This window comes from Chrysemys picta, chromosome 9, assembly GCF_011386835.1.
Source record: "Chrysemys picta bellii isolate R12L10 chromosome 9, ASM1138683v2, whole genome shotgun sequence".
NCBI lineage: Eukaryota > Metazoa > Chordata > Testudines > Emydidae > Chrysemys > Chrysemys picta.
The window spans coordinates 102,527,000-102,599,088 of NC_088799.1; the positions used below are offsets into that span (position 1 = coordinate 102,527,000).

At 47.3% G+C, this 72,089-nt stretch overlaps 1 protein-coding gene across 1 annotated transcript; it reads right to left on the reverse strand.

Annotated features, from left to right (window-relative positions):
- Positions 1 to 22,058: 22,058 nt before the first annotated feature.
- Positions 22,059 to 50,038, reverse strand: SLC6A14 (solute carrier family 6 member 14). Its single transcript, XM_065556787.1, has 14 exons — positions 49,875 to 50,038; positions 49,131 to 49,299; positions 44,011 to 44,142; positions 41,135 to 41,296; positions 39,787 to 39,925; positions 37,991 to 38,123; positions 35,663 to 35,803; positions 33,020 to 33,248; positions 31,630 to 31,755; positions 30,775 to 30,893; positions 29,883 to 29,982; positions 29,266 to 29,375; positions 27,427 to 27,594; positions 22,059 to 25,879 (listed from the first exon to the last, which is right to left on the reverse strand). The coding sequence occupies exons 1-14, from the start codon at positions 49,920 to 49,922 to the stop codon at positions 25,730 to 25,732; spliced, it is 1,926 nt and encodes a 641-aa protein (XP_065412859.1). The 5' UTR covers positions 49,923 to 50,038; the 3' UTR covers positions 22,059 to 25,729.
- Positions 50,039 to 72,089: the final 22,051 nt, after the last annotated feature.

Below are 72,089 nucleotides of genomic sequence, written 5' to 3' on the forward strand. Positions count from 1 at the left end.
AATAAAGCAAATTAGATCCATTTCCAGATTACACAGCCGTACAGCAACTAAATGGGAGTTGGAGCTTCCAGCTGCAAACTCTGCTGCAAGCTAGACCTGCAAACCAATGTTACTCAGTGAACGGGATTATGATCTAATAGGCACGGCAGAAACCTGGTGGGCTGGCTGGGAATATCAATGGAGCTAGACCATTGTGCAGAGGGGAGATGGGCAGAGAAGAAGTGGGGGGGTTGGTTTATACGAGACAAGTTTTACATGCAGGCTTTGGTGTGCGTAGCTCTGAGTTCCTCGTTTCCCTTAGGAGCCATGCTGCTGTGCCATCATCCCCCTTCACTTACCCCGTGGCTGCACAACAGAAATGTCCAGGGGAGGCTCTGGACTTTACCAGCACTTACGGACACTAAGTCCTGTACAGGAAACTGAGGGCCCAGCGTGGGAATGCCCTTCAAAACTCACTCTGCAGAGTCGGGGGCTTGGGATGTGGGGAGCAGTAACGTCTCCATTTGCCACGCTTAGAGCATCTTGCATTCCAATTCCTTCTCCCCTCAGCCCCTCCGGTGGGGGAAACCTGGGCTCCTCCGCCTGCTCGGTGCCATTTTGGGCCCCGGTTCAGCAAGGAACCTAAGAATGTGTGTCACTTGAAGAATGCACCTTGCTGAATCCGGGCCTAAAATGCTTGTTGGCACTGAGATCAGCGCTTCTTGTGTTTAATACTTCCCAGGCCCTGCACAAAAGCAGAGCCCCATCTCAATGAATAGTCCGGGCCCCGGGGCAAGTTTCACTGTAAATGGAGTTCCCGGAATAATGAGGCCCGTACTCAGTTTTTAAGCAACAGTCAGGCAATTCTCCCATTGACGTCAGTGGGACTTTGCCCAAGTAATAACTGAGACTGAGAACCAGACTGACTTCTGCCCTTCCCCGCCGCACACGCGTTTCCCAGCTCCTTCTTCCCTATCCCACTGAGCAGGTAATTATCTGGAGTTGCAGTGTTCTGCGGCTGACTCATTACAGAAGACTGTAGGTTGTTATGGCGAGTGCCTTGTTTTCAATCACATGCTTTTTACAGCTTGAATGGTGAACCACACCTATTGTGCCAAGCAGCTGTGTGAAAGGTCACTGGGGAAGAAGCACTTTTCAATGGGAATAACCTGAACAACACATCTTTTTCCTGAGTTAGTATTGGTTTAACAATCAAACTTTTTACAAATATGTATCTCTTCCCCCCCCCCCCCCCGCAAGTATACAGTTTCTTTTAGACCAAAGAACATTTTAAAAAATAAATATTAAAGCCGACTGGAAACCAACCTACAGCTGGCTCCTGAGGGCTCCCGCAGCAATCCGCAGGAAGCAAGAATGACAATCTCCTGGCTCAGACAGTGGTGTGGGACACGAGCAATGGAGATTCAAGTCCCAACTCTGGCCCCGCCTCCCTGTGGGACCTTAGGCCAGCTGTTTCTGGGAGCCTCAGTTCCCCATCTTTAAAACAGGCAGAGTAGTGCGAGGACACCGTCATTAACATTTGCCAGGCGCTCACTCACTACAGTGATGAGGTCAGACCACCACCGGCATACGGGGGCCTTAACTCCCCAGCAGGGTGGCTGCCACCAGTGCTACGCTCAGATAATTAAGAACTTCTAGGAACAGGGCACTTTACTCACAATGACAGGTGCTTCCTCCCTGGTGAACCTTCGACCTATCAGTTTGAACAACGTGGACCCAGGAGCGGTGATCAGGTAAATAATCATTTATATCTTTAAATTGAGTTACGGTGCTTGCTAAATAGTGCGAATGAACCTACAGTTATTGTGCTTTCGAATGCAAAGAACCTTACTGAATATTTTAAAGTGGGCTTTGCTGTCTGACATCTAGTATTTAGCTGGAGGCCCAGTGGTAGTAACAGTTAGCACAAGGCCCCAGGAAGCCTAATAGAAGCTGGCATTAGTGAGTAACCGTGGGTGAGAAGATTCAGCAATATAGACCTTGTGATAAACTGTCTAGACCGTAAAGGCTTTACTTAGCCAGACCTATTGCATAGAGAACCGTCGAGCTGCGCAGATGCTTATGACAGTTGTTAGACCCACCCAAGTGGGTAGCAGGGATGACAAATATGGACAAGAGGCCAAAACGTAACCAAATAGGATCTCAGCAATAGGTAGGTGTAAGGAATAGGTGCATAAAAAGGAAATCAAACCCGACCATCTGTGGGACCTCGAGATAGCAGGATGGTGGCAACCTTAACACTTAATCTCACCTTAAGGGGAACCCCCCAGCCCCACAGGTTTGGGAGTATATGTGATGCTGTCACCTTACCTGGTTTTTCTAGTTCAGTGATTTCGCTTATATTGATCATGCTACTAATAAAATTCAAAGTCTCTGCGTCTCACCAATCATCTTAGTAATTCAGCTCTAACTCACCACCAAGGAATGAATCTGTTATTAGTGACAAATGCATTTTGCACCCCAAATAAACCATAAAGCTACAGAGGGTGGGGTGTTTACTATCACACAAACCTACAGATGCTCCTGGAAAGCATTTTACAGTTTATTTTCTCCTGCTATTCTTATAAAACAAATGTACCAGCTAATGTGATTCATAGGCCTAGTCGAGGCCCCATTGAATTCAATGGGAGTGTTGCCACTGACTTTACGAGGACCAGGATTTGGCCTGGCATCTGCTTTATTGTATTTAATCATTTTGTTCAATTTGCAAATGATCTTTACCGAACAAGATTGCCTGTTCATTATCATTGGACACCTTTATTCCTGCCTGGAGTTACACCACAATTACTAACAACGTTTTGCCATTTATGATTAACAACACAATGTTTTAATAACTCCAGGGCCTTGTCCTGTAACCTTTACTCACATTAGACATTCCCCTGACTTTAATGGGGCTACTTGTGGAGAACAGATTGATCATGGGAATAAGGATTTCAGGACCACGGATCATAACTGGTGTATTATGTCCCATCAGTTCTGTACATAGGACTGGGTCCAAAACCCATTGATGTCCAAGGAAAGACTCCCTGGGCGTTGAACTTTACTTAAGCTATAATTTTCAATATACAACGCACAAGAGCTCTACTCAGAGTCCGCAACATTGGAACAATGTGTATCGTGGGGATGCTGAGAGCCATCAAACAAACCTGTAAACCCTGGATATGATGGAAACCCCTGCTCATAGTTAAACCAAGGATTTATATCATGGCTCCAATTTACTCAGTAAGTCATTAGGAATAGGTAAGGCATCCGTCAGCTATGACATACTGGCGTATAGAGGGTCACAGAAATCCAGATATGAATTTTCCTAATGAGGCCACAGAGTAATTTGAGCAAAACTCCCATTGAACTTGCTCCAGGACTACGAACATCTGCGAACAAACCTGAAATCTTGACGTGGGAGAGGAGGACTGTTCCCTAGCTCACCATTCCACACACCCTGGGTACAGAATCGCTGGGAACAAAAGTCACAACCACAAAACAAGGTGGGGGAGCAGGGAGTATCTTGTATGGGACCCACTTCTGGTGAGAGGGACAAGCTTTCGAGCTACAGGGAGCTCTGTTAGTCATCACTAATCCTCTCTCTGCCAGCCACCAGGATCTGACCTTTTCCCAGAGTTCATGAGTACCATGCAGTAGGAACGAAACGACGCTCTCTCCAGAGCATGCAACTCTGGCAAGCAGCCAGCATGCATTTGGCATTGCATGCCAACTGGACTGAAATGCACTGTGATTGCCTAAAGCTTTGTCTCATTACATAGAGGCTGATGAGCAGCCATATGGAAGCAGTAAGGCTCCTGGGAAGTATGGACTCTCAGCAAAGAATTTGGGGGGTTGCAGTTCTTACAGCTAATGAAATTTACATATTGACTAGCTTCGCTTGGATTTGAAACAGTAACTGATTTCATAGAATATCAGGGTTGGAAGGGACCTCAGGAGGTCATCTAGTCCAGCCCCCTGCTCAAAGCAGGACCAATCCCCAGGCAGATTTTTTACCCCAGGTCCCTAAATGGCCCCCTCAAGGATTGAACTCACAAGCCTGGGTTTAGCAGGCCAATGCTCAAACCACTGAGCTATCCCTCTCCAAATACAAGCCCTCAGCTAATGCAAAGTGATATATATAGCACGGGGGTCGGCAACCTTTCAGAAGTGGTGTGCAGAATCTTCATTTATTCACTCTAATTTAAGGTTTCGCGTGCCAGTCATACATTTTAACGTTTTTAGAAGGTCTCTTTCTAGAACTCTATAATATAGAACTAAACTATTGTTGTGTGTTAAGTAAATAAGGTTTCTAAAATGTTTAAGAAACTTCATTTAAAATTAAATTAAAATGCAGAGCCCCCCGGACCGGTGGCCAGGACCTGGGCAGTGTGAGTGCCACTGACAATCAGCTCACATGCCACCTTTGGCACGCATACCATAGGTTGCCTACCCCTGATATAGCACATGTAGCATAAGTGTGCAAGAACCAGTAGGTAAAACAAAGGCATTTCTACCACTACAGCCATCAAATAGATTCTGAGTTGAATAATTTAGGTGTTTTTCAACTCTCAGGTCTTAGAACAGTTTAATTGAAACCTAGGGTGACCAGACAGCAAGTGTGAAAAATCAGGATGGGGTGGGGGGTAATAGGCACCTTTATAAGACAAAGCCCCAAATATTGGGACCATCCCTATAAAATTGGGACATCTGCTCACCCTATTTAAACCTAATGTACACCTGTTTCCCCAACAGGGTTTGAGGAATGCAATGACTAGAACAGCCTGGCTGTCTGCTAGGATTTTTGGGGGGAGGACTTAGAAAAATGGCATTGTCTTCACAAACAGGTGTGTTTTGAAATTTTTCAGCCCATTAGTCAATAGTTTGAGGGGGCAAGAGGAACCTAATTAAGAAAGTTTGAACTATTTTGTGAAGAAATACAGTTTTCTAGTCTGATGCGCTACGCTTCGACTAATATAAAAATGTCTAAGGGTTTTAAGCCCATGCACAATCATGTACTATCAATCAGTTCAATAAATTGCATACCCTAGAGGGATTGTTATAATAGACCCCGTACAATTGTTTCAACATCTCATTTTTAATGAATGCCCAAATATATGTAATCAGTCTGACATACGGGTCCAAATTAATTCCTTGGTGAAATTAATTATTACACCAGGAATGAATTTGTCCCAAAAACTCCAACAGAGTCCCACACATTTTCAAATGTGATACATATTTGAGCAGCCCTATCAAACAGACCAGAAAGACATCTTCAGAGCAGGTGCAATCCGTTAGGTGGGTAAGACGCATTTGGAGAACAATGTGTTTACTTTCCCAATTAAGCCTTTAGGTGATCAAAAGGACAATCAGGCGAATACAGCCACCAAGCTACACCCACGAGACCAAACAGGAGTGCTGAGAGGAGTGGAGCGGGGATGGTTTTCCACTGTGTATATCATTGCGTGCCTGACTGGGTGTATTATGGTGTATAGATTGGGTTTGTTGCACTGCCCATCATGCTGACCACTGTTGTCACGTTTGCTTGTCATTTCCTGTCTGTCTGTACCTATCTGCTGTCTCTTGTCTGCTTAGAGGATAAGCTTTTGGGGCCAGAGCCTTTGTTCTGTGTTTGTACAGCCCCTAGCACAGTGGGGTCCTGGTCCCTAACTGGGGCCCCAGATGCTACAGTGATACAAATAAATAATGATCGTAATAACGTGTGAGGAAGGGAGGTTGTGTTTGACTGAATCATCAAGTCTTGGCCAAACCTGATTAAAGCTTATCAGGCACAGGGCAGTGGATAGCCCATGGCATTAACTCCTGAGTTCCTACATAAACCCACATTTACTCCTCTGACAATAACAATGAGTCCAGTCTAGCAAAAAATGTCACTGGGCTGCCCATGTCGTGTAAATACACATATGAAGCCACCGCAAAGGCTGGTTTATCAAGGGAAAAGCTTGGTCTGTCTCCAGGAAAGTAAGAGACTCAACTTCCTGGACTGGACTCCTCTGCCTCTGCCCATCCACCCAAAGCAATGCAGTGTGCCTTGGTGTAGGTGCACGGATTTCCCCAACTATGTCTGCTAAGAGCACACATTACAACCCCCATGGGCAGCCCCCATGCTGTGTCAGCCTCCTGAAGTACTGCTGACAAGGGCTTTAACTTTTCTTTGCATCTGCATTGTCATCACTGTTTACAAAACAAGTTCCCAAGGGAAGCTAAATTATGAGCTGAGAAAAATAATAGAGAACAATGTAATCAGATGTAAGAGGGAGAGGATTTCATTACCTGAACCAAGGCTCATTATTCACCATTTCTCTGGGAAGAGCTGATAAACTCAAACTAATGAGTCTTAGCCCAAAGAACCAAAGAGGGACTATCTACTTCAATGCTGTAGCATACCAAGCAGGGAGCAGATTTTGTGGGTAGTGTAGCTTCCCGTACAAAGTGAAACGGCAGTGAAAAAAGCCAAACCAATATTATCTTCAGTTACTAGAGAAATACAGTGAAATTACTGACGTATCTTAAAGATACAGTAGTCAGGGCGGGCTTTAAGCCGATTCCCCCGATTTCCCAGAATCGGGCCCCGTGCCTAAGAGGGCCCCACTCCAGGGGTCTTCGGCAGCATTTTGGCAGTGGGGGGTCCGCTCCGGGGGTCTTCAGCAGCATTTTGGCGGCGGGGGGTCCACTCCGGGGGTCTTCAGCGGCATTTTGGCGGCGGGGGGGTCCTTCGGTGCCGCAGAAGACCCGGAACGGACCCCCTGCCGCCAAAGTGACGCCGAAGCCCCGGACCGCCGCCAGGTATTGGAATCGGGCCCAATGGGTCATAAAGCCGGCCCTGACAGTAGTTGCCCTTAAAGAGTCCCTATTCACCAACCGGTAGTAGACATGGGGGTGAGTTGCTATCAGGGCACTTCGCCTTCCTATTTTAAAGTTGTGTTGTGACAAAACCACAAGGGGGGTGATGATTTCATGCTTTTATGGAGAGTCCAGAGCATTTGGTAAAATTACATCTGTATAAATCTCCAAAAAATAATAAATACACTCACTGTCATGTTTCCTATATAACCCTTCTGCCAGCTGTTGGCAGCAGCAAAAAGGAGCAGTTTCAAATATCGAGGGGGACCCTCTTCAAACCCACAAACACCACTGGCTTGAGCCCCGCCCAGAATTTCTAGGATGACTAAATACCTTCCCTGTGCATCCTGTAGAGTCAATACTTCCCCACTCTTAATTGTTGTACAAAACATGGATAACTTCACTGGGGGAAAGGTCACACAATATCAGCTTGGAAAAACACAGCAACAGGCTAAGAGAATGACAAGTAAAACACTCCTCCATGGTAACTGGTACAGTCATTGGTTAACTCTGTTCCCCACCCACCAGTGCAACCATCCAAGAAGCAAAATGCCCTTTACAATGTCATTTTCCCTTCCCCATTCCCAGCCCCTTCGCCTTAACTCCACTCACAGTTTGGTGTCAGTGATAGTGTAGGCCCTGCAATCACTCAGGCAGGCCTATCTCCAATTTCTTAGATAGTGCAGCCTGGTCCTGGCCTGAGACTTCACCACCTTGCGCAGCTATATGGTTGAAGCTTTATTTGGGTGCTGGGTAGAAAGGACCTCAGTGTTGCCTCCCATCAAAGAGTCTTCCCAGTGATGCAGGGCCCTCATTAAATGGAAACCAGCACCATATAGGGCCCTTGTACAGAATCTTTGCCACAAGCTAGGAGCTCTTTTATCTAACCAATTCTGAGTTTGTGTAAAGTTATGGTGACTCCCAAAGTGTCAATGGAGGAATTTTGGGTGGGAGGCTTATGAAAATGAAGCTCTCCCTGTAGCTGTACTTCTCCCTTTTAACCAATAGATGGAGGCCGAGAGCTCTTTCCCTTCGACAGCTCCCATTGGCCTGAGACGGCGAACCGCGGCCAGCGGGAGCCGTGATCGGCCGAACCTGCGGATGTGGCAGGTAAACAAACTGTCCCTGCCCTCCAGGGGCATACCCTGTTGGGCTGCGGGCCAAAGGTTGCCGATCCCTGGTCTAGAGCTTCGGGCTCCGGGGCTTACCTCTATCCTGTTCCCATTCTCATTTTCACTGAAGATGGCAGTGTGCAATCCCCAACATCACTTACTTAGCCCCCTCCATGTTTGCAGAAGTTGCAGAATGTCAGGCCCTTTTCGGCTGCACTGGTGTGCACCGAGGAAATTAGCTTAGGAGATCATGTTTGCGCTTCACGGTCCAAGAGACATAGATGAGGTTTTCATCTCGGGACCAAAAGCCCAAACACATCAAGACACTTGATCATAGCCTTTAATAGGCTGAGAGACTACTTACATGTGATCTTAGCTCTGAGGAGGCGAGAAGTGCCTTTAGGCTTTACTCTATTGATACGCCCACCCTTATTTTTTTCCTTCTCCAAAGCATTTACTTTTGCAGGATATTCTCCGGTGACAGATTACCAGGAATCCCTCAGAAAATTCCCACCGTATTTTCCCTCTGGGTTAGAATGAAATGAGAAACCCGAGAAACATGGCCATAAAAGATAAAAATGAGAGTGTAGAAATATTTGACCAAAATTCTGTCTTGTGAGAAAGTCTGGGGCCTCCTGGTTGGATTTGAATCATCTCCATTATGAGAGAAGTCTGGGACACGGAAGATGACATTTGAACATTTTAGTGTAAGGGCGATGTCTTAACACACAAATCATGCTCTGATTTCATATGAATTCCCCTTTCACCCGTCCCCCCACCCACACACACAAAGACCCAAAGTACAAAAACCAGAAGATTCTAGGTTGTTTGAGCTTCCCTTTAGACAGGGACCAAGATCTGTAGAGTAGAGGAAAAACTCAGTGAACTCCACAACTCAGTAAAAGTTCCAGTACGGTTAGCAGGAGGTAGCACTGCCAAATGCATAGTCTGCATGCAATTATCTGCTTGTGCAAATGGAGGCAGGTCCACTGGTTCCCAAGGAGTTTTGCACACCAGCCCTGGCATGGCCGTCTTCTTTGCACTGACTCACTGGCAAAGTCCTGTTGTTCTCAGTGCAAGGGCTGAAAAACAGAGTCCAAAATGTCTGAATTCTCAAAGTGGAATCTAACATTAGAAATGTCTTGACTGAATAAAAAATGGGAAACTGAATGAGCAGACGGTGTTTTAGCCCGGATGGAAATGACGGTTTGTTCTACTAAACTAAACTCATAAATTAATTTAGAAAATAAAGACAATCTAAGGGGAACAAAAAATCCTAACCTCCACGATAGCGAGAGTGGAGAGAGCCTGGACATAGACTGACTTCCAAGCATGAGAGCTGGTAACCAAGAATTTCAGATAGAGCCACCTTCTTCATGTGATAGTTCTATTGTCATCAGAGACTCTGTTTGCATGATTAAAGGTGGGCAGACTTCGGCCCTGTTTCCTATCTCCTTTCTTGACAGGTACCAGGGGTCTGTCCTGGTAGAATTCCAACACTGGGGGTAGCGAAGGCAAATGTTTCACATCTAGAACAAACAAAGGAGAAATAAAGATGCATCAATATTTCACTAAAAATAGGCTTTTCAAGTGAGAACGTTACAGTGAGTTGGGAACGTAGACTGTTTGCAGATGTAACCCTTCTGCCAGGTGGAGCTGGCAGCAACCAGGGCCGGGTTCAATATCTAGGCATTCCTTTTCAACAATACAACACAGAACCGCCTCAAGCCCCAACCCCGTAACCTGGGGAAATTACATACCACCCCTGTGGGCACCTCTGAGAGGCAATACTTCCCTCTCGCGAGCACAAAGTCTGAGTGTAGAAAAGAAACTTTTAATGAAAGGAGGGAAGTCACCCGACATTAATTAGGGAAAATGTCACAAGCGGGATTGATAATCATAAAACTGTAAGCAGGACGCCCACCCCAGAGAGCGTGGGGCAGTGTCTTCTGCCTCCTGTTCTTGAGATCTACAACCAAAAGTTCCTTTTCTGTGCCCCCTCTGCTCCTTCACCACACCCCACTCACAGGGGTTGTCCTTGCTTTGCCAGCTGCTGGTCCTCGCTGCCTGGCCACCCTGCCAGCTGCTGCTCCTCACCACCCGGCCGTCCCACCAGCCGCTGCTCCTCACTGGCTGGCCGCCCTGCCAGCTGCCAGCTGCGGTTCCTTGCTGCCTCGCCAGCTCCTCATTCTGCTCACCACCTCACCAGCCAATCATTTGCTGGCCGCCTGTCAGTCTCCTTCTGCTGCCACGTGCCTCTTTGCTGTGACCTCTGCACATCAGTCTCCTAGTAATTTTCATCTGTTTGCAGGCTGGCTAGAAACACTACCCTACCTTGAGTGATTTTTAGCTCTGAACAGGCTGGTTAGAAACACAGCCCCACCACAACTGATTTCAGCTCTGATTGAGCATTTAAAATAACAAAGAGGCCCCTAATGACGCCTATTTAGCTCTTTCTTTGAGCAGTGGGGAGGAACAGGTCAAATCAGACCAGGGACCATTGGGGAGATTCCACATCTCCTGGCTGGGATACCTATCTCCCCGCCGCCCCACTTACTTTTACAGGGCTCTGGCATTCAAGCCCCTGGCTTAACGAGGTCTTTCAGCTGAGTGTGACCTCCTCATTTGGGACAGGTTGAGCACAGTTCTGCTCCCCTTTATTCATACAATAAAGACAACAACATTGGTAACAGCATTTCCCCACCCAGCATTCAGTACTAAAGTGATTTGCAACCCAACACCTGCTGGATATCTAATCAGAGTAGGTGTGTTCATGTAAATACAGTTTGCTCCTGAAGTCTCTCCCCCTCCCAGCTAACTGTCAGGGGATAGATCATTCAGACCCTGCTTACACAGATTTTGTTTGTGTTACAGAAGAAACTTCTATTAATCCTCCACAAGGCAATGCTGATAACCAAGTGAGCTCTGCAGAAAGCATTTTGGCTGATGAAAGTATAGCACACAGAATGTCTCTGCTCACGTTTTCAGAGCTGCAGAGGCAGCCCTGCTCTCTGAGCAGATGGAAATGCTACTCTATCCAGGGTGAGCCTGTTAGCTCTTTCGATGAGCTTGGTGTCGCTGCCTCTCAGAGTGAAGGGGTGGAAAGCAGGATTTTGCTGATTCCCAGTATGCTGACAACTCTGCTGGGCTGTGTCTTCCCACCAGACTCCCATTCGGTTTGATTGTATCTAGTAAACCCCAGATTTAATCTGCCACTCCAAAGCTGCAAGCACAGTTGCAAGTGATTGGCATTTTGAGAGTCATGCCAGCACGTTGGACTCTGAACCCTCTAACTCATAAACCCAACATACAGGGATATTTTTAAAAGATAGTTTTCATCCATCTGAAACTCTGAGAAGAGCAAATACAGACATGTCTTGTCTTATACTGTGTCCAACTACCACACTGGAGACTCTAGACAAGGGTTTAGAACATGCTTTGGCTTTATGGTACAGACCTGTCCCCTGGGGAAAGTGGGAGGATGCATTCTGCTCCCAGCCAGCTGATGGCATTTGCCCATCTTGCTAGATGGGTCACTATTGGCCAGTCACCACCGAGCTTCATCAGGAGCAGGGACTGGCCAAGAGGGCCTGCATCCAGACCTGCCTGTGGGCAGACGTAGCTAATGTCTCCTCCACTTGCTACCTAGAAACTTCTACTTCTCCCCACCACACCACAAGCCACCTAGTGTCATATGGCCGTGGCCACTATCTTAGTACAACTGCAACATCACCCCCTAGCTCAGACCCCAGAGTGGTGGCAACAGCTGTTGCTTCTTCCCACACTTTGTCAAAACTCATACAGGAGTTGCAGGCTTTGGCCCACAGAAAATCCTGGTCACTGGGAGTCTGTCCCATCCATCCAGTAGTCCCATGATACCAGGACCTAGAACCTTGGTGACGGGCCAGGACTATGGCTCTTGGGCTAACGGTAGGTCCTAGCAGCATCCTGTCCAGCACAGAAACTCCTGGGGGCCAGCCTACAGCTCTCAGACAGCTGCACTTAGCCCCTGCCATTCTGGGCACATGCCCTATCTTAACCACTGTAAGAAAGAAAGAAAGAAAGAAAGAAAGAAAGAAAGAAAGAAAGAAAGAAAGAAGTCACTTCCAACTTGTTGACAGAAACAAACAAAAGATTCCACCAAAAAAAATTAATGTTCATGGAAATTCTCCATAGTAAATAAGTCTTTATGGCTGGTGCCAGGAGCCCAGTTGGACTAGGTTAGTCACAAGTGCCACATCTAATACTGACACCTTCCTTATCAGCTGATCCTGTGCCCTTGCCAGTGTCATGTCTCCACCCTCGTTTCTTCCACTTCACGTGCTCCTGAGTCTGATCCACACCCCAATAATCACCACAAGGCCTTTCTGCGGGATTTTTTAATTTGTTTAATCATGTCACACTCCAGTCGTTCTCTTTAGTCAGGTGCATTACAACAGAGTCCTCTAATTAGTTTAGTCTTCGTAATAACTCCATAATATTCTACATAGTTACTAATTTCTCCCTAAACAACTCCTTCTTCGCCAATATTGTATATCTTCCCCTTCTACATTTCTGTCTGCCTTCCCTATGTAATCCATAGCTGTGACTATTCGTCCCTGACTAGCCTTTCCATTTCTTTAGGTTTGTTTTTAAAGACTTTGGATGAAATTTAACTAAAGAAAAACATTGTAGACTAAAATTCACAAGCAAGGTAGTTAACAGTGCTGTAGTTAGCTGAAGAACTCTGTGGGCTGAAAGCTTGTCTCTCTCAGCAACAGAAGTTGGTCCAATAAAAGATATTCCCTCCCCCACTTTGTGTCTCTAATGAGCAAGGTAGTAATTCACTCCCGTCTAATCATGCTAGTCATTTAACAGATGGAGGAAATCTTTCTTTTTCATGTTCTTAATGTTTTATTTCTACCTTTTTAATAAGCACCAGATACAAGTTAACATGCAGGGCTGTGAATATTCATGAGTGCAATAAAATAGCTGCTTTTTCCGAGCACTGAAGATGGGTGTGCACAGTGTAACCCGCACGGGAGAGGCCTAACATATCTGGGAGTTTGAAGGGGAATCTCAGGAGAAATCATTAGCTAAGGAAAGGTACACAGAGAAAAAAATATCAGTGCCCCAAAATAGATTGCATGTTTGGGCTAAAAACTGTGCTGTCTGCTGCCGTCCAAATGCAGGCAGCCATAAAAATGACTGATTGAAATTCCCAGGTTTGATTACGCTCCTTTCCCCCTCCACATCCCAGACCATCTGGTGGTTTGCTGCAGATCCGATCCCAGGAGTGAATGTCAATAGAGCAAAGAAACAGACAAGGAAATCAATTATCAGTTCCCTTCTCCCTGCGAGGCATGATTGCTTTTCTCCACACACAGCCTCCAGTGCAGAAAGGCAACAGCATCTGCCTATCACCTTTTATTAGCCAGAAAACTTTAGCAGCCATTGTTGCACGGCAATATTATATAGAGTGCACCCTTTCCCTTTCTGCAGCATTGATCTTTTGGGCAGCGCTTTAAGCCTTCTGTGCTCATATTTCCCCTGGAATGTTTAACACCCTTTTAAAAAATGTCCATGTTTACTCCCCCCCCCCCCCGCTTTTTGTCTCATTACTTAGAGATCATAGAAGATTAGGGTTGGAAGAGACCTCAGGAGGTCATCTAGTCCAACCCCCTGCTCAAAGCAGGACCAATTCCCAAATAAATCATCCCAGCCAGAGCTTTGTCAAGCCGGGCCTTAAAAACCACTAAGGAAGGAGATTCCACCACATCCCTAGGTAACCCATTCCAGTGCTTCACCACCCTCCTAGTGAAATAGTGTTTCCTAATATCCAACCTGGACCTCCCCCACTGCAACTTGAGACCATTACTCCTTGTTCTGTCATCTGCCACCACTGAGAACAACCGAGCTCCATCCTCTTTGTAACCCCCTCTTTGTACTTTCAGGTAGTGAAGGCTGCTATCAAATCCCACCCTACTCTTCTCTTCTGAAGACTAAACAAGCCCAGTTCCCTCAGCCTTTCCTCGTATGTCATGTGCCCCATCCCCCTAGTCATTTTTGTTGCCCTCTGCTGGACTCTCCCCAATTTGTCCACATCCTTTCTGTAGCGGGGAGACCAAAACTGGATGCAATACTCCAGCTGTGGCCTCACCAGTGCCAAATAGAAGGGAATAATCACTTCCTTCGATCTGCTGGCAATGCTCCTACTAATGCAGCCCAATATGCCGTTAGCCTTCTTGGCAACAAGGGCACACTGTTGACTCATATCCAGCTTCTCATCCACGGTAACCCCTGGGTCCTTTTCTGCAGAACTGCCGTTTAGCCAGTCGGTCCCTAGTCTGTAGCAGTGCATGGGATTCTTCCGTCCTAAGTGCAGGACTTTGCACTTGTCCTTGTTGAACCTCATCAGATTTCTTTTGGCCCAATCCTCCAATTTCTCTAGATCACTCTGGACAGTATTCCTACCATCCAGCATATCTACCTCTCCCCCCAGTTTAGTGTCATCCAAGAACTTGCTGAGCGTGCAATCCATCCCTTCATCCAGATTATTAATGAAGATGTTGAACAAAACCGACCCCAGGACTGACCCCTGGGGCACTCTGCTTGATACCGGCTGCCAACTAGACATTGAGCCGTTGATCACTACCCATTGAACCTGACGATCTAGCCAGCTTTCTAGTCACTTTATAGTCCATTCATCCAGGCCAGATTTTTTTAACTTGCTGGCAAGAATACTGTGGGAGACTGTATAAAAAGTTTTGCTAAAGTCAAGGTATATCACATCCACCGCTTTCCCCATATCCACAGAGCCAGTTATCTCATCATAGAAGACAATCAGGTTGCTCAGGCATGACTTGCCCTTGGATTCACCAAGTTGACTGTTCCTGATCACATTCCTCTCCTCCAAGTGCTTCAAAATGGATTCCTTGAAGACCTGCTCCATGATTTTTCGAGGGACTGAGGTGAGGATGACCGGTCTGTGGTTCTCCGGATTCACCTTCTTCCCTTTTTTAAAGATGGGCGCCATATTTGCCTTTTTCCAATCGTCCGGGACCTCCCCCAATCGCCAGGAGTTTTCAAAGATAATGGCCAACGGCTCTGCAATCACATGAGCTAACTCCCTCAGCACCCTCAGATGCATTAGATCTGGCCCCATGGACTTGTGCTCGTCCAGCTTTTCTAAATAGTCCTTACCCTGTTCTTTCACCACTGAGGGCTGCTCACCTCCTCCCCATACTATGCTGGCCCGTGCAGCAGTCTGGGAGCTGACTTTGTCTGTGAAGACTGAGGCAAAAAAAGCATTGAGGACTTCAGCTTTTTCCATGTCATCTGTCACTAGGTTGCCTCCCCCATTCATTAAGGGTCCCACACTTTCCCTGGCCTCCTTCTTGTTGCTAACATACCTGTAGAAACCCTTCTTGTTACCCTTCACATCTCTTGCTAGCTGCAACTCCAGTTGTGCTTTGCCCTTCCTGATTACACCCCTGAATGCTCGAGCAATATTTTTATACTCCTCCCTAGTCATCTGTCCAAGTTTCTACTTGGATTCCCCTCTTTCAATTTCTTGTTTTCTCTTTCCCTTCCCTTCCATGTGCTGTTATTTTATTTTGGTAGAGAGTCCCACTATATAAATCCATGATATGCTCACACCTTGAGTGCTGGGTGCAGTTCTGGTCACCCCGTATAGAAAAAAGATCTATTAGAAATGGAAAAAATACAGAGAAGGGCAACAAAACGATGAGGGGTCTGGAACAGCTTCCCCATGAGGATAGATTAGAAAAACTGGGCCTGTTCAGCTTGGAAAAGAGATGACTAAGGGGGGATATGATCGAGGTCTATAAAATGTTGACTGGTGTGGAGAAAGTGAATCAGGAAGTGTTATTTACTCCTTCACATAACACACAAACCTGGGGTCACCCACTGAAAGTAATTGGCAGCAGGTTTAAAACAAACATAAGGAAGTCCTTCATACAACACAGTCAACCTGTGGAACTCATTGCCAGGGGATGTTGTGAAGGCCAAAAGTATAACAGGGTTCAAAAAAGAATTAGATAAGTTCCTAGAGGACAGGTTCATCAATGGCTTTTAGCCAGGGGTCAGGGATGCAACCCCATGTCTGGGTGTCCCTAAACTTCTGATTGCCAGAAGCTGGGAGAGGACGACGGGGATGGAGCACTTGAAAATTGCCCTGTTCTGTTCACCTGGTACTGGCCACTGTCGGAAGACAGGATACTGGGCTAGATGGACCAGTGGTCTGACCCAGTCTGGCCGTTTTTAATCCACAGGGGGGAGTGAAAACCTCACAATCTGGCACTCCCTGACGCTACGTCTATACTGCAATCACAGGTTCAAATGGTGCTGAAGTGGCTTTACTCTAGCTAGCTTGGGCAGCGGAGCAGCGAAGCCGATGGCAGCTCAGAATTCAGTGTGGGCTAGCCCCACAAGAGCGACTGGGGGCTCCAGGCAGGCCTGTACAGCCTGCGCTGATGTATGGGTTCCATCCAGCTCTCAGGACATCCGCAGGAGGCCAGGGTTATCTATCTGGGGGGTCTTTGTTTCCATATGCCCCCAGGTCCTTGGCTCCCCTGGGCAATATGGTTCCCACAGGATTTCGTTGGGTGTCCCCAAGCTGAAAGCACTAAAGATGACCCCCTCCTTGCATTCCCCTCCCTGGTTCTCTCATGCCAGCAGGTCAGGCAACGTATCCCGAGACAACAATTGCAGCTGCGGCAGGAACTCCCTGAGAGGCGGTTGCAAAGCAAGAGGGGGACGTGATGAAGGTTCCTGCAGACGCTGAGGCTGATGCACCTGCTCCCTGTGTAGGCCCATCACAGTGGGGCCCGTGTTACCTGTTCCAGCCAGCCTGGCTCGGCCATGGCCGGAGAACACTGCTAGGGATACAGTCCGCAGTAGCGCCACCGAGTGACTTGGAGCTGGCCCCTAAGAGGGGAAGTGTGCACCCTCACGGGCACAGGTGCCTCTTGGGTAGAGCTGGTCAAAAACACGTCCAGAGGCCAGTTGTCCATCAGACAACGCAGTGATGTCCCAGCTGAAGTGTTCGGCGGGCGCGTTGACTTTGACAAACGTTTATACAGAATAAAGCTGAAATGAAGCATTGCAACTTTCTCGTTTTGTTGTCAAAAAAAACCCGCTTGTTTTGCCTTGAGCATTTCAATTCATTTTGTTTTAACTTACTTACGCTATTGAACTATTAATTTAAATATCACACGACACTTGGTTCGCTGTTATACAATAGATCGCTTTACATTGTGTTACACTAACAAAATGAACAATACCAAACATGTCAGCGTTCCTCACTCAAAGCTTGGGGGGGACTGGCACTCCGCAGGACACCTCAGGTTCAGATGGAAACCAGAGCTCGAACGGGAGGAATTCCTCACTGAACGGCTAATCCATTTTCCAGATAACCCTACTCCTGGGCACGTGGCGTCTACGCTCCCAGGGCGTTCGTACCTCGTGGGGTGCAGCGCGCTACTCCCCATGTGGCAGTGAGCTCTCCTGAGCAGTGCGTGTGGGGCTGGGGGGAGCCAGGCCCGTTGGCAAGGGAAAGGAGCCGTCCCCTTACTCCTGGGAGTGCTTAGCTCTGACCCACGCTGCACAGGGAGCAGGGCAAAGGGCTCGGCACACTCGCTCCCCCCCAGCTCCCTACTGCACACCTGTGCAAAGGCGGGGGGGATTCCAGCCTTTCTTGTGCAGGCTGGAGAACAGCAGCGACCATTAGGACTGTACCGTTGCAACCAGATGCCTGGTTTCTTGACCCAAAAGCCGCTGATGAAGCTAATGTGTTCCAGCCCGAGCTGCTGAAGATCCCATTTGCCTGCACCTAATCAGGGCCGCCCAGAGGATTCAGGGGGCCTGGGGCAAAGCAATTTCGGGGGCCCCTTCCATAAAAAAAAGTTGCAATACTATAGAATACTATATTCTCGTGGGGGCCCCTGTGGGGCCAGGGGCCTGGGGCAAATTGCCCCACTTGCCCCCCCCTCCCCCCTCGGGCGGCCCTGCACCTAATTGACAAATGTCGTGCAGGGCATACAGAGCACCAGTGCAAAGAGGCTCGTGAAGGACAGCAATGCATTCTGCATGGCAGGACAGCAATGCATTCTGCATGGCAGTGCCTGCAGCTCCCATCCCCCTTGTCTCCATGTGCCGAACGACACAGCTTCACTGCGACGGCCTTTCAGCTGCCAGGAGTGTTGTGGTAGGAGACCCCCCTCTTCCCCAGAGATGGATGAGACAACTAGGGAGTTGAGCACGTATTTACTTGAACAACTGCTCTGCCACAAAAATGCTGCCGTTGCTACCGGTCCCTTAGGCATGCACTGGGGCCATGCTGCCAGGTATAGCAGCTAATGCAAAAGCAACTGTCTGTCCATTGATCATAAGGAAAAATATCTTTGTGCCTCAGTGTATCCGGAGGGGTGACCGGGGGCCTGTCAGCTGAGAGGAGTGGAGAGGAAGCCGTTGTTTTTCTATGCCATGTTTTGCGGTAATTGCTGCCTCGTTTGCACTGAGCGTTCTGCAAGGCCATTGGGAGGGGGACATTTCTTCGGTTTCCCTTTATTCATTGCTCCTTCCTTCTGCCTCTGACTGTGTGTGTGCTGTGGGTCTCCTCGCCCGGGAAGCAGCGCCCCTCACACACCCGTAGTAAGGCTACGGTCTAGTCATGGGTATTTTTAGTAAAAGTCATGGACAGGGCACAGGCAGTAAACAAAAATTCATGGCCAGTGACCAGTCCATGACTTTTACTAAAAATACCTGTGAGTAAAACTTGGGCGGGGTGAACTGCGGGTGCTCAGGGTAGGGGGGTGGTCTGGGCGAGCCACGGGTGCTCGGAGGGGGAGGCGGTCTGGGGACACCGTGGGTGCTGGGGGAGGTGGCCCAGGGCCCGCTGGTGCTGGGGGGTTGGTGGGGCTGGCAGGGTCTCCCTACCTGGCTCTGCATCCCTGCAGCTCCTAGGTGGTGGAGGGGAACAAGTACCGGCTGCCGCAGCTCCCATTGGCTGGGAACTGCAGCCAATGGGAGTTGCGGGGGTGGGACCCGCAGGCACGGGCAGCGCGCGGCGCAGAGCCCCCCCTCCCTCCGGTCCCTCTGCTGCCTAGGAGCTGCAGGGCCATGCCAGTGGGAGGCCCCCACCCTGAGATAAGTGCCCCCCACACACCCTACAACCCTACCCCTGAGCCCCCTCCCACACACCCAAACTGCTGCTGCAGAAGTCACGGAAGTGGCGGAAAGTCACGGAATCCGTGACCATCGTGACAGACTCGCAGCCTTAACCAGAATTAGCAGCAGTAAGGTCTGTTGACTAGGTGGCGGGACCAGGAATCTGCGGGCATGGTTCTAGTCCTGGCTCCACCTCTGACCAGACGTGCCAAACCCACAAAATAAACCACAGAAATCGGGCTGGTGTTTGGCTTAATTGACTTGTGAGTTGCTTGTTGGCTAGTTTGTGGCTTGCAGCTTCTTTCTTTTTTGATCGGCTCCCAGCAAGCAGGTGCAAGGGAGTGGGGGACAAAAGGGGGGGCAAGGGGGCGAGAGAGTCAGGGACACCCAGAATCAGACCAAGAAATTTAGCTACAAGCATTGCTATTTTCAAATGAACTCCTCAGCTAAGCCTCTCATTAGTAGGTGAGCACAGAGAAGAGCGTAAGCTGGGGGCCATCTAACGAACTGTATTAGGCGTGGCGGCAGTCTCTGGAATACAACAAACACAATGTACCTGGCCGTCTCTCGTCTCTTCCACCGCACTGTGCCATGATACTGCATCTTAGGAGTGCAAGTGAGCGAGAGAGGAAAGAGAAAAAGAAGCAAACCCACATTGTCCCCTACTGGCCAAACACTGACATGCACTGTGACTAGAGAGTAAACCACCAGCAAAGGGCATTGCGTCTACATGAATTAGGGATGGAAGTCAAAGGGGGGGGATTTGACAAAAAATAGCTATTGACGTTATGAAAACGTTCACATCAGTCAAAAGGTTCTCACTCTACTGCCAACAATCAAAACTCACATTTTCATTTGGATTCGAATCGAAGTGACGGTTTGGTTTGGTTTTTCTGGCCTTTCCCTCCCCGCTGCCCCAAAGGGAGAGAAAGAGGGGAAGGGAATTTAAAAAATCATAAAAGTATTTGGTTCGATTCAGTTCAGTTTGCATCAAGATGAAATTGTTTGCTTTCAATGATTTCTTCCAAAGCGGGGGGAAAGATTTTGAACAAAACAAACCATTTCCCTTCCGTTTGGAGTATTTTGCAGGGGAGAATTCCCCTGGTTTGACCAGCCCTGACGCGAGCAGGGTGCTGAGGTCAGCGGAGCGCAGAGCAGAGCCCGGCTTTAATGGACTGTGCCCTCCCCCGGGAGCTGTGCTGGAGATCAGCTCAGTCGCCTCCAGATGGGTGAGGAGACAGCACGTGTCTCAGCTGTTTGGCCAAGGGCTGTGGTGGGGGAACCTTGGCCCCTAAAGACACGTAAGGAATTGTGCCCCCCCCAGGGGTGGCAGCAAGGGGCTAGGCCAGCCACCAGGGCTCTGTAGTCTAGGGGGCCATTTCCCAGGGTCCTGTCTGCGAGTGGGTTTGGCCCCCTATGGCTTGGCCTGCTTCCCCAGGCTGGAGGGAAGCTGCTTGCTGTCTGGTTTATGGGTCGCACGTGGGAGGCCGGGCTGGGATAGGATCAGGAAAGTGACTCAGGGAGTCCCAGCCAGGGAAGCCCTGCACGGAGAGGGTGAGGAGAGATGCCCTGACCGCTGCAGCTGGTGGAGCGCCCAGCATTATGGCACATTTGGGGTTCCTGGAGAGGGGTGTATTATCCACTTTCTCCAAAGCCCCTATTTACCCTCTGCTGAGCCTCTGGGTCGTGTCATGAACCCTGCGGCCAGAGTAACAATGAGGCCCTATCGGATGCCAGCGGCAAAAAGGGAGGAAATAAAAGCAGAAGTAAAAAAAATGCTGGCGTTGGGGATCATCGATGAATCCCACAGTCAGTGGTCCAGCCCAGTTGTGCTGGTGCCCAAACCTGACGGCACCACAAGATTTTGCAACAACTTCCGGTGACTAAACGAAGTATCCCAGTTCGAAGCGTACCCCATACCTCGCATAGATGAGCTAGTGGACCATCTGGGTACTACCCTAGACTTGACAAAGGGGTACTGGCAGATTCCCCTTGCAGAAGACGCAAAGGAAAAGACTGCATTCTCTACACCAGAGGGTCTTTTTCAATATACTGTCCTCCCTTTTGGACTACATGGGGCCCCAGCTACCTTCCAGCGCCTCATGGACAAGCTATTACGCCCGCATAACAGTTATGCTGCTGCCTACTTGGACGATGTGGTCATTCATACCCCAGACTGGGAAACCCACCTGGAGAAGGTGGAGGCAGTCCTCAATACCTTCAGGTGAGCTGGCCTTACAGCAAACCCTGCCAAGTGCGCTGTAGGGTTCACGGAGGCCAAATATCTTGGCTACATTGTGGGAAAAGGTCTGGTAAAAAGCTTATGCTCTAATAAATTTGTTAGTCTCTAAGGTGCCACAAGTACTCCTGTTCTTCTTTTTGCGGATACAGACTAACACGGCTGCTACTCTGAAACCTGTCATTGGTAACAGATTCATCTAGTTCTCACTTAAGTTCAGGCAGAGCTGCATTGTATGTCTTCTGCTGCTTTCCAGACACAGCTGGCAAGGCCGAACGGGAGCGAGACCATTGTGAGAGATGCAGGGAAGAGGGAGGAATGGAAGGAAACCAAAATCTGGAGAATATAGAAAGGAAAAGCTGAGACAAGAAGGGGTTGAAAACAGACAGAGAAATGAATGGCAAAGGGGAAAAAAGCATAAAGGAACAGACATTGAGGGAGAAGGTGCTTTTAAAAAGCCCTGATTAAAACTAGTGAATTCCAGTATAGGGAAGAAGAAAAAAAACCCTGGAATCATTAAAAATTAAAGAGCAGAGATTGTGTCACTGGTTATTTTGTTACCATGTCAGCTGTGATCAGTTGTCTAGTTAACTTGGCGTCTTAAACTAGACCAGCGTTTCCCTAACTTTTTTGGCCACGGAACACTTTCTATATTATTTTGTAGTCATTTGGTTTTCAAATAAAAAATTGCGTTATTTATGCTCAAATATATTTTATTTTATAAAACAAAGCAAAAATACAAATTTAAAATAACTTGAACTAACAATTTCTAACTGTAAAGCACGTATGAAGTAGTACAAAAATCAAGTGAAAGAGTCAAAATTAAAAACCGTGTTCTACTTAAAAAAACCTGTTTTTATATATACACAAACACCAAACAAATTAGATTTTTACTAGGAAAATCTATTTTTATAAACAGAAATACAAATTTAGATTTAATGGGATTGGTGTTTCTGCATTTTTTTTTATCACAAATTCGCTTAATATTAGGAATAATGCTGGAAAGTTGAATCCTCATGTCAGGCACAGCATCAAGTCTATTCCTAGATTTGGTTTTTGTTGCAGTAGAATACGAAGATCCCGTCTCACACAAATAAGTTGTAGCAAAAGGAAGGAGCACTCGAACCACACGTTTAGCCACATTAGGGTACTCTTCTATTAGGCTGCTCCAAAAATTATTCAGCGGAAGATCCTTAAACTTTTGTTTCAAATCAGAGTCAGAAATTAAGCCAATTAGGCTTTCATAATCATGCGCAGTAAAGCCGACTGGTTTGGCTGTAATTACAAACGGATTTCGAACCCAAGCATTATCACCTGTAGTTGTAGGAAAATATTCTAATAAAGAGGCCTGCAAGTCATGTAAGTGCTGTAAAATGGTGCTGGAAACTTCTTCATGGACTGTAGAATTTATTTCACTCAGAAATTCATGTACTGTAGGGATGCAGTCGAAGTTATTCTGTTCTACAGAAGATGCCCAGAATTCCAGTTTCTTTTTAAACGACGAAATTTTATCCATTGTTGTAAAAATGGTCACATTCTTTTCTTCCAGTGACAGATTAATTTCATTTAATTTTGCAAAAATATCTGCAAGATACCCAAGTCTCATTAGCCATGAGGAATTTGTCATTAAATTTTCATCCTGAATTATCTGAAGTGAAGAATACCAGTAGTTCACTACGAAGCTCAAAAAGCCTCACAAGCACTTTTCCTCTGGATAGCCACCTCACTTCCGCATGTAAAAGAAGCGCTTTGTGCATTTCCTCACACAACATTTTAAATAACCTGGATTGAAGTGGTCGAGATTTGACAAAATTGATAATTTGTACTGCTTCATCGAGCACAATTTTCAGATATGCTGGTATTTTTTTAACTGCAAGTGCTTGTCTGTGTAGAACACAATGGCTCTTTGTGCTTTCTGGTGCCACACTTATGATTCGCGTTACAGCTCCCTTCATCTTCCCGATCATTGCCCGAGCACCGTCAGTACATACATCAATACATTTTCCCCAACTAATTTCATGCTTTCTGATAAAATTGTTGATGCAGTTGAATATTTCTTCTCCAGTTGTGTTGCTTTGCAGAGATTCACATAAGAGCAGGTCCTCTTCAATAATATTATTAAATCTATACCGGACAAATACTAGTAGCACAGCAAGTCCTGAAACATCAGTGGACTCATCTAACTACAATGAATACTCATGGCAAATTTTCAGTTGGCAAACTAGCTCTTTTTCTATGTCATCGACAAGATCTTTAATATGGCGTGCAACAGTATTATTTGACAACTGTACAGCATCCATATTTTTACCAGACTGCTCACTCAACATGCACATTACAATATCTTTCGCACAAGGCTTGATAAGCGTTTCTCCAATAGTGTGAGCTTCTCTGGCAAGTGCTATACGGTAACTTACTCGATAAGATGCCTCTGTTGCACTTTTGTTGTCTGTTTTAGCAATTTTAATCACTGAAAGTTTACAATTTCCAAGTGAGTCATGCTGCTTCTTCTTGAAAAAACTTATATCTTTGTCTTTGTATTCAGCATGCTTGGTTTCCAAATGCCTACGAAGTTTAGCAGGAGCCAATGAACTGTTTGCTAGTATTTTGTTGCACACAACGCATTTCGCATCGGGAACATCTTTATTTCCAACACATGTAAAACCGAAAGACAAATAACTTTCATAATACTTTAGTTTCGGTCTTTTAACACCTGATTCTTCTTGTTTTTTGATAATCTTCGGTGGAAATTCTTTCACCTTGGATAACTCACTAGTACTAACAGATTTTTCAGCAACAAAAGACTGCAATTGTTCATCCTCACTTTGAAGTGTCACAATATTTTATTCGTTTATTTTGGCCACAGTGGGAGTACCAGAAGAACTTGCTTTTCGTTTCAAAGTTCCTTCTTTTAGCCACAAATCCATGGTGATTTAGTAACACTATTTAGAAACACTGATTTTTGTCAAATTTTGTTTGTCACAAATATTTATATTGTTTTGAGCAAAGCTAGTTTAGTTGTGCTTATCGCACACACGGTAAAGACCCACAGGTTTGAACGTGTGGAGTGAATATGTTATATTCACCATGGCGTAAAGAGAATGGTGTGTGCATACCACTGCAGTTCGCCCAACCTCGAGCAGAAGGGGTACGATGTCACTAACTGAAACGTGCCTGAAAGGGATAGACATCAACATGCTTACGTGCCACGTTCTCTTTACACCATAATATTCAATACGAGATCTATCAATAACTGTTTTATGTTAAATTATAGTCATTCAAAAAGAGTTGTAAACTACACTTCAAAAATGCCAAATTTAAAATTAAAAAAAATTTTTTTTAACTATGATTCTTTCACTGACCACCTATTCACATCGTGCGGAACACCAGTGTTCCACGGACCCTGTTTGGGAAACACTGAACTAAACAATCAGACCTCTCACTGCCACCCATCAGTTGCCAGAGATATGACAAATCTATGGGAACTTGCCTTGCCACCTTCTAGCCTCATAAGCAAGGCAGCTTGTCACCCCTCAACGTCGAGACACACAGACAACACAGACACACATTTTGCTCAGCGCCAGGCTGAGAAGCCTGAGCAAGGCCCAGACAGCAGCAATAATTCACTTTCCCTGGGCTGCTGAGCGGAGAGCAGCAACCCATCCGCCCCTCTGCGTACTGTCAGCCTGAGCTGTGCACCAGCTCCAGAAAACAGAGCGCGCGGGGAGGTGCTTGTTGGTACGTGCCCAGCACAGAGCCCCGTGGCTCAAGCCCTGGGCAGGAGAGCACCAGAACACATCCCCCCATAGCAGCATCTGCAGGCCAGCTGCCCTACGGACTGCTCCCAGTCCCTACGCTCTGAGAGACTGGAGCAGGGGCAGCTCAAGGCGCCAGTGCACCAAGTGCGTGCCTGGGGCGGCAAGCCGCGGGGGGGCGCCCTGCCGGTCGGTTCGAGGACGGCAGTCAGGCTGCCTTCGGCGGCATGGCTGTGGGAGGTCCGCCGGTCCCGCGGCTTCGGCGGCAATTTGGCGGCGGGCACGCCAAAGGTGCAGGACCAGCGAACCTCCCGCAGGCATGCCGCCGAATCCGCGTTACCAGCGGACCTCCGGCAGGCATACCGCCGAAGTCTGCCTAACTGCCATGCTTGGGGCGGCAAAAACCATAGAGCCGCCCCTGGCTGGAGTGTATTTTCCTGCCCTCCCAGCCTGTGGGCTTGGGCTTTCCTCTCTACTCCATGACCTGCTCCTCCCGGTAAGGCAGAGCTAACAATAAATAGTACAGCTTTCAATAGTTTGGCACACTATTTTCCAACATTAAACAAAAAGAAAATACATTTGTGTTAAAAATAATGCAGGCCAGGGCAGGCGTCTCATTCCAGCTTGTGCACGAAGCCATCCACGGTGGGGATCTCCTGGTCTCTTTCCTTGTGGGGATCTACCATGTGGCTGTACCTTTCTCCTCGGTGACATTCCAGAGAGGGACCCCAGTTAGCAGCCGGCCGGCAGCAGCTCACAATACGCTGGGAAGCAAAAAACACAGGATTTAATTTCCAGCTGCTGCTGTTTCTTTGCATGTTTTTATTCTCTTCAGCATGCTTTATTTGGTAATTTTTTCTTGCACAGTGGGGAGAAATCGAAACACCAACCTCCCCGCTGCTCCAATCCCCCACCTCAGGTTCAAAATCAAAGCAATCCAAATATTTGGTTACAAATCACAAGTGCCCAGTAAGTTCAGTTGCATTTAGAACCTGCAAAAGAACCTGCTTCAATACAGAAATAAGATCCCCCTCCAACCCCATACCCCTAGTTGTCCCCACCACCCCACGCTGGAACCCATACGGGGTAACATCAAACAATTGCACCCCCACTCAATGGAGACCCTATTTGGAAAAAAATATTTCCTGAACCCCCTCTTCAGCCTTCAAACAACCCCCCAGCCTCTACAAGCTCATCATCACAAGCAAGCTCCCCACAGACCAGGAGACACCAACTCAAAGCGGCACCAGACCCTGCCAGAACAATTGATGCAAAACCTGCAGACATATCTCCACTTCTACAATGATCAACAACCCCCACAACACACCTTTCAAGATCCATGGTCCTACACAAGCCTATCACAATGTGTGGTGTACCTCATCCAGTGCATTAAATGCCCAATTACATCTGTGTGGGTGAAACCCAACAATCACTACATTCTCGAATGAGCTCACGCAGGAAAATGAAAAAAAGGCAAAAACACCCTGTCACCTGTGGGTGAACACTTTCCCCAAAGCGATCACTCTACATCTGATCTCTGTCCCCATCCTCCAGGGAAATCTGCACAACACCTTCAAAAGACAAGCCTGGGAGCTTAAATTAATCACTTTGCTAGACACTAAAAACCATGATCTTCATAAAGACACTGGATTTATGGCTTATTACAACAATCTATACCTACTACTCCCCTCCCCTTTTTGTCCAATGGCGACAGGGGTGTTAATGGGCCATTTCACCTTGAACGGTCCCTCAGAAAATGTGCTAATTACTTATGCTAAATTATCGGTTGGACCCTGTATTTAGCTGTGACACTCTCACGACCTTTCCCAGGCCTGAAGAGTTCCATGTATCTTCAAAGCTTGTCTCTCTCACCAAGAGAAGTGGGTCACCCACTTTGTCTCTTCCTCAGTCCGAACCCTCCTTAACTACAGTGGGATGTGGCCCGAGTGAAGATGCGAGCCTGACTGTAGATTTGAAGTTGCATCATTCAGCACTGAGATGACAACGGAAGCAGTAAATGAGACCATGAAGATCAGGACAGACTGCATGTCTGTACCACAGGGACACACTGACCACGGCCAAATGACTGAAATTCCAAGGGAATTACTGATACCTTCGTCTGACAACCAGTCGGGCCAAATTCACCTCTGGCAATGCCAGGATTTGATTTGATCCAACAAGTTTGTCTGATTAATGTAAGAAGTCAGAGTCGGATCCTGCCCCCAGTAAGGTCACTGTGCGTGTCCCCATTAACATCCATCAGGGCAGCTGACACTGTGGCCCCATTGCAGCTCTTCTCTTCGACCTTTACCTGCCACAGATTTCCTGGCGCTTTCACTATTTTTACAATCGCGACAATGGGAATCCAGATGATGCAGAAGACAATCATGCACCAGCCCACAGCCGATCCCCACGCAGGGTATTCGACTGAGCCATACTTGGGAGGTGAAAATGTGACCAAAGACCAGCATAAAATCACCTGTTGAAAAAAAAAAGAGGGAGAAAACTTGACTAAAGCTCAGAGCGATTTGTACTGATTACAGAACACACAACTGACCAATTTATCTCCAAGAGAACCTCTGCTGCTTTGACAGAGATCTAGGTGCTTTCTGTAGACAGTCTCTGGCTTGCAGTTCAGGGTTTTGTTTCCAAATGTGGGCAGGCAATAAGAATGATCATGCATCGCCCCCTACTGACCTACAAGTATCCATTGACATGCATGCACACACGTTCTGTATTTTTTTATATTTAAACACCCGTGTTGCTCAGAAATCCACATAGCTCGGCAGGCACATTTCTCACACATTCGGTTTGCATGCACAGGCATGCTCTGAGGATGTGGAAGGGACGGCTCACTATACCTCTGTGCGCTAGTCGAATGTTTACAGGATTGGGGCAAAGAATGCTGAGTTAAGTTCTGGAGAGCATTCCTGCCCAGGTAAGATATTGACATTGAGCATTTCCTCGCGGGTATCCTAAAGAGATTAGAGAGAATGTTGTTGCTAGAAAGGGATCTGTAACAGTTGCAGGTGTGGTTTTTGGTTTTGTTTTACATAGTGCACATATTAAAGAGGAGAAGCACATGAGAGCACAAAGGAGCAATGATCTGAAAGAACCTGAAGAGTAAGGAATGTGGTGAAAGGGCTGGTTCATCCCAGGTGTAATGCCATTGGCCTCAGTAGAATTGTGTCAGGGATTTAGTAGCCCAAATCAAGTCCATCAGGAATGTGGGGAAGAGAAAGGGTGGGAACTGAGAGGAGAAATTTCAGAGTGATGAACAAGTATTCCATGTAAGGCCTTTGATACAAGGGGCTTCATATGAGGAAGATGAGATGGATGGTAGATTCAGAACTGGCTGGGAGCACGTTTGGAAAAGTCAGAGCTATTCTGCCGGGCACTAGAGCTGGTCTGAACATGGAATTTCCATCCCACGGGAAATTCCAATATCCCAAACTGGGACAAGCCAGGGGATGTGACAAAAAGGGGGAAGCGGCTGGAAACGTCAGCCCCATACACCAGTGGGGGAGCTGGGGGCCAGAACCTGCCCCGTGGCCAGAAAGCAGTCAGCTTCTCCAGGGAAGGGAACTCATGCCAGAGAGCTCCCTGCCCCGCCCCACATTCAGGTCCACACAGATCCTGAAACACTTCCCCTTCTGCTAAGGCCATACACCAGCCCTAGGGCTGCAGCAAACCCCACTCACCTCCTGCTGGGCAGTGTTGGAGATATGGAGACCTTGTTGCTCTCACTTTATCTAATGACTTAGTTGCCATTAGCCTGATCTTCAGGAATGGCCTTTTGGCTCCTAGCACTGCCAGTAACCCCTTGTGCGTTCCTTAACCCTTGGGTTGCTAGGCACTGGTCCAGTGCAGAGCAGCAACCCCGGGCTGGTTTAAATTTCAGCCCCAGTTGCGATGGCCAGGCACTGCCAGAGCCCCAGGGCAGCAGCCATGCCTCCTGTGCCCAGGGAGGGATGTTTGGCAGGGATGGCGTCTGAGTTGCCACACATGTGGAGAACCCTCAGCTGGCCTGTTACGCTGGCTTTAACGCAGGCTGAAAGGGGCAGCCCCAAATCTCTACATGGAACCTGTTCAACGTGGAATGAATATGTTCGTGGCCAAAAATTCAAAGTAGTTCGACCGTGATACTTACACATAAGAGAACAGGGGTAATGAAGAACCAGCATGCTCTCCACCACAGCCAGAACCACCAGCTCTTCTTTCCAATCATCATTTCAATGTCTTGGATAAATCGGTTTCCTCCTATTCAAAGATGGCCAGAGAGTGCACTGTAAGATCGGGGTCTAGAACATGGGTTTTATGATGTACAGAAAGCAATATGGGGAGCGCTACAAAGCATGGATGCATTGCTCCTTATAATTATATGTTCATGGAGGATCGGTCCAGAAATGGCTATTAGCCAGGATGGGCAGGGATGAAACCCCATGCTCGGAGTGTCCCTAGCCTCTGACTGCCAGAACCTGGGAATAGACAACGGGGTGTGGATCACTCAGTAATTGCCCTGTTCTGTTCATTCCCTTTGAAGCATCTGGCATTAGCCACTGTCAGGAGACAGGCTACTGGGCTAGATGGACCATTGGTCTGACCCAGTCTGGCCATTCTTATGTGCTAATGATTTGGAACAAGAGATATTTTTAACCATTGAGATATTATGCACATTTTTCTGTAGAATGTTTTGGTTTTATGTCTGTGATATGACTGGGATTATTTGCATTGCCACAGCTTGATTTTCCAGTGTCAGTGATTTACCATAAATCCAGCTAATGCCTATTATTTCCAGGACCGCTGCAAAAAGGATCCCCCATCCAGCGCAGAAATGATCCACTAGGTTAACCCAGTAAATTCCTGCCTGAAAAACAAACAACAAAGAGGTAGCTTTTCACCCAGTAACCTTTTGTATGGCAGTCCGAGGCGCTCATGCCACTGAATTAAACCTCAGTCTGGGTTTTTATTTAAAACCCCTGTTTCCCAGGGGTGGAAATCTCATTCATTGCACATTATTTCATTTAAATAGTTATATTTAACACAGACCAGTGCATTGTATGGCATACTCCTGATCACTATTGTAATAACAAAGCATATATAAAAACACACCTAACAGGACAGCGGGGTTCGAACCTGGGACCCTGGGCTCTATAACATCAGCTTTTGTGGCCTGAGCTAAAGGAGTAACACTAGCAGTGGGCTGCTGAAGTTGACTTTTATCCTCTGTTACGTACCAGCCACTAGAGGGGGACACAGACCTAGAAGTGCCTTGTGTGGGTTACACACAAAGATTATACAAATTAATCTCCTGAACTGAAGAAAAAAATTAAATCAACAGCTCACAGACACTAAAAGAACAGCTCACAAATTAAAAGCTGACAAAGGCTCGCATTTAAAAAATTAGAGTCATTTCAGAGGACTGGATTCTGCAAATACTGCCATTAGGATTTCTTGTATGCATAAATTAAGCATGTCCATAGGTGTTTGCAGAACTGGGGGCATGGAGGTCACCTCTCTCAGAATACATAAACACAGGACTATGCTGATAGTAGGGACTTGCTTGTCACATGGGAAAATGATTGTATTGTCTTGGACAAATCCCCCCCCCAGCTGAACTATAAGTAAACCCATTGCCAACAAAGAGTTAATGTTATACCTGAGTGACACAGATGAGACCAAGAAAAAACAGAAGCATGCATAATCCCAGGGTTACAGGAACCCTCATCTTTTTCATCACCTTGGGGTATATATCTTGTATGGTGGTTGTCACTGTTTCTGCAGGGGAAGAGAGACTTTTACTTGTTGGACATAGGCAGCAAAATGAAGAAATGCAGCTAACACTAACCAAGAGACATTTTGTTATTTTAAGCAGAACGGTGTGAATAACTGATTTTTTTGTTCACTGGCTGTTCTCAAAATAAATAAATAAATAAATAAATGCACGTCTATCCCGATATAACGCTGTCTTGGGAGCCAAAAAATCTTACTGCAGTATAGGTGAAACCGCGTTATATCGAACTTGCTTTGATCCGCCAGAGCATGCAGCCCCACCCCCCTGGAGCACTGCTTTACCGCGTTATCTCCGAATTCGTGTTATATTGGGTCGCGTTATATTGGGGTAGAGGTGTAATTGTCGACTTCAATCCACTTGAAATGAAAATTTTTCAACATGTTCAGCAAACTGAAAAGTTGAAAAAAAATCATTCTGCATTGAACAAAACATTTTGTTCAACCTGAAATTTTCAAGCGTTTTTAAAATTTCTTCAAAATAAAACTGAAGGAAATTTCTAAACAACATGTCATTGGAAATTGAAAAATTAAAATGTTTCATCTGGAAAATGCCAAAATGAAATGTTTGATTTTTGGAAGGGTTTGTGTGGGGTGGTGTCACTGAAACAATTCAATGAAATTGACACACATTCTTGAAATGTTTTGGTTATTCCAAATCTGCGGGTTTTTTGGGGGGGAAATCAACAATTTTGACCCAGCTCTAATGTCATGTTTTACTCACCTATGGAAGCAAACTGAGAGTCGAGCCCCAACAGTAAAAGCATGAAGAAAAATAAAAAGGACCAAAGAGGGGCGACTGGTAATTTGGAGAGAGCCGATGGATAGGCAACAAATGCCAAATCAAAGCCTGAAATAGAGGAGGAGAAGATACGTTATCATCGTGACCCAGTCAATGCAAAATTGACTCATTTCTCTTAAACTTAAATAATGGGAAATTATATCAGAACTTGGTGTACAAAGTGAGGTCTTGGTTGGGCAATTTAAAGACTAAATCCGACACCATTAAAATCAATGGAAGTTTTGCTATTGACTATAACCAAAGCAGGATGTAGCCTGAAATCGTTGACCCAAACTTCATCAAAGCTCAGGTTTATTAGCTGTGGCTGACTAGGATTGCAGAAAAATACTAACGACATTTCATTACTTTCATTCAGATTTGAATAGGCTAATATTACAGGCAGATCCTGAACGAGAAAGAATTCCAATAGCTAAACAGGAAGGTTTAGAGTTCTTAAATAGATGAGAGGTGAAATTCCCTCTGGTGAGAAGGTCTCGTCTTCCCAAAGGCTTGTGTGCTACTTTAGAACCACTTAAGCCCTACTTTTAGCATTTCAGTGGGACTTAAACTGTGCACAGGCCTTGGGTATGGGGTGAATTTCACCTATAATTTGGAAGATTTTCTAACATGTTTGATGCAATAGGACAAATAGAATCAATATCAAGCCTGTATTTTCATTTTTTAAAATGTCCTCTTCTATTACCTTATGTATCAATCTATCACTGCTCCTGCCCATCAGCTGAGATAAACTTGATACATAGGGTGGGATTTTCAATAGCACCTTAGTGACTTAGGAGCAGTAGTTCCATTGATTTATGGTGGACAGCATGAAGTCAACTAGTGATGGAAAACCAGGACAGAACATCCTCCTTCTTTCAAGCCTCTATATCAGGGGGCGGCAACCTTTCAGAAGTGGTGTGCCGAGTCTTTATTTATTCACTCTAATTTAAGGTTTCGCGTGCCAGTCATGCATTTTAATGTTTTTAGAAGGTCTCTTTCTATAAGTCTATAATATATAACTAAACTATTGTTGTATGTAAAGTAAATAAGGTTTTTAAAATGTTTAAGAAGCTTCATTTAAAATTAAATTAAAATGCAGAGCCGCCCGGACCAGTGACCAGGACCCGGGCAGTGTGAGTGCCACTGAAAATCAGCTCACGTGCCGCCTTCGGCGCACGTGCCATAGGTTGCCTACCCCTGCTCTATATGCTGAAAGTGCTTGGCATCAATAAACTACGGTCAGAGCAGCGAAGATTAAATAGGTTTAGAAAACAACTCAAGAGTGTGACAGACAAGAAGCCTTTGTGATGAATAGTGAGACTATCAAACAAACCTGAGTCTACAACTTCAGAGACGGGTCTGTCTGCCAGGAAAGCCATATGTCCCAAAACGGAGAATATCGCAAATCCCGCAAACACACTGGTGAGGCAGTTTACTAAACAGACAGCAATGGCATCGGAATAGCAGTTGTTATGGAACTTATTGTAAGAGGAGAGAGCGACCAGGCCCCCCCAGGCCACCGACAGGGAGAAGAATATCTGAGTAGCTGCATCTTTCCAAACCTAAAACAGAAATAATTTGAGGTAGGTTATTATATTATTTACCCCAAAATACTTGTTCTAACCCATTAGGAGTGTTCTGTAAGGGGTGCTGCCTTTTAAAAAAAAATAAGGTTATGTGAACTTTAGTGAGAAGTGCCATATATCAATGAACCTGGGGAGTGAAGATTCCTATCCAAAGGGCATGAAGGCTGGTCTTGTGCTTAAGGCACTGGACCAGAACCCAGGAGATCTTGATTCTATTTCTACCTTGGCCATTGACCTCCTGCGTGACCTTGGGCAAAGTCATCTAAATGTTCCGCATCTCAGTTTCCCAATAGGTCAGACCGGTGGGGAAAGTACTTTCCTACTGTGCAGGAGCGAGGAGAGATGTAATTCACTGATGTGTCTGGGAGGCGCTGAGATATGAACGTCATAGAAACACCAATACAGAAATAAAACAGACAGCATAGGCCGGCAATGGCGGAAGCTCCCACGCACATGGTCCCACCCGTGCTCCTCAGACTGGGACCTGGAAGAACTGTCTCTACTACTGGGGAGGTAGTCCCGGGTTACACCAACAGTTCAGCTGACGTGCACCAGACACCCATCCACTGAGAACCAAACGATCGATACTGGACACCAACCAGCAATAATATGGCAACAGCCATCGCTGTGACAGAGGAGAGATCTGAATGGACGGCTGAGTGTGAAAGGCTCCAAGCGCTGTCCCCAGCAGGGCCGGCTTTAGGACTTGCGGGGCCCGATTCGGCGGCGGTCCAAGTCTTCAGCAGCACTTCGGCGGTGGGGGGTCCTTCACTCGGCTCCGGGTCTTCCACGGCACTGAAGGACACCCTCTTCCCCCCCGCCGCCGAAATGCCGCCGAAGACCTGGAGTGGACCCCCTGCTGCTGAAGTGCCACCGAAGACCTGGAGCGGACTGCCACCGGGTGAGGAAAAAAAATTTAAAAATTTAAAAGGCACCTAAGACGCAGGGCCCTCTTAGGCGCGGGGCCCGATTCCGGGGAATCGGGGGAATTGGCCTAACGCCAGCCCTGGTCCCCAGCCCCTGGCCAGCCTTTATTATAGCATGCTAGGAAGAACCACACCTAAGCTTTGGTCTAAAAATAGGAGCTGATGTTGGAGGGAACCTCAGAGAAGATCCATGCTAGGAGCAAGTCTCCTCCCTTGCTCTCCACCCCCTATTCTGCCCTGATCTAACTTCCAGGGCAAGGCATACTTTTAGGTGACCAATCTAAAATTGAAGCTCAAACACTCACAAAACCTGCAGATAAAATGCCTTGAAATGCATGCCAACCAAAGCAGGCAGCCTGTAGCGGGGTGAGCACCCGCTCCGGCCCTGGAGGGGTTGGAAAAGCCCTGCAGAGGACTAGGGCTGGGCAAGGCAAAACCCTGGCTGATTGGGGGAGTGGCTGCAGCTGGGGCCACGCCCCAAACTAAGCCACTGGGCCTTATAAGGTGGCCAGGGAAGGCAGAAGCAGCAGCCTCTCTCTGACTTGAGAAGGAGACAGGCCTGGCTGCTGGGGAACTCACCCAGGGGACCTAGAGGGAGGCAGGGCTGGGGAAAGGCCTAGGCCAGCAACTCCCCAGGCTGCGGGGCCTAGTTCTAGGCCCACCTAGGTATTGGGCTTGCAGTGGGGCAGCCGGAGGGTGGGTAAAGGCAGCCAGTCCAAACCCCTGTTGCCTGTGATAATCGGCTGATAGACTGCAGTCTGCCCCAGGGCGCGGGGGCTAAACAGAGACTCGCAATAGCCACGACTGAGGTGACGTGGGGATAGGCGGTGGGGAAACCCAGTAAGACTGTGGGAGGGTTCTGCAGAAGGCAGAACTTGAGATAAGGGCACCGGGGTCCTGGGAGGGACACGGGGGCCAATGGCAAGTGGATCACCAGCCTGCAGAGGGCGCTCCTGGGTCGAAGAGCTAATTCCTGAGGACGACCAGCAGGAGGCGCCACAGGGGTGAATCCAGATCCTCGACACAGCCCTAATACTCACTCTCATGGCGAGAACTTTATCACCGGGCCATAGGGTACATCCATGGCTAGCGAGTAAAGTTACACACGCCAGAAAAGCGGAGGATGGTAACACAGAAACCTCAGCTGTGGTTGTGATAGCAGGCAACCCTATCCAGACCCCTCTTTGTTCAAATAATGCGGCAGACTTGCCCTTTTTCTGGATAAATGGGCTCTAGGTGGGGATAGAGGGTTTCGCTGTAATTGTGGGTTTCTGGAAGACATGATCCAATCTTAGATACTCACTGGAAGGGAGGGATAAGAGGAGTCTGTCTGGTTAAGAAGGAAGCTATTGTATTCTGGAAACCGAGCCACATGCCAGTCTTTATAAACGTTGAGATTGTGTAATTACCAGCTGATCTAAGCAAGAAAATATTTTATGCTTTCAGAACCACCCCGAGCCTCACCTCTGCCTCCATCAGCTTTGTGAAATTGGATTGTGTTCCAATGTAATACTCAATGCCATCCCGAGCGCCTTCCAGGGTGGCACCTCGGACAAGCAGGATAACGAGGACAACATATGGAAAGAGAGCTGTGAAATAAACAACCTGCCGAGAGAAATGGAGGGAGAAGCATGAGGCTTGGGGGAAAATGCTACATAAAAATGACCAGGAAAGGGCCTGAACCAAACCTCTGGATCCAAACAAACCATTCACTGGATTCATTTCTGGGCTGGAAAAGTCTGGATTCAAGTCTGGACGTGACCGTTCCCTGGTTCATCTCTACAAATTACCAGTCTGGATTCATAAACTGTACACGCCAATGGCAAACAAACCTCGTCCAACCTGTCCCAGTGAGCGCCCCAGGACCTGCCCAAACCAGCTGGCTATTTACTAAAAAGGTTGAACAAAACGGTGGGAGCAGATTTAGTTACTGAGCAAAGGGAGTTGTAAGCTCGTTGGGGCAGGGACTTTATTCGTACAGCGCATGGCGCAGCGGGGTCACGGGCTATAAACTGGGACTCCTAGGTGCTACCACAGTACAAATAAACAACAACAACAACAACAACTCTGGAGGTGGCACTCCCTGCAGGTTTCACTGTCATTTACCTCTGTAACTGAGGCAGATTAGCTGGTTATGCCTTGCCATAGCATTGCATCATGCTGTGGCCTTGCACCACAACACACTGGCTGCACTGGCTCCAAGAGCCGCTTTCTAATTGCCCAGGGGACACTCCTGTTCTGATGCTGGGAGAGACGGGCTATAGGCCAAAACCCAGAGCCAGTGCCCAGCACCCCTAAAAGGAGGAAGGAACTAGAGGCTGGAATGGAAGCCGGTATGGCCCAAAGAGACGGGAGACGGGGACAAAAATTGTGTTGCGGAGACGAGTGAGAGGCAGAGAAAAGTGATGGGGAAGCAAGGAGAGAAGGAGACAGACATGGGAGGAAGGGAAAGAAAATCAAGTTTGCTAGTTGCAGGGAGACAGAGATCCAAGAGAGAAGACAGAGACAGATATTGGGGAGGGGGAGAAACTGAGCAAGGAACTGGAGGAGCCAGGGAGAAGGAGAAACCCATGGGAGCAAAGAAAGAAGAATGAGAGAAGAACGGGGAGTCAAGAAACCAGGCAAGGGGGCCGGGCCTCTCTTAGGAAAATGAGTAACAGTCGCCCCCGACTGAAAGCCTCTTTAGCCCCAGCGGATCCTCCGTCACTCCTGGCCTGGGGAGAGGGGGATTTTCAGGCTGGTTGTGGAGCCTGGCTGGATGGGAGGACTTGGGGTTATGAATGAAAGATCCGTGTGCACTGCTCAGAGGTGTGGCTGCAGCAGGCCCCAAGCCAGCTTTCAGCCAGCCTGCTCGAATAACACTGGCAGAGAGGCCGTGGCAGGCCGGGCTAGCCGCTTGCGTACACCCCCATGGTCGGCTGCTGCGGCTTCTCTGCTATTGTTACCGGAGCCAGCGAGACCAAAGCCAGCGTCTCCGGTGCTGCAGTCACTCCTCTGACTATGGTATAGACATCCCCTGAGCACCAACGAGGCCAACCCAGCAGACGTTGCCCCTCTGGCTGCAGCACTGCTGTGCGGTGACGTCTCTCTGTCCAGCTGAGCTGCAGGGCCTGGACTGACTTACCAACTCAGAGCCTGGGGGCTGTCACCTGACTTCAGTGGGCCTGAGTCTGAAAAAGGTCCTCACGCCTAGACCCTGACTACAGCCTGGAGGGCTCCCGTTGACAGAGACAGGAGTTTACAGTGCAGCAGGAAGCGGCGTGTGCATATTTGTCCGCAGGATCGGGCCCATGCTTTCAGGCTAAACATAGGTAATCTGTAAGTATCACAGGCATGTGCATATTGCGTGTGTGTGTGTGTGTGTGTGCGCGAGTGCTGTGTGTGTGTGTGTGTGTGTGTGCGTGCACGTGCAGTGTGTGCGTGTGTGTGTGTGTGTGCGTGCACGTGCAGTGTGTGTGTGCGCACGCGTGCGTGCATGCTTCACAAGAGACCAGGCTATAACAGGAACTCAACCGACGTCTCTCACGTGATCATAAAAAGCCCCAACAGCATCATTCCTGGTGGGATAAGGGCCCATTGAGCTCGGGTCAGGGTGGCAGAATCAGGCGTCATGTGCTTTATACGTGTCGTGTAAAATATGAGCAAGCGGCAGCGGCAAAGTCAGACAGTGCCTGTGTCATGGGCTAGTGAATCAGGGCCTAACCCCACCAGGTGCTGAGCTGCCCTTGAAGTTGGGATCATCTCCCGGCAGGATCAGTCCCAGAAATCTAGCATGGGTTCCTCCCGACTTACCTTTCCTGAAGATTTGATCCCTTTAAATAATGCAGCTCCGACTATCAGCCAGGATAGGAGCAGGCAGAGGGCCAAGTACCAAACAATTTCACCCGTCTCGTCCAGCCCGCTGGAGCGCCGAAGGGCCACTTTACTGAAAGCACAGAACATCGTGATCAGCATCGCGTCGCTTGCACCAGGGCGTGGCAGCTGCTGGCATGAAGAGCCCACTGATTATCCAGAGCCACCTCTGGAGAGGGGATGCTCATGTCTGTCTAGCTGGTGATGTCACGCCCATGCATCAACTTCCATTGGTGCAGAGCCTGTCAGCCCCCCTCCATCCCCGCCTCCTAGCTGGGCTCTTAAATGTGTCCGTTTAAACTTTTAAGCATCTGCTGATTTCAAGCAAGTACTTAAATTCCATTGACTTTCCGGGTAGCAGGCCAGGCTGGGAGTGATGGGAAAGGTGGCTTCTTTGGAGGCTTCAAAGAAAAACCAGTGCTTTCCTCTCACCCCTGCCTCGGATTGACGCTCAGTAGGCGGATAGACACGACTGTGCTGATTTTCAAACGATAACCTTACTGCACAGAGCCAGCTCGGGTTATTAACTAAAAGGACGAGCCCGGCGCTGCCAGGCTGAGAGGAGTTGGAGGAAAACACCTCTCCAACGAACCGGCTAGTCTTTCCACTCATTGCCAGCTCAGTTACCATTAGACAAATGGAAGTAGGTAGATTCCAATTTAGGGCCAGATTCAGAAAGTGAAGGAGCAAGTGGCCAGTGGGGTAGTACTAGGAGAAAAACACCTTTGTGTTATGGGCTTTTGTGCAGCTCCAGGTGCCTGGGTGACGGACACCATAGAAAAACCTAAAATAGTGAAGGCAAGAGTGGTTCTGAAAGATCTGTATTGTAACAGCAACAAACTGCGCTACGGTGAGCACTGATTCACTAGTGATACTCTCCCAGGGTGTCTGGAGCCATGCGGCTTCTGGCCCCATGTGAACTGATGGCATGCTAATGCACACCCTGGCAGGGCTTATTACTCTACTAATCATCAGACAGCAGTGAATCATACCCCTAAGTGTGGCGTATGCAGGTGAAACACCTGCACATTATGAAAACTTACCTGTCCTGAAAAGTGCTCTGCAATGACAGGTATATAAAAGGCAAGTGGACTGGCTGAATATTTTCAACATCCTAATTTGGGATAAAGAACGTGCCTTATGTTCGGGAGTTTAAGGGGAGAAAACTTCCTCAATTTTATTATTTATTTCTTAGTTATACGTTTGTTCTTGTGCTTCTCTGTGACTTGTGTTACCTTTGTCACCCCTGATTCAGTATTTAATGTTTTCCGGACACAACTGCTCAGCTTTAGTTAGCAATCCCATGAGCTTGGCCCAAAGCTGTTTCTAGAAAGTGGTATGAGTTACACCAGGATCAGCAACGTTTGCCATACGACCCGGGCCAGTTTGTTTACCTGCCACGTCCGCAGGTTCGGCCGATCGCGGCTCCCACTGGCCACGGTTCGCCGGTCCAGGCCAATGGGGGCTGCAGGAAGCGGCGCAGGCCGAGGGATGTGCTAGCCACCGCTTCCCGCAGCCCCCATTGGCCTGGAGCAGCGAACCACGGCCAATGGGAGCCGCGATCGGCCGAACCTGTGGACACGGCAGGTAAACAAACCGGCCTGGCCCGCCAGGGGGCTTACCCTGGTGGGCCACGGGCCAAACGTTGCCGATCCCTGAGTTACACAGAGGGTTTCTCCAAGCCCCACACAGCACATACTGATTTTAGCAATATAAAGGTGGTACTGTATACTCACTTCCAGTACTGCTCACTGGGAAGCTGCACTTGTTTATACGCTAAGCTGCCATTGAGACAGGTTAGATTGTTGCTGGTGACATACGAGTAGTTTGTATGAATGATTGTCCCGTTTGGTAAGGTCGTATTGCAATCGCTCACTAAAAGAGAAAGGGTTGTTAATGTTCAGTGGTGAAATTAGAAACAGACGTTGATTACAGTGAGTGCCTTTTTGGTGCTGTTACGGCTTCAGTGTGTATTCTTGTGGTAACTACAAACAGACCCCAGCCACCACTTTCAGAGGTGGATTTGGCTCCCGACCCAAACACTCCCAGGTCTGGTGTGTTCAGTTCTGGGAACCTGGCTGGACTAATGTAAAGACAGGAAATGTTCGCCATAATCAGATCTGGGTGCGGTTAAGATTTCCAGCTCTTTGATAATGTAAGGGCCAGATCCAGTATTTCAGTTCACACTTATCTATAGCAATCCCATATCACACTGATGGGAACAGACTGGCATTATTCCTAGTTCTCTTTAAAATGTACGGCAAATCTCCTGGCTACAATTTAAGCCAAACAAGCGTTGATCAATGCATTAAATGCACTATCAGCGAGAGGATTTACTTGACGTGAAACCCTGGTGAAATTGTAGTGCAGAATTTTGGGGCAATTTGTCTGACTTTTATACCAATCCAGCACTCTTAATATGGGGTGAAACATTTTTTTTAGTCTTTAAAATGAGAATCTCCTTGAAATGTATAAATGTAAAACTGTTAAATAATATGTCAGAACTGCAGTCTGTGATAAACTATTAAACTTCATTGGGGGATGGGAAATTACCATTTTTAAATCACGCGTGCACACAGCCAATCAATAGCCTGGAAATATTATCTAAAGACATGATGAAACATGAAGCCAATGTCCATCCAACACATGATGTTAACAAAGCCACACATATAGGATACAGGATTTTGGAAGAGCCCCAGGTGAATGCACTAGGTATGCATTTCTGTTGCATTAGGACGGCCATGTCTTTGTCACGAAGCACTAATGAAATTGCAGTGCGGTATTTTGGGTGATTTTATACCAGTCTAGAGATCTGTTATTCTAGGGAAGGAGGAAAGATGGGCAGAAAGGCAGAGAGGAGGAGTCATTCTAGTTCTCAACAGATCACATGGCCAAATGCTACAGGCAGATAGAAAGAAGATCAGTCCAGGTGTCAACTGGTTGTCAAGGTAAGGTTTCCAGACAGCATCATGGCCAACTAACTGTCCCACTACTGCCCTTTTTCATGTCTTTTGTTTATTACTGGGAAACAGAAGCAATGGAATTATTCCTAGTAATAGTGTGGATTATTTAAAAGTACCGTACCCACAGGTGTTTTGCTGCAATTTTCATCTGCCCACGCAAAGCAGTCCGACCACGGCAGTACACTTTGGAAGGAGGCAAACAGATAGTAGAGGGCATAGGCAATGATAACATTGTAGTAGACCGTCACCAAGGTGGTGATGATGACCATCGTGATTCCCACTCCTAGAAAAGAGAGCAGAAGTTTCATCATCCAACTCAAACACAGTATAAAGAGAATGTCAATCATCAACTTCAGTGAACTCCACATTTCTCTACCCCTCTGCCTGTCTACCAGGAAGTAGGGTGACCTTTGGGATTTACAGGTTGCAGATTGCAATAAATAAAAAAAGCCTCAACATTGCTGAAGAGTTGGTGGGAGAGACACACTACATTTTAATAGCTGTAGGGAATGTCGTCACCCAATCCCAATGCTACATACCTCCTTGAAAATGTAGGGGAGGAAGGGTCAGTGTAATGCAGCAGGAGGACGAAAGTAACTCAGCCAGAGGTTAGGGGAGTACAGGAGTGGGTGGGTGAGGTTCTGTGGCCTGCGAGGTGCAGGAGGTCGGACCAGATGATCACAAGGGTCCCTTCTGGCCTTAAAGTCTACGAGTCTGTAATGTTAGTGTGTGGAGTGGCACAACTGAGGACGAAGATGCTATGGTGAAGAGGGCAGAATAGGAACAGAACAGAATACAACATCTGCTCAAAGGCAGTCCAAGCCAAAGAGAGGAGACCAGATTGCACTGGTTCAGATACCGAGGGGAGTCCAGTGCTGAAGGGAAAATTTGGACATAGCTGATTTCTATAGGCACGATGCGAAGTCGTGTCACTTCTGTGTGTAAATAAACTAACAGCTTAATCTTACTGATCTTTCTTAGCAGTAAGACTAAGATCATTCAGGCTAATCTGTTAGGTTATTTACATCATTTTAAAGATAAATATAAACAACTTGGTGAAGTAAGGGAGAGTCTTCTGCATTCCACATTGAGTTAGGGGGAAACGACACCATGCTAGTCCAAGAGTCCATGTTAGCGTTAAAGAACCAGGCCAGCTCACATACGGGAAGCCCAGTTAGGGAGGGGATGAGATCAGATCCCAGACTACCAGGAAAGAAGGAAACGGTGGCAATAGACTGTGAGCGGAAGAAAGCGGGGGATGTACCACATCACTCTCTGTAGCCAATACAAGGAGCAATGAATCTCGTGCTAAAGGGAACCATGTCCAGCTCTTTGCAGCTGAAGAAAGGATTGGTGAAGAAGATAGACAGGAGGGGAAAGGGAGGGTTCATCACTAAAAGAAATTTGTTTAATATAGGAAAATTGGGGTGGAAAATATCGGTGCTAATTAAATGGAAAAGCAGAACATCAGTGGAGAAGAATTACCTTCATTCCTTTTACCCTGGACAGTAACAAACAGAGATGGGCTGAAGCCACAAAATTAGGGACTGGATCCAGATTTTGAATATCCCAAATGGGGGTTTGGATCTAGGGTTTGGGCCAGCTGTGTAGAAAAATCAGAGCCATTTGTGAAGTCTGGGTGAGGTTTTAAACTTTCTGTATCCCTGAAGTTCAATGGATTTTGGTCTGGGTGTCTCGAAATAAAATGAAAGGAAACGTATGCAAAACTGGGGCTCATCGCATTGTTTGTGGAGATCTCATTGCGATTGCTAGTTGCATCAGTGAATGAAAGACAGCATCAAATAGTGGTTTGCAAGCACACTGCAGCTTTTCCTTTGTCAAAAGGAACTTTGTGAGTTTGAGGTCAACCTACCAAACCTTTTCTAATGATCTTGGGGAGTATATATGACATATGTGTTTACACACACACACAGCCCTGGTTATTTCCATAGACCCAACTGCCTTTGGGTTGGATCCAGGACCGGCTCCAGGGTTTTTGCCGCCCCAAGCGGCGGGGAAAAAAAAAAAAAAAAGCCGCGATCGCAATTGCAATCGGCAGCACTCCGGCGGCAGCTCAACCGCGCCGCTTTCTTCTTCGGCGGTAATTCGGTGGCTGGTGCTTCCCTCCGAGAGGGACCCGCCTCTGAATTGCCGCCGAACAGCCCGACGTGTCGCCCCTTCCCCTTGGCCGCCCCAAGCACCTGCTTGCTGGGCTGGTGCCTGGAGCCGGCCCTGTTTGGATCCATCCTTCTTTTCATCTTGTGCAGATTTTGAAAGCTTGTGTGCAGTGCCTGCTTGTTTCTGGTGAGTTTTGAGGCAGAAACTGGTCAGGAACAGTAAATGCCTGGACATAACCCCTTTTTGTTGTCTACTAATACACAGGATCAGTAAAGGCAAATAAAGCTCGTAATATGATTAAAAATGTAATGTCCTTATTCCTATCTTAATGCGGCTGGGTGGTCAGGAGGGCATGCAGGCCCAATCATGCCCTCGTTTATGTCCATCCTTGTTGGAGCAGAATGGATGCAAATAAGGGTGGAATTTGCCCCGTGATCCTGATTCCCATATGTGTGGGATGTCTCTGATTGCCTCACAGACCACACTGCTGGAATAGAGGCCCAGGGGCATAGGCGCGTAGGTGCATAATATGGTTCTTTACACGTGCAAGTGCCGATCTGAGCAGCTAAATGCAGGATTTGCATGTCTCATGCAGATCCCTATTTAGCATATAGAGTGAGAAGACATAGCCAGTAAATGAGAAACAATAAAGTTACATTGACACGCTGGAAAATTGCTGCTTCTGATGTATCACATATAGTGCCTCTCATACAGTACATACTAGCCCTCTGAGTTTGGCCATCCATGAAATGGCATGACACTCCATGTAGAGTCTAATTTACGACCCTAGCCAGAAGCATTATGGGGAAGTTATTAATCCACTTTTGACTATCAGAGCAACAAAAGAAGATCTATAAATAAAAAAATAATGTCACTGACCTTGTAAAATTGGTAATATTCTCCACACAGAAACTGGCCCCAAACTGGCAAACTGCCCCAGGGAACATTCCAAAAAAAATAAAGGTAAACCAGCTAATGCCAGCATAGTTGTGTAGGGTATTAGAAAGGCACCTGTGGAAAATAAAAAAACCTATTATACCGGCACAATTCGACTCCTTTTTGTATAGCCATATATGCAAATATACCAAAGTGGTTTTTATTTTATACAGAATGTACAGATTGTTTTTTTAAAGGACTGTGTTCTGTAAAATCAATAGTATTTGCAGAGGAAAGCGGTAATTACTCGTTGGAGGTCTGATCCAGGTTCCAGTAAAGGTAACGTTAGTAACATAAGCATGGCTGTTATGTAAAATAAAATTCTCATGTATTTACTTCTTTCACAATGATAGATTCTTTAATTGCCTGTTAACTTGTCTATCCAGAGATGTTTGCTTGTGTCACATGTTTGCTTGTCCCTGATATACCTTCAGGCATGACTATGAATTGTGCCTATGGCCACAACTGAAAATATATTTCATGGGAAAAGATCAGTAGGCCAGAAAGATGCTGAGGTGGCTCGATCTCTGAATAACTTATTTAAAAGGCTAAGATTCAAGGCACAGTACTAAAGGCCCACCTCAAGGCTAAAACGGTGAGCCTTTCATATTTTGAATAAAAGGGAATAGATGTTCTTGCATAACATATATATGAAAGTTTTTAAATTATCTAGTTTCCCCCACCGGCTTTTTACTTTCAGTAATTGCTCACAGGAACACTGTAATGTACCTCAGCCCAAGATTTAGATTTTGTAATTTAAAAATAAACATTTTATAAAACCAACTATTAATAAACATTTAATTTGAACTTTAATGATTTAAGCAAAATAAAATGTGCACCACATTGCACTCACAAATCAGGTCCTTAGACTTCCACATTACGTCAGTTCCACCTGCAAATCAATGTAGGCTCAAAACTGCATCCATGGTTATTTGCACCTTGGATTTTCACACACACATAGAAAGGTTGAATGATCAAAGACCTGACCTCATCTCTTTTTTATTTCTATAGGTACCAAGCAAATGTACAGAGCTATATAAATACTGATGATTAGAATCTGCTGTGTGCACTCCCTTGCCTGGAGCGGCTCAGCATGAGTCAGATACTACCCCTATGAGTAAAAATAGCTCGATCTGGTCCATCATATAAACTACAGTAATTCAAAACTAACCTTTAACACTCATTTTAGACACTGCACAATGCCTCTAACTGCTTCTCCTCTGCAGCGCTGCCTCATGTTGCCACAGGCACCGAGATCACTGAGCCACCCCGCTGGGCTCTGCAACTTAGAACTGACGAATTTTTATGGCACAACTTTTCTTTTGTGAAAATAAGGATAAAAAACTGTCCAACACATACTGCTCTTGTCAGGAAGACAGAGGCGATATCTAGCTGGGTATACTCTTGATTTTGTTTGCATTCTACGGTAGCTTATGCTTTTACATTTAAAACAGAAATGAACAGTTTCTTCTTTGTACTTAGTGGTGATTTGCACTCACTGTTAGAATGGCCAGAACATGGAAACGTTTGTAATTTGTTTCATATGGCTGACTTCTTTCTGATACGGAGCCTCAGCTGGCCCTTTGCATGAATGCTTTCCGAAATTCCATGTTAAACGGGGGTCAGGGACATCGGTGCTGGAAATAGGGGCGTTGGGGGTGCTGCCACAGCCCCTGGTTTGCAGTGGTTTCCATCATATACAGGGTTTATGGTTTGGTTCAATGGCTCTCAGCCCCCACATTATACACATTGTTCCAGCACCTCTCATTACTGAGATCTATTGTACTATGAGAAGGACCAGCATTTCATATTTGCTGTAGTGCATAAGTGTGAGAGAGAAACAGCACCCGGTAAGAGAGCGGATATTCATGCATGTGCAGCTGTTCATCTACTTTTTCTCTTCACCCACAGAGGGGTTTAAGATAAACTAGGGACCCAATTTGGCAAGATATTTAAACACATGCTTAACCTTAAGCATGTAGTAACCCCACTGAATTCAAGCAAACGACTCATGTTTAAAGCTAAGCAAATGCACACATGCCTTGCTGAAGGCACCTGGCCTTACAGGCAGAAGGATACAAAAAATAGTCCCAATAAAATATTTTTAAATTCTAAAATATTCCTCAGATAGCTGTTTTGTTCCATATACAAAAAGCCATGACAGTGCAGTGTGACATACTGATTTTATTCACATTCGTTTGGGACTAGAATTCTGCTTCATCACTCATGAGTAATGCAACCAGGCCAAACACATGCCAATAAAAGATGTATGCCAAGAATGCCACTGTGTATTCTATATATCTATACTCAAATATCTGTATGTAAAATTGCATAATCTGGCTGTGTTGCACTTACAATATAAACACCCATTGACCTTAAATGGGAGTTGGACTAGGCCCTAAGGCACTTAGCTTAAACACCTGCCTTTCCCACCTGAAATAGAATCTCAAACCTCCACAAATCACAGGACAGGCCAAAGTTTGTCTATCCTGCCTCTGCATTCAGCGAAGTGATTCACCAGAGATTTGTCAGGTAAAGCCAGTCACGTGGTTCTATCAAGGCACCCATGGAATGTAACCTCGTAATGAATAGATTAGAGACCTTTATCCTTAGTCTTTGTTTGGGGTAAACTATTTTTAATCCAGGTAAAAAAGGGGATGCCACTTTAAAATAGGCCCTTTAAAATAAATAGGCATTGAGCATCATGTAGTGTGGGACGGTTTCTAATTGGAGTGTAGCATTGTGAAGTATAGATAAGTGTAACCTTCAACATTTACATCAGAAACAGCCATTAACAACAAACAGAATAGGCTCTACGTCAGGGATGCTCAAACTTCACTGTACCGCGACCCCCTTCTGAGACCAAAAATTATTACTCGACCCCGGGGAGGGGGACCGAAGCCCCCCGCCCACTGCCTTGGGTGGAGTGGGGGGAGGGGGGAGTCAAAGCCAAAGCCCAAGCCCAAGGGCTTCAGCCCCAGACAAGGGGCCTGTAACCCGAGCCCTGCCACCCAGGCCTGAAACTCCCAGGCTTCGGCTTCAGCCCCGGGCTCCAGCAAGACTAAGCCAGCCCTGGCGATCCCATTAAAACAGGGTCGCAACCCACTTTGGGGTCCCGACCCACAGTTTGAGAAACCCACAGTGTCATTTATTTCAGGTCACATCACAATTACTTTTCTCTGTGTTCTTTAAAGCCTGTCCTGCAACTCTTACTCACATGAGTAACCCTCTCTCAGATGACTAGTCCTATTACACTGACAATAGTGAAGCGGGGGTGTCTCCAGGCCCCAGGCCAGCAAAGCACTTAGGTAGGCGGAGAAGCACATGAGCAGTCAAACTAACTTGAAGTCTCACGCATGTGCTTAAATGCGTTGCTGGACTGAGGCCTCAGGAATTACCAAATGCTGAGAATATTGCGGTCTGGTTGGTTACCCAGCCCTGGCAGTAAGTTAGGTCCACAGAGCACTGGAATGGGAGTCAGGAGACCCGGATTCTGGTTTGGGTTCTGCCACTGGCTCATTGCATAAGTCTGAACAAGTTACAGCCTCTCTGTACCTCGTTTTCCCATCTGTCTGATGGGGGTGCTTCTCTTCTTCTCCTTGCTTGGAGAGCCTCAGATGGACATGACTAATTAAGTGCTAAATAGGTTTAACATTGTATTAAAGCTAATGTTAAAATTATATAATACACAGGTTGAGAAAAGAGTCTCTATATATCTGGGCATAGTGCAGGGGTGGGCAAACTACGGCCCGAGGGCCACATCCGGCCCATCAGACGTTTTAATCCAGCCCTCGAGCTCCCACTGAGGAGTGGGATCCGGAGCTTGCCCCACTCTGTGCAGCTCCTGGAAGCAGCGGCATGTTCTCCCTCCGGCTCCTACATGTAAAGGCAGCCACAGGGCTCCGCATGCTGCCCAAGCCCCAAGCGCTGCCCCCGCAGCTCCCATTGGCTGAGAACTGCGGCCAATGGGAGCTGCAGGAATGGCACCTCCAGACAGGGCAGCATGCAGAGCTACCTGGCTGCGCCTCTGCTTAGGAGCCGTCCTCGCTGCTGCTTGAGGTAAGCGCCGCCCAGACCTGCACCCCTGACTCCCTCCCACACCCCAACCCCCTGCCCCATGCCTGATCCCCCTCCCACCCTCTGAACCCCTTGGTCCCAGCCCAGAGCAGCCTCCTGCACCCCTCATTCCCAGCTCCACCCCAGAGTCCGCACCCCCCAGCTGGAACCCTCACCCCCCACACACACACCCTGCCCCAATCCAGAGCCCCCTCTTGCACCCCAAACTCCTCATTTCTAGCCCCACCCCAGAGCCCTTCCCCCTCCTGCACTCCCACCCCCAATTTCATGAGCATTCATGGCCCGCCATACAATTTCCATGCCCAGATGTGGCCCTCGGGCTAAAAAGTTTGCCCACCCCGGTACAGTGCTTAGATTATCCACAGATACAAAGTTTGTTTAAAAACACATAAAGTACATATAGTACATAATCTGCGAGAACCCAAATGTAGATACATTTAACCATACAGTTTAGATATTAGACTCCAAATACTCGGGGACATCACTCATGAAATGTTATACAGAGAGTTGGTTGTAGAAAGCAAATATAGAAATGAGTGTAGATTGTCCCTCAGTAATTGAGCATTTAGGATGGGTTGTCTCTTAGTAGTTATAACCCATCAGGGAAGTATTTCAGTTACTTTCCTGATAGTTACACTATCGTCATTACCTGACAGGTAAGGAGTTTGGAACTGATACTTCACATTTTCCTTCTGTTCCTAGCACCCTGATCCACTTCTCACTAGAGATGGGCCACCCCCACCTTCTCCAGGGTTAGGGTTTGGGTTTAGCCGATGATAAAGGCTGATGCCGGCTGTAACGTTCATTCAAATCTGAATCCCAACTTCTCCAAAAGCTCAGGGATGTTTGGATCTGAGATTCGGGTTTGAGAGGGTCTAACAAATAGCCCCGGGTACTCAGGATCACGCTCTCCTCAAGCAGGGAGCTTGGGGACAGCCGGTGCGTTGGGTTTGGGTAGCGCACTGCAGAGAAAGGGCAACACTCACCCCCTCCGTTCTGGTAAGTGAGGTAGGGGAACCGCCAGACGTTCCCCAGCCCCACCGCGTAGCCGACCATGGACAGCAGATAGTCCGTCTTGCTGGACCAGTTCCCACGCTCCGAGTTCTCGTCATCCTGCCCCGCGGGGGCATCTTTCCCCTTCGACAACGTGAAGTCCTTGGGGAGCAGAGAGGGGGAAATCACCACGGGCCCTGGGAGCTTCTCTGCCGGTCCCATCGACCGCGCCAAGAGCCCCGCGGCTCCGGACCCGAAACGTGGAGCCGAAGGGAGAGAGACGGAGCCCCGACCCCGGTGCTGACCGTGTTTCTGGGGCCACCCGGCTCCCCGGCTCCATTGGGTGCCTCGGGGCTCCTGCCCGGGGGTCTCGGCCCCCCGACTGCACCTTCCCGGGATCTTGAGACCTCTCCCCGGCTGCATCTGCTCAGGGACCCCGAGCGCCCCCCGGCTGCACCTGCCCCGGGTCCCCGAGCGCCTCCCTCCCGGCTGCACCTGCCCCGGGTCCCCGAGCGCCCCCCCCCCGGCTGCACCTGCCCAGGGGCCCCGAGCGCCCCCCCCCCGGCTGCACCTGCCCAGGGGCCCCGAGCGCCCCCCCCCCCCGGCTGCACCCGCCCCGGGTCCCCGAGCGCCTCCCTCCCGGCTGCACCTGCCCCGGGGTTCCCGAGCGCCTCCCCCCCGGCTGCACCTGCCCAGGGGCCCCGAGCGCCCCCCGGCTGCACCTGCCCGGGTCCCACCTTCTTTTTCCCGCAGCAGAGGCGGGCGGGCTGTGTGAGTCTCCCCATGCGGCCGGCTCCGTGCGCTCCCCAGCCCGAGTGAGCGGCGGCCGCGGGGCCGGGCCCTTTATCCGCCCCCGTGGGGCTGCCCGGCCGTGACGAGCGCGGCGGGACCGGGGCTGCCCCAGGTGGGGCCGCGGCGGGTTGGGCACCTCCCAGGCGGGCTCCCCGCGGCAGGGCGGGGCTGGGGCCAAGGCAGGTAAATCACCTGCCAGCCCTCCCCGCACATCCTCCTGCCAGCCCCCCCCACATCCATCCTCCCCCCCGCACATCCTCCTGCCAGCCCCCCCTACATCCATCCTCCCCCCCCCGCACATCCTCCTGCCAGCCCCCCCCCCCACATCCATCCTCCCCTCCGCACATCCTCCTGCCAGCCGCCCCATGCTCTCCCCCTGCACATCCAGCCAGCCCACACCACAACCATCCTCCCCCCCACACACATCCTCCCTCCTGCCAGCCAGCCCCCCCTCAATAATCCCCCCCACCTACCTACCCCTCACCACACACACATCCTCCTACCCACCTAGTGGCACCATTTCAGAGGGGGGGGGGGGGCAACTTTAACCATGATTCCAGAGGCTACTTGGACACCTGAAAATTCTTGGAGTTATTTTTGTTTGTGTGTGTGTGTGTGTGGGGGGGGTATTTGGTTGTTTTTTGCAAATAACAACTTAGGTGCTCTTGTCAGATCATGTCTAATCCCTATATAAAAAAAGAAAATGAAATAAAAATTAGACCCACTTAGCTCTAATACTACCATGTTCTGACATCTTGTGTCAATCCACTTAAGGGACACTGGTTAGGTTTAAAAAATTAATGTCTATTCTTACTTTGTTACTAACTCTGAATACAACCATTGGAACAATTGTAGAAAAATCTAGACGACTTTCTGTCACTATTTTGCAATTCATCAAGCTTGGAATAGATCATTTAACTTTTCAAAACATCCAACTAGGACAAGGCCCCGTGAGTTTATTTATACTGCACCTGTCTGGGGCTCTAGGGATGTTACCCACTAGGAATAGACTAGAAACTGACTTTAAATGGGAGTGAAACTGACACTTTCAAGTCACTTTCACGGTATTGCCAACCCCAAATGTTCAAAAAATCATGACTCAGGCTCACCAAAAATCATGTGATTGGCTTTAAAATCATGAGATTATGTAAAAATTAGGGATTGTGGTGTTCTTTTTATTTACATTCTGCTTTTTGAGCCTTTAAGGTGCACTGGGGTCACATTTCGGAGCTTTCTCCACAGCCAGGAGGGCTAGGAACTTCATTTGTCTTTAAGAACGAAGGCTGAAATCATCACAGATGATTTGACTCCAGGAGCTGGGGCTTTAAGGAAAACAATAATTATCATGAGACTCATGACAAAATCATCAGAGTTGGCAACACTGAGTGAGTTTCACTTCTGTTTAAAGGCTAGTTACTTTCCAGAAGGGTCTTAAACACAACACAACACTACAGTGATTGAGTCGCAGTTTTCACAGGAGGATATTTTAAACCAAACACCAAGAAAATTCAATGACACATCCATCCACCCTGCACATCCATCCTCCTAACTACCCCCCACTCAACACATCCATCTTTCTAACTACCCCCCAACACATCCATCCACCCTCCCACCCTGACATATCCATCCTCCTAACTACCCCCAACATATCCATCCACCCCCACACCCAACACATCCATCCTCCTAACTACCCCCCTCGACACATCCATCTACCCTCCCACCATGACATCCATCCACCTTCCCCCGACACATCCATCCTCCTACTCACTCTCCGAAACACCCATCCACCAACCTGCCAGCCAGCCACCCCCAGCACATCCATCTACCTGCCAGTTGGCCACCCCCCCACACTTGACATCTCCCCAACCATCCCAAAACATCTATCCTCCTGCCCCTGACACACCCATCCTCCTACCTCACCTACATGTCAGCCACCCACCCCACAACAGACACATCCAGTCACCCCCGCCACATCCACCCATCCTCCTAACTATCCCCCCTCCCCGCAACACATCCACCGAACCTGCCGGCCTGCTGCCCCTGCTCTTCATGCTCCCAAACCATTGACCAAATATGAAAATTCCAACTCCTAAATTAAACTTCCTAGGATCCCTTTGTAATTTCCTCCCTGAGTGAGTCACCAGCCAGACAGGCATGGTGGGGTGTGGCCTTTTCCGAGTGGACATCACTTATCAGTCGCACTAGAGAATGGACCATAAAATCAAAGTCCCCTCTAGCCAGGAGCCTGAGGGGATATGGGTGGGAAAGGGCTCCTTCAAAGGGGTCTCTCGCTTTCCATGCGGTGAGTGCGGATTTCACAAAGAGCCCTTTATGGACAAGAAACAGCATACTGGCCAAAGCACCTCCACACTTACGGCAGGAGAGAATCCTTCCTTGGCAAGGGGACTCAGGTGGGGACTGACTGAGGGCTTCATTGCTTCCGTTTCCAACTACTGCCCTGACTCTATGGCCCATCCTCTTTTGCAGGGCCAGTTTGTGCCACCCCCACTCACGGTGAGCAGCACCGTACTTCACAGGTCTGTGTGGCTCCTGATGGAGTGAGGAGCTACTTGGCACAAGCAAGCAGGGCACAATCCAGCCATTCGTAAAAGGTTATTTGGAACACTGGGGGAGGTAACAGGATTGTCTTGGGTTCTGTTGGATCATCCTGTGCCGTAGGATCCCTATGAGGCAGGAGTGTTAGCTTGCTAGAAGAATGCCCATCTACAGTACCTGCTGAAAGAGATCCAACCGGAGTTGTAGGGCAGCACGACACACTGGCTTTGGGGAAGGCATTTCCTTGGGCTCCATCTACCCTCTGAATTCTGAGTTCCAACAAACTCAGCCTGAAGGAAAACGCCAATCTCACCTACGCGCTGGAGAAACCCAGACATCAACCCAAATTCTCTCAGACTTGAACTTTAGGGGACCTTTTGGCAAACTGGATTCCAAGCTGCGAGTTTGAAATTACCTATGAAACAAGGTGAGTTGGCCTGGCTTATGGGGGAGTTCTTGACCCTTTGCACAGTCCGAGTTATCAGCTCTTCACAGCCAGGATGAAAACTGTTGTTTTGAACAATGTTATAATAGTGCCAAGTTTTCCTCAGAACGACAGTTTAATGATTCAGAAGCCAGCTCCTGTTCTTGGGAATGTGCTTAATTTGAAATGAAACTAGAAAAAAACCAACCAGCCTGTTAGCCACAACCTCTCCCTTCTCATTAAGCTTAAGTGCATGTTGTAATGTTGTGACATCACTGACTGGGGTATTTTCTTTCCATGTAACTAGAGACGACACAATGTACCGCACCTGGGAGGTTTTCTCTTCCTGACAAGTGACTGTTCATTTTGATGCACTTCCAGTGTTTAAACAAATCAGTGCTTAGTAAAAATCAATTGCAGGGCTATGGAAGGAGAGCTTCCAAGCGCACGGCTGCGTTCGACCCGGTGATGAGATACATTGCTGAAAGGCACAGCTGTTTGATTGGCACTTCCTCTAGCCCGACTCCTCCAACATTAAGGGTCGGGGGGATTTTCCCGCACACTTGAGCTAGCCATTGACTTCATTCCAGTGTAATAATTACCCCTGTTTATTGCTAAGCCAGTTACCAGTGGAATTCCTCATCCAGCAACACGACAGGAAGGAGCAGCTTGACCCCTGCACAAAGAGAGGTTTTCAAAAGCACTTGAGTCGGGGCACAAGTCCCATTGAAAGTCAACAGGACTTGTGCTCGTAAGTCACCCTAAATGACTATAAATTCCTTTAACGGCCATCCCACTAATAGACAACAAAATACAAATAAAGCATTAGGCGCGTTTTTGCTGTGATGACAACATCCTGATCAGATCCACGGGCAGCTGCTGGTGGTTTTATACTCATTGGCTATTTGACGTGGAAAGTTTACTGAGTACATAAAAGAGTTTCAGATACACGAGTGATTTCCCTGGGAGTTCAGTGAGGCCGTTGGTTAATACCGGCATATCTGCAGGAGCGAGAGAGAGACACATTCAAAGTGTGCTAAAGAAACTGGTGAGACAAAGTCAACTGCTTCCCCTCCTGTCCGAGGCTGTGTGTCACCTGGACACCAGCACATACGTAATGCACTCAACACTGCGACCAAGTATGCAGGTCCCGCAAGGGGATGAGACAAAATGGGGAGCAGCAGAGCAAGGCCGGGCTCTGCATCTGCTGATGCCCGTGGGGAGGAGCTAAAGAAGAGTTGAGGAGCAGGAGTGACAGATCTGGCATGGCCTTTACCCAGAGGCCGGTGGGAGGAGCCGTTCCACGGCTCTGCACGCCACGGGAGGGAATCCAGATGAGGATTAAGTAATCCAGAGGAACAACAGGCAGAGGTACAATGGGGGGGGAAGGTGCAGGTAGACAGAGGAACAATAGGAGCTAGATCCATCGCTGGTATCCTGCCCTGAGTGCAGACTGGCAGAACACACCCCACACTGCACCCAGCAGAGTAGGGCCCCACTCGGGATACCCTGCTTCGCCCCGGGAACGACACGATACATGCACTCAGCGCATATGAATGGTCACGAACGGGATGTCGCCGTCTTCACGCGAGAAGCACCAAGATCCTTGGACAGAGCTTGCTGGGTCAGCCGGTCCAGAACGGCACGTGGGGAGAGAGGCGGACGCCTGTCCTCCCGCTGACAGAGGGAATGACAATAATACTGGCAGCGCCGTTGTCCCCACTTCAGCACAACAGCTTCCCCATCACTGGACATGCCCCATTAGCAAACCAGGGAGCAGCAGCAGTCTCAACTTGAAAAGCGATACTGATCCCAAGGCAGGGAACCTGAGTCATCCAACCGGTCTTCAACAGCACCAGGCCATCGCTTGCGCTATACGTCTAGATGAATAGAGCGGAAGGGACCACCAGGATCAGCTAGTGTGACCTCCTGCATCATGCAGGCCAGAGAAGTTCACCCAGAATTTCCTGCACTAGAGGGAATGATTCTTCCTTACTATTTACATGAACGTTATTGGTCCCAATCATGTGTGTTTGAACTAGAGTGTGTTGTTTAGAAAGACATCCAGTCTTGATTTAAAGATCCCAAACGATGATACATTAGCCACACCGCTTAGTAGTGCCTCGCGATGGCTGGTTGCCCTTCTGGTTAAAAAGTTGCGTGTCATATGGCGCCCCCAGTGGTAGAATCCAAGCTCCCCACAAACATTCATGATCTAACCACCCAGCACTCTGGCAAGACAGGGGAATATGTTATCCTCATTTTACAGATGGGGAATGGAGACAGACAGACAGACCAAGGGCCAGTTTTCCAAGGTGTTTAGGCACACAAAGAGGCTGAGAGGCACCTAGTGAGAGTTTCAAAAGCTCCTAGGTGCCAAACTGCTATTGGGTTCAGTGGACGTTTGGTTCCTAGGGGCATCTGAAAATCTCACTAGGCGCCTACCTGCACCTTTCCCCCCTGGCCTGAAGGGACCTGCCAAGTCACAGGGTGTCTGTGGAACTGAAGACTAGATGATTTGCATATGGGAAGGGGTCTGATCCACTCTCTGGTGAACGGTGCCAGCCTGACACCCAGCCTGTGACCACGGTAACAGCCGACATGCCTGCCAGCTCCACTACCATGGATGGTCTGGGGGTATCCGAACTATGCAATCCCAGCCCGGGCCCTTCATCACCCCACCAGCCCATCACTTGCCATGTGTGCATGTGATGTCCATGAATGGCACTGACCTCCTTGACGCCCTCCCACACTACTGCACAGTGGGCGAAGTTTCAGAGGGGGAGCCGTGTTAGTCTGTATCAGCAAAAACAACGAGGAGTCCTTGTGGCGCCTTAGAGACGAACCCATTTATTTGGGCAGAAGCTGCAGCCTCAGAGGCTGGGATCCTCCGGTGCACTCCCAGGGGAGCTGACTGCAGGGAGGCAGTTGGGTGTTCTGGGCTTGCCTTCCGTGCTCCGGGAGTGACCACCCCTCTGCTCAGCCTGCTCACACGGCTCCTAGCAATGCTGTGTGTGAGGAGGTACACAAGGCAATGCCTGCCAAGGCTGCAATGGCCATCGCTGAGTGCCAACTAACTGCGGTTCTAAGAGATGCTCTGTATTTTTCATGAGTTCGTGGCCATTCCCAGTCCTTAGGTGGTAGGAGGTGTCTGGGTGTAATGGTCTGGAATAGAGCCAGAGCCTTCGCCACCTACTTGAAACCAACCTGATACTTCCCGGGCAACCCATGGAGAGTAACACAGGGTGGGTGTCATGTAAACCCGGTTACTCCACCCTGTGAGCAACTATTGCATTCTGGGCCAGCTGCAAGCAGCAGGAAAGCACATCGGGAAGAGCTGGCCGGAGGGGCTGATACCAAGGGTCTGTCTACACTGCAATTAGACCCCCCGGGCTGGCCCGTGCCAGCTGACTCGGGCTCGCAGGACTCGGGCTAAGGGGCTGTTTCATTGCTGTGTAAACATCTGGACTTGGGCTGGAGCCCAGGCTCTAGGACCCTGCAAAGTGGGAGGGTCCCAGCGCTCAGGCAACAGCCCGAGCCTGACCATCTACATTGCAATTAAAAAGCCCCTTAGCCAGGGCCCCATGAGCCCGAGTCAGCTGGCATGAGCCATCCGTGTGTGCAATTGTCTAATTACAATGTAGACACACCCTAACTGGCCCGCATGTTCAGAGGACGTGTGTTATTGTGGAGAGGTCATCATAGGATAAACAAGGGCACAGCCTATGCAAATTGCACAAGTAAACCTTAAAACCAATGAGCTCTCACTGCAGGAGGAAACCGGGAGAAGGAAGCAGCTTCTTAGGGGGTTGTAATAAACTATAGTGAGGGTGAGAAATGATCATGAGAAAATCCTGCTGCCTACACCTTGCAGCTTCTATAGGACTGCTCCCATGAGTAAACAAGTGGGCTTTGGCTCTGATCATGGGCCCAGTGTTGTCATTCACTTCAAGGAGATGGGTTCCTGCTTGCAATCAAAGCCTCTGCCAATGCAAGAATAGGGAGACTGGAAGGTTTATAACTGACCAACTGCCCTCCTCCTCCCCCCCAGGATTTCTGCGGCTTTCCCCTCAGGGCCACATTGATTGTTTGTGCACCGGAGCGGGTCAGAAAATGGAATTTCCATCCTTCGGGAAATCCCAGCGTTTGGAAAGTTGTTTTTGTCCTAAACTGGGACTTTGAAATTTTTGTGGAATAGAAGTTCACAAAAATTTTGATTCAGAAAGTTCAGAAGAACTTTATCAAAGCATTTTGTTTCCATGTCAAAACATTTCGTTTCTCTCAGACGGTACGTCAAAACAAGAAGGTTGGAATGGAATGGAATGAAATGAAATGAGAAAGTCAAAATGAAATACTCCCTTGCGATTTTGAATCTTTATGACACATTCCAGCAAAACATGTAGCTTAAGATGAAATGGCATTTTCCAGTGGAAAACTGCTCCATCAACCTTTTTTTTTTTTACCAGCTCTATTGTACATTGGAGTAAGATGAGGTCCTGAAACATAAGCCCTTGTATCAGAGGCCTGGTATGAGGCCTAAGGCCTGAGCTAAAGTAATGGTCAAGATTTTGCTGATATAAAACAAAGTTAAGCTGTGAGCAAGAGGCAGGCCCTGCTCACAGAATCTGGCATGAAGAGGGCTGATGCTGCAAACACACACATACCTAAAAGGTACTGGGCACAAGTGATGTAAACACGTGCCAGGATGGTACCAGAACACTCCAACAGGAGCACATTCCCCCTCAGATAACAGGAACATGCTGACTCATCCGAAAGACAGGGTTCAAAAGATAATATGATGCATAGAGTTGTTTTGCTCGAACCAACATGTACAAGGGAATAGGCGGCACCTTGACATGTAGAGGGGTTGTACCTCAATACATCACGAGTGATGTGCAAGTTGTTTGTACCTGTGTATAAAAATGGACCTCTGAGGGGTTGTCTTTGTCTGGCCTAGGGGGCAGTGGTAAGGCCCGCCATTGACTGAGCCGGTCCATTGTCAGGGAGCAGAACTAGCAGAACTGTAGACATCTGATCCGGGGAGCTGAAGACTGTGTTTCGTTTGGCAATAAACCTGGCCAGGTGCCTTCGTACCTTATCAGAGTCTGTGGTCATTGGAGGTTCTCTCAGGGTCTGCTGTGCCAGCGATCTGCGCAGAGCCAGGACAGCACACAGGGAGAACACACGCACGCAGCCGACTGTTACCAATATTGAACAGAGCAGAGCCCCACACCGGTGACGTCTGACGACATGCATTATCTGCAATATAGTTTTCTAGGCAGCTGTCTTGACTTAACCCCAAGTACTAGCTCTCCAGTGAGAGTTTCTTCATTGTAACACTCTCTGAGGCGATGTTTACACTAGGAGCTAGGGATGTGATTCCCCTGCTCATGTGCAGATACTTGCACCAGTTCTCATCAAGCTAGCGTGAGTATAACCAGGAGTGGAACCACGGTAGTCCGATATCTTCCTTAGGTATTAGACACAGACTCTGGGCCCTGCTCTTCTCTCAGGTCTATCAGAGTTGGTCCTGTGTAACTGGGGTAGAACTGGCTCCATTCCTTTCAGAAACTGGATGAAATAGCTCTGGTCTAACTGTCAAACATACAAAAATCTGCACCTAAAGAATCTTTCTCAGGGTTTTCTATGAATAAAAACACTTTTTCCTTTCTGAAACTTACAACATTTTACTATCAACTTTTCAAGAATTGAAATAAACTTTAAAAAAAGCCTCAAGCCTCCTCTTCCTAATCTTTTATTTATAGAAGCCACAAGTATATTCAACCTGTTTTTCTTTGAGCAATTGAAGTGTGCCACACAGGAGCATAGCATTAACCCAACATAACAAGTTCGACTAATGCAAGGGAGGAGTTAAAATTGCATGAAAAATACAAACTGGGAGTGTGTACTTATCAAAACCTAAACTCTGGGGCAATGCACACAATTCATAATATAAGGCTAGCCTAATGGGAGTGGAATTTTTTCAGAGCTGTGAATAATGGGAACAAGGGAGTCATTCTTCATAGAAATAAACTGAGAGTATGAATATTCAGTAATATAATGACTGGAGTGTTGATTATTGAGAGTGCCTAGATGAGTCCCCCAGCCCTTGCTAACAGCGACATATTTCAATTATTAGCAAATTCTTCCCCATTGAATCGGTCTCTTATGTCATTTTCCTCAGTAACATTTGGGTGCTGCTGCATATGGAAACCTCCCATAACCCCATTAGTTACATGAAAACTGTTTTGAAAAGAAGGCAGAAAAGGACGGGCGGGAGGAGCAATAGACGTAAGCTATCTCAGTTTTAGTAAGGCTTTCGATATGGTCTCACATGACCTCATGAGCAAACTAGGGAAATACAATCTAGACAAACTATAAGATGGATGCACAATTGATTAAAAGATCATATTCAGAGAGTGGTTATCAATGGTTCACAGTCAAGCTGGAAGGGCATCGAATGGGGTTCTGCAGGGGTCTGTCCTGGGTCTGGTTTTATCCAATATCTTCATAAATGATTTCGATAATGGCATCGAGAGCACACATAAAATTTGCGGACAATACCAAGCTGGGAGGGGTTGCAAGTGCTTTGGAGGACAGGATTAGAATTCAAAATGATCTTGAGAAACTAGAGAAATGATCTGGAGTAAATAGGAAGAAATTCAATAAGGACAAATGCAAAGTACTCCACTGAGTAAGGAACAATCAGTTGCACACATACAAAATGGGAAATGACTGTCTAGGAATAAGTACAGCGGAAAAGGATCTGGGGGCAGTGAGTGGATCACAAGCTAAATATGAGTCAACTATGTAACACTATTGCAAAAAAAGCGAACATCATTCTAGGGTGTATTAGCAGGAGTGTTGTAAGCGAGACATGAATAGTAATTCTTCTGCTCTATTAGTCACTGATAAGGCCTCAACTGGAGTATTGTGTCCAGTTCCAGGCAACACACTTAGGGGAAAATGTGGACAAATTGTAAAAAGTCCAGAGGAAAGCAACAAAAATGACTAAAGCTCTAGAAAACCTGACCTACAAGTAAAGATTTAAAAAATTAGGTTTGCTTAGTCTGCAGAAGAGAAGACTGAGAGGGCACATGATAACAGTCTTTGAGTACTTAAAAGGTTGTTAGAAAGAGAACGGTGATAAATAGTTCTCCTTATCTATGAGGACAGAACAAGAACTAATGGGCTTAAATTGTAGCAAGGGAGGTTTAGGTTAGACATTAGGAAAATCTTCCTTTCAGGGTAGTTAAGCACTGGAACAAACTACCTGGGGAGGTTGTGGAATCTCTGTCTTTTGAGAGTTTTAAGAGCAGGTTAGACAAACACCTGCCAGGGGTGGTCTAGATAATACTTAGTCCTGCCTCAGTGCGGAGGACTGGACTAGATGACCTGTTGAGGTCTCTTCCAGTCCTACTTTTCTATGAAAAGAGAAGGGCTGTCTATCACATAGCAAGTGTTTCAGCTGATCTGACATACTAAAACCCTCTCATTACATGATCTTACAGGGCATTATATTTATGCTTGTTCTCCACCAACAGCCTAAAAACCAGGCTTTAACCAATAACCTGTATTGCCTTGGCTAGTCTGTATGCTTTTCTCTTGTGTAACTGACAGTAACTTCTACTTAAAAAACAGGGGGAACAATCTTTCCCCAAACTCTGAAACCGTCAGCACGTCTAACACAAGCACCTGCGTTCTGTACCATGATCCGGATTCACCCAGAGGAACGCCAGGGCACGTCCCAGTGACTCCTGAGGACAGAACTGGCTGCCTGGGGCAGCGATCACAGGGGAAGAACTAAAAGTACCATGATGGCATTTTGTAATTGAAAAAATGAGGTAGATGTGCCATACAAAATAAGGGTTTGTACTTCCCTCCATGTATGCTCCTGTTATCTAATCTATCTAGCTAAGAGATTTAATCCTCCAAGGCAGTAGGATCTGAGAGCCTTCCACATAGAATCATTAGCAATAGCAAAGTCCCTAGCAGACTTCATGGAGTCTCAGTATAAAAAAGGTGAGGGGATAAATACACCCCTGATGTATCATCCCTTTCTCTCCAGTGGAGTTAAATCTGAGATGAATTTGCCAGAAGCTGCTTTGGAATTCATCACCACAATAAATTAATAGTGTCTATGCCCCTTTTTAAATAGAATTTTATTTTCTGCATTTTCTGTGGGACAAACGGGCGAGCAGACCTTTATTTCATGCTCTGTCTGTGAGGAATTACACATATCAGTGTACACAGATAAACGACAACTTTATTTTTATTTGACTGCTGATAAGAAAAGAGATTAATACACGTAATTCCACTACAATTGGCAGGAAAAAAATGTCAAAATATTGGAATAAATTCTCTGGTATGCTGGACTTCTTTGCACTGTTCTAGCGACACAGGTCAGCAATACATCTGCTGTGAATGGCTAATTAGCTGGGTTACAGCTGCTTTGCATTGCCAGCCTTCAGTAAAACAACTGGATATGTAATCTGGCCCATCAGTGTTACTCCACAGGATCTGACTACAGAATCCCCCATGCCCCAATTGAAGAGATTTTATTTGCGTGCTGAAGTTGTGTTCGCTTTGCATTGTGACATTTCCCCAAATCAAGCGTTGTTATGTTTGGGTTGTCCAGGTGATTTCCACTGTCAAGGGACACGTCTTCAGAAATTCAGGTCCTTTCACATTCCTGGGGGTTATTATCCAAATCTTCTGACACCAATCCAAACCCAGAACATTTTGGATCCATCAGCCTTTGTGCAATAATTAATTTGTCCATATTATCTCAACCCAATAATCCTGTCATTTGCTACCTCTCCACATTGGAGATGACATCTGGCCCTTCCTTGCCTGACATGACCGGAAGAAACGTTTGCAAGGTAATGTTGTAATGCAGCTTGATGGAGTGTGGACATCATCCTGGAACAACCTAGCCAGGGAACACATGAAGCTACTGCCACATACCTCATGGAGGGGCCACCCAGACCACGGTTCAGTGAAAAGGTGGCTTTGACAGCGCCCAGGCCAATCAGCACATCAACAGAAGCATTGGCCATCAGAAGACCAGCCACACAAGAGGCTCCAACTCATCATAGACATCCATTGATCATGAATCTGGCAAGGACATGGCTGATATTGCAGAAATACATATTCTGATCAAGTGGTACCTGAACATCCTGATATCAAGGATGGTAGAAAAAATATTCCCCAAGAATAACAGGAACAAGCTGACCCCTGCCAGGATGACAGTGCGTAACTGGTTTGTATCAGGATATAAAAACGTACCTCAGAGGCGTAACTTGTTTGTATCAGGATATAAAAACGTACCTCAGAGGCAGGATCTTTATCCAGCCAAGAGGGAAATGGAAAGTCCTGCCATTCACTGAGCTGTGTCCATTGTCACGGGCGTACATGTCTTAGTATCCTTGTAGAGTCTGCCAGGTACTAGTACCGTGTTCGCCGGTCTGCTGTGTCCGCTATGTGCGCAGAGCTGGGGCAGCACACAGAAAGAACACACACACGCAGCCGAACATCTAACCACATGGGTGACTCCGACTGCTGATCTGGTAAGTAAGCGAGCTGTCCTCTGTAGGAATCGCAATCTAACATGACAGAAACCCATGAGCTAGGAACCCCCTTAACCGCTCCCTTCAAATCCTCACAGAGTGTCATAAGGTATGGACGTGCTGGGTTGCTAGCAATAAAGGTCCATATGAATTTTAAAAATATAGTGGGGAAGGAACATGGAATGAAATCTGTAAGGCTAGGGCAAAAAATTGTAGCCTTAAAATGTAAAATATTGCAAACTATAACCATGGCTGTTAAATGGTTAACACAACATGCCACAAAATTGGCAAATGTTATCGGGAAGACATTATGTTGTTAGTAGCTTTTGTTGTGCAATGTTCTGTGCAGAGACAGTGGAGAGGAAGCTGTTTGAGAAGCAGGAGAGATTTTGCTCAATGGCTTGGTCTCTGATTTGAGTCAGTGCTCAAGCTGGAGTTACTCACGGGGAACTGGTGCTGGGCTGAAATTCTGGAGAGAAGAGATTACCCTCCATGCTGTTTGTCCCCCACTGGGCTGGTGTATGTGTGTAAAGAAAACAAGTGACACTTAGAATATACCCAGTCTTCACATCACTCATATCTCTTCCACTGGAAAGCCAACCTGCCAGGGTACCAATATCTGCTCAGCAGCGGGGTCACACTAGTACCATCAATGGTCACTGGTGTCAGAAGAAAAGACAACACTATAGTGTGAATATTTCCAGCAAGGGGTTAATTCTGATTGTCTGACATTTCTCTTCTATATGCCTAAGTGCTTCCAGTTAGCTGGCTGTATCCTACACACAAAATTGTTTTTGCTGGCTAAGTTGCAATTTTTGTGTCCAACCAAACTTGTTAAACTAGTATTATGAACAAATGGAGGGGGGGGGAATCTGATCTTGGTATAAAGACAATGGGGCTGATTAACGAATGAAGAGACAGCGCCAGGTTTGCCTTTGCATTAGAATGGCATCTTGGACTCAGGGACTTGTTCACACCATGAACTGATTGAAACAAAGACATTTTCACATTTGCAGTCTTACTGGGAATCACAAGGAGAGTTACTTCATGCCTGGACAGATATTTGCCCATGGAAGGCTAGAGGAATAGTGATGGCAACAATCTCATCAAAACTCGGCTACGTTTGTCTTGTTGGTATTTTAGTAAGTTAGACATTTCAGGGGAGAGGGTACATGGGCGCTACTGACAATACACATCAAGTTGTATTCAATGGTTTGAAAAGCCCCTGTTCCTGTCAGGGTGATGAAGGGAGGCTGGTAAGTTTAAAGTTTTGACATTGCCGATGTATTAAGGTAAATTCTTTTGAGTAATCGCTAAGGGTGATTTCCCATTAGAAAGAAAATGAGGTAAACTGGATTTCAGAAAAACTGACTTACATGCTGGCTCCCTTCCTTGTTCTAGTCTATGGCTCATTCCTGATGAGAAGGGAATGAGGTACAGTTGGTGAAGTTGTGATTACTTTGCCTTTCAGAGCTCAAACTTACATAAATCCACATTTCTCAGGTTTCCCTGGGCTGAGATTTTAATAGGGTTTCTGTGCTACTATCATTTTCCTGGAATCTGGTCTCTCTTGATATAAACCTGAGCCCCGGATTAGGCTTTTAGTCCATTCTGTGTATGCTGCGGATGCTGTGAGCATGGCTGGTTTGTTCCTCGCTAAGAAAAACAGAATTTTTTAAAATGAAAGGAATTTTGCGTGGATGTTGTTTGTCCTCTTGGCTTTTTTATTTTGTTTTTTTTCAAGACTATGTGCAAAGGCAAACATTAACCCAAGTTTCAGTGTTAATGAGAGACACCAGAGAGAGTAGGATAATGACATTCTAGAAGGACCAGAACGGTTCTAGAGGGAGCAGAATATTCTAGAAGCTTGTGGAATGGCATTTCAGCCAAAGGACTTTACCTCCACATTGGGTTAGAAAAGTGAAAAGAAGGCGCTTGTTCCTTCGTTAATGGGTGAGTCGTCCCAGCTTACACGGCAGTGAGATCACCCATGATCTGGGCTCTGCCTTCTATCCTGTTTGTGGGTCATGGACAGTTAGGCACAAAGCTCAGATATGCTGGCTAGGGACAAAGCAGTGACCTCTACGTTATGGCCTTGCTCCCGCATGGAGCAAGTATGGAGTATTGCTTGTAGTGCACAAGCAGTTCCTGAATGCCCAGGAGGACTAAAGCTCCTTCACTGGCCTCAGAGCAGCCCCAGAGCCATGTCCTGCTGAACTTCCCCAGAGGGTAAACCAGCCTGTCAGTGCAGAATACCAGCACCCACGGTCACGTCCCAGCCCAGCCTGCTGGGAATAACGGTTAGCATGGTCTGTGAGCAAGACCTGCCAAACGCAGGGTTCCATCCCTCTATTGCTCCCAGACATTGGAAGCTCTACACACAGGGCCCCTTCCTCAGATGCTGCCCCATTCACACAGCTACAAGACCTTAAAGCACTGAAGGAAACCTCAACACATCGCATGTGCTTTGGAGCCACAGCGAAAGACACTGGACTCTTTGCTAGCCTGTATAGCAACACCTCCTTTGAGGAGGCAGGTTTCACCCACCCTAAAGTACAGTTTCTTCAGCACTACAGACGACATCGCTCAGTCTACCTGACCTCATCCGCTCCAACTCAAGGTCTGATCTCCATTCCCTGAGCACAGCGACTCAGAACCTGGTGAAGAACCATCTCTCAACAGCTCATCGCCTCCTCCTGTGCCGTGGACCCTTCCCATTTGGGTGCAGACCAGGATGCAATGCTGGCTCAACAATGCTGATCTTCATGCTCCTGGATCATTCCAACACATTTAATAGTGCCGACCATGAGAGGTGCTGGTGCACCCCAGGGACCTGGCCAGGATGAAGGTAAGTGCATGGAGCTTGTTCACACCTTTCCTCTATCCCCTGAGCAGGATAAAGGGCACAAGGGCACCTCCACCCATAGATTCCTCAAGACTCGGAGTTCTGTGAGGTTCTGTCCTCTCTCCCATAAACTCTAACACATGCCGCGTTCTATAACTCAGAAACAGTCACCTGCAACTTCTTTTGCATTTTGCCAAAAAGTTTGTTATTTTTGGACTTCCATTCAACAGGCAATTTGTGGGACCATCCACGTACTGGGCAGTGCATCTCCCAGGTGATGGAGGAAAACCCGAAGAGGCTACTTCTCTGAATGGCTGCAGCAGCCCTCCACAGTCCCCACAGAGCCCTGCCATGAGGGAGAACTAGATGATCCATGCCACAGCCAGGCTTCCAGCCATGCTCCACCCCAGCTGCAAAAGTTGCCATTTCTCATGTCCTAGGAGCCAGTATAGAACTGGTCTCCAGCCACATAGGGGGATGCACTCCCTAAATCCACCCCCTCTTTGTGCAGCCGTGCTGCATTGGTGCCACTGTGGAAGCAGGCTACGGGAAAGGGGAGATGGGGATCCCTGTGCCCAGAGAGAGAGGGGCAAGACTTGTCCGTAAATTACTAGACTGATGTGGTTTGAATGGGAAGCTGTTTGGAGCCAAGCAACTCACTCTGAGGAGGGATGACTGCAATAACATCTTGTATCTTCTATGTTAAGCCTTTAACATCCACGTATAATAGTTCAGCTGGATGTGCGGCGCATTACTGTGGAAATCTCAGTGCTCCATAGGGCCTGGCTGAGCGAATGAGCCCTATGCCAAAAACACATGAACTGAAGTCCAAAATAAAACCCTACGATCGGTAACAAACACTCCGTTATTTCAATCGCTTTCAGTTAGAGACACCACGTCCTTGGGAGGGAACATGGCCTAGTGGGTGGAACAAAGGGGTCAGGAGACCTGGATTCTGTGCCTGCCTCTACCATTGGCCAGCTGGATGACCTTGGGCAAGACATTTCACCTTCCTGTCTCAGTTTCCCCTGATATATTATCCTATATAATAACGATACTGACCTCCCTTGTAAAGTGCTTTGAGAGCTACTAATGAAAAGTGCTATGTAACAGCTAGGTGTTATTACATGCAGAGAGTTTATTGTCTGACACTGCACCCCAGTGCTGTACGTCAGCAATAGGCCTACCCAAACACACCCCCACACTCACCCAGGTTTGTGATGACAGTAGGATAGCCCCACAAGGGTGAAACTGGAGTGGTTTGTGATGTCATCCAAACCCTGAGGTGCTCTCTCCCCCTCTCTCTCTGTTTCGGAGCGTAGTTCTACAGTTTTCCTTTGTTGTGTTAAATACACTTGAAGGTTATTACAAAAGAATCTTATATTAAACACCCCACTGCTCCTTATGTGATATTTGTGGACAAACATTTTTGCATCCTGGGAAAATATATATGTCAGTAAAAGTGAATCACTTTTCACTCTATTCTCTGTGCAAATTCTGCCTCTTAAAAATTGGACAGACATGCTTTTAAACTACCCAGGTTTAACCCACACATGCTCTATACCGTCACTGCCACAACTGATGGTTCATATCAGGATGGAGAGTGAGAGAGAAAGCCACACTACAACACTTGCTTGAGGAAGGAGGATAACACGTGTAACTCGTTTGTCTGGCTACGACATAGAATGCTTTGCCTGCTCCCCGCCCTCTTAATGAGATGCCAAACTTAGCTTGTGCACATGCAATGTAAGATCAGTATCTGCCTGGGTACTGGCTACAGAGGTGTCAAGCATGCCGATTAAAGACGCCCAGATATTAATTTCCAAGCCCAGCATTAAAAAATTAGAAAGATATCAAATTAATATGGCACATATTACAGGGGTTAAAAGCTGGCTGACTGATAGATCTCAAAATGTAGTTGTAAACAGGGAATCGTTGAGTGGGTGTTTTCCAGTGGGGTCCCACAGGGATAGTTCTTGGCTCTACACTATTTAGCATTTTTATTAATGACCCAGAAATAAAACATAAAATCATCACAGATAAAGTTTGCAGACAACACACAAATTGAGAGAGTGGTAAATAAAGAAGAGGATAGGTCACTGGTGAGTGACCTGGATGGCTCAGTAAACTGGGTGCAAGCAAACAATATGCATTGTAATATGGCTAAATGTAAATATATACACCTAGGAGCAAAGAATGTCGGCCACACTTACACCATGGGGGACTCTATCCTGGGTAGCAGTGATGCTGAAAAAGATGTGGGGGTCCTGGTGGATAATCAACTAAACATGAGTGCCTGGTAGAAGGGCTAACACGATCCTTAGATGTATAAACAGGGGAATCTGGAGTAGGAGTACAGAGGTTGTTCTGGTCTGTATTTGGCTCTGGTGTAACCGCTGCTGGAATCCTGTATCCAGTTCTGGTGCCCACAGTTCAAGAAGGATGTTGATAAATTGGAGAGGGGCCAGAGAGGAGCCAGGGGAATGATGAAAGGATTAGAAAAACCTGCCTTATAATGATAGACTCAAGGAGCTCAACTTATTTTGCTTACCAAAGATGTGAAGCAATTTTATTACAGTCGATACATATCTACCTGGGGAACAAATATTTAATAATGGGTTCTTCACGGTAGCAGAGAAAGATCTAATATGACCCAATGGGTGGAAGTTGAAGCTAGACAGATTCAGAATGGAAATAAGATGTAAATGTTTAACAGTGAGGGTAATTAGCCATTGGAACAGTCCTGGCGGATTCTCCATCATGGACAATGTTTCAATCAAGGCTGGATGTTGTTCTAAGAGTTCTGCGTGAGGAATGATTTTGGGGCAGTTCTCTGGCCTGTGCTTTGTGCGGGGCGGGGGTCAGACTAGCTGAGCACAATGGTCCCTTCTAGCCTTGGAATCTAGGACTATATAAACAGACACCTACTTTCCTCCACTCCTGAGTCTTTGCTCCTAGCTTCCTCGTGCTGAACCAGCCTCTGATTCCACCGTCTCCCCATCTTTTATGGTTCGGGCCCCACTGCAAACTGCCTATACCCATCTCCCTTGAGGCAGCGTCTGTGCTGATGAGCACCACGCTGACATAAGTGAAGGGGGGGAGGCACCTCATGCAAATTACTCATTGTAATCCACATGAATGCCACCATTGTGTGGGCCCCTCAGGAGTAGTCTCCTCATCATTGACTTGAGTAAACCTCCCCTCACCCTCTAATCCCTACATGCTAAGCTGACTGGCAGTTTTAATGCACACTCTATATTTGCAGATGATAGATTTTCAACAAGATACGTTATGTCCTAGCTTGAAAATATACAATCTACTCCCTTGGTTTGGGGCAAAATCTAAGAACAGTTCTTCAGGAAGAGCAGTTTTCATCTGTTTTCCTCATCAGCGAGGTGTAACGGCCCGGGGGGGTCTGACCCCTGCAACCACACACCCTCGAGTGGCTCAGTTCTCTCTGTACCTAACAGCGGTTTCCTCCTCTGGCAGGCTTGCCTGTTGTGAGCATTACTCCTAGCTTTATGACACTGTGAGCTTTACCTCATTAGTTACCCCCAAAACAACCAAACAATGAAAGCAGCCAGCTATCTATTTGTGAAGACCAGAAATTATTCACCAGCTCGGCAGCAACTGCAAAGAGGCAGGTTGTGGGACCCACACATGTTCACAGGCTGACATATAACAATTATTTACTCTCTGGTGCAGTTACTAAGCAATCAAATCTGGTTGTGATCCATTCATGGCAGAGGTGTTAGTCAACGTGCCTGTTCACCCGCGCGGCCCAATCCTGCAGGCAAACCTCATCTTGACCAAATTTCTCAAACATGACTAGGGATTTGGGGTACCTCCATTTCTGGGTACCAAATGTGAGAGACTGTGAAGGAGAATGCTCTGAACACCCACGCTCCGAAAACCAAGCTTCTTCAGCTAGGCACGCAGAACCACTAGTCGCTATTTGAAAATGCCGGCTCTTGACTTTAATGTCTGGCCTCCCAGCAGAGGGAGAGTGAATGGGGCTTCATGTCAATAAATCTGGTTATTTCGTTCTGCAAACATTGTGGCGAGACAAATGTAAGGTTCCTTTGTCCATAAATACAGCAACACGATTAATTATAAGGTGTTGAAACAACAAACAACCTCTATACACAGAATAGGTCAAAACCAAGATATACAATTAATCAAGGCTGAAAGAATTGGTTTTGTTTAGTTTGGAAAAGAGAAGACTGAGAGGGGACATGATAGCAGTTTTCAGGTATCTAAAAGGGTGTCATAAGGAGGAGGGAGAAAACTTGTTCACCTTAGCTTCTAAGGATAGAGCAAGAAGCAATGGGCTTAAACTGCAGCAAGGGAGGGGACATTTAGGTTGGACATTAGGAAAAAGTTCCTAACTGTCAGGGTGGTTAAACACTGGAATAAATTGCCTAGGGAGGTTGTGGAATCTCCATCTCTGGAAATATTTAAGAATAGGTTAGATAAATGTCTATCAGCGATGGTCTAGACAGTATTTGGTCCTGCCATGAGGGCAGGGGACTGGACTCAATGACCTCTCGAGGTCCCTTCCAGTCCTAGAATCTATGAATCTATTACATATCCCTACAGCTGAGTAACCATTTGGAACAATTAGTAACAAACTCATTTGCCCTTTAAGGAATATTTTATTCGCCAATACTTTTTTCCTTAGGATTTTTTCTCAGATCCCTTCAAGACAAACCATTAAGACAATCATATGGGAGTCTAACTCAATGAGTATACCATCCGACCCAGAGAAAATAATTGCCTTCTTTCCTTTTAAATAATAATAGCAATTTAAAACAACACCACCACCACTACTTTTTCCTTTTTGCCATGAGGAAAAGGTATGTACAACCCTTAAAGAAAACCTATGACACTCCAAGATAGCATAGTCACTACTCAGGGACCATCTGTAGAAGCTGGACTCTGCTAGAGAAAGTGTCCCTAGAGATGTACCTGTCCATTTGCCCTGGGTGCACTTCTTTACAATCTGCAAATAAAACAATGTTTCCAGACAGTAGTTTCACATTAATACAATTTTCCCTGCCAATTGCTGTATTGTCTATTCCAACCATTGACTTCCCCTTAAAAAAGCTCAGGTAACTTATTTTTAAATACCTGGTATGTTTGCTGTGGCTTACTACGATTTAGCTTTGGAAAGAGGTCTTGAGTCCTTACTAAAATATACTCCCCCTGCTGTGTGAAAAGCACGTCCTTTCCTCGTTAGTCAGGGAGTAATCAGACCAAAGGACTGTGATGTTAGCAGAGAGGGCTCAGGCACATGGGTAGCTGGAGCTCCAAAGGTGGGTTTCTCAGATGGTATGCCACCAGGCTTCTCCTAGCTTGGTGCTATCTCCAGGCCTTGCTCCATGTCATGTTTAGTTAATAGTTATGTGTGGAGTTAAACAGAAACTATATAGAGATGTCACATTAACAGCTGTAGGGCTGCAATCTCTTCCTGCCACGTTAGAGCCCTGTCTTTTAGGCTGCAGACTGAGCATAAGAACGGCTAGACTGGGTCAAACCAAAGGTCCATCTAGCCCTGTATCCTGTCTACTGACAGGGGCCAATGCCAGATGCCCCAGCGGGAATGAACAGAACAGGGAATCACCAAGCGATCCATCCCGTCGCCCATTCCCAGCTCCTGGCAAACAGACAAAATCCGTCCCTGCCCCTCCTGGCTAATAGCCACTGATGGTCTCCTCCTTTCGCCGTTATTGCGCAGAGCCAGTTGGAACCAGACCCAGAAGGAAGCAGAGCTCCGACAAGCACCGTACACACGGCGAGCTGGGCTCACAAAGGTGTTGAGGCACCACTACGATTCACATCCCTCTAAGTCCTACAAGCGCCTGAATGCACAGGGGAAACGTTCCTAGGTGCCTATGCTTCTGCACCTGTCCATGTGCACCGGAACATTTCCCACTATCTAGAAGAGGAGCCACTTTTGGTGCCACATATTTTTCAACATTTGATACACCGCAGGGTTCTGGCAGGTGCCTCTGAAAAACAAAGCCCAGGGCACACATTCAACACCCTTTGTGGGAGACACTGTTTCCACAGATTGCCAGTTGGGTTGTGCATTCTGGCCACCCAAACCTAATCTGGCCACCCAAACCAGCACCCTGAGAGCACTACCATGCGGGATGCAAATCTTAATAAAGAGTTTGAGAAACTGAGGAGTTAAGTAAAGAGGCCCCAGTCCTGAGGGACTAGGACAATACGCACAAAACTAAATTGTCCCCGGATGCTTCCAAGGTGCAATCTTCTTACAACAGTCTGGTCAAAACTGGAGACCAGCGGCTTGTGTGTCACGGATGCTAACAAAACCTTAGGGTCAATATCTTCAAATAGAGAAGGGGGCTTTGGCCTTACTCCATGGGTGTGAAAACAATTCAAGTTGTTATGGCATCCTGTGTTAGCGGAAACTGATCACAGACCCCTAACTGTCATTGCTTAAAGGGGCCTGGCAAACCCCGCTTCCCCCCGAGAATTCAGGGACCATTTGTGCAGCTTCAAACCTGTTATTTGCCAATTGAACGCAAACCTGGGAGAGGTTTGATGATTGCAGACACGCGCTCTCTAAAGCATTTGGCAAAAGAGCTGCAAAGCAAAGTGCAGGGCTAGATTTTGTACACATCCGTATGAATCAAAAATTGTCTGGTCTCAGGCAAAATGTGGCCTGTGCTTGCCAGAGCAACTGCTCAGGCTGACACCCTGCAGGAAAGTATTAAGGAGTGTGGCCAGGACAGCGTAT

What these genes read in the sequence shown, in the direction of transcription:
- SLC6A14 (XM_065556787.1), bottom strand. Translation starts at nt 49,922, where the DNA reads ATGGGGAGACTCACACAGCCCGCCCGCCTCTGCTGCGGGAAAAAGAAG. An exon ending in GTCTCATCTGTGTCACTCAG is followed by an intron (nt 29,983 to 30,774) that starts GTATAACATTAA and finishes TTTGTTTTTCAG; the next exon opens with GCAGGAATTTACTGGGTTAA. An exon ending in TTACCCCTGTTCTCTTATGT is followed by an intron (nt 27,595 to 29,265) that starts GTAAGTATCACG and finishes TTTTTTCAACAG; the next exon opens with GTGATTTTATGCTGGTCTTT.